Source organism: Pyrus communis, chromosome 15 (genome assembly GCF_963583255.1).
Source record: "Pyrus communis chromosome 15, drPyrComm1.1, whole genome shotgun sequence".
In the NCBI taxonomy this organism is placed as follows: domain Eukaryota; kingdom Viridiplantae; phylum Streptophyta; class Magnoliopsida; order Rosales; family Rosaceae; genus Pyrus; species Pyrus communis.
The window spans coordinates 18,098,430-18,157,071 of NC_084817.1; the positions used below are offsets into that span (position 1 = coordinate 18,098,430).

The 58,642-nt window shown below is 36.8% G+C and overlaps 4 protein-coding genes and 1 pseudogene across 4 annotated transcripts; 2 read left to right on the forward strand and 3 right to left on the reverse strand.

Annotated features, from left to right (window-relative positions):
* The first annotated feature begins 1,927 nt into the window (after positions 1-1,927).
* On the forward strand, positions 1,928-5,960 carry LOC137717126 (uncharacterized). Its single transcript, XM_068456430.1, has 7 exons — positions 1,928-2,762; positions 2,826-2,932; positions 3,089-3,459; positions 4,051-4,248; positions 4,417-5,350; positions 5,511-5,699; positions 5,820-5,960. Exons 1-7 carry the CDS (start codon positions 1,928-1,930, stop codon positions 5,958-5,960), a joined length of 2,775 nt encoding a protein of 924 aa, XP_068312531.1.
* Positions 5,961-15,223: 9,263 nt separating this feature from the next.
* LOC137718579 (probable glucan 1,3-beta-glucosidase A) lies at positions 15,224-18,856 on the reverse strand. Its single transcript, XM_068458127.1, has 8 exons — positions 18,619-18,856; positions 18,390-18,509; positions 18,108-18,305; positions 17,866-18,024; positions 17,453-17,622; positions 16,952-17,107; positions 15,764-16,116; positions 15,224-15,642 (listed from the first exon to the last, which is right to left on the reverse strand). Exons 1-8 carry the CDS (start codon positions 18,835-18,837, stop codon positions 15,458-15,460), a joined length of 1,560 nt encoding a protein of 519 aa, XP_068314228.1. The 5' UTR covers positions 18,838-18,856; the 3' UTR covers positions 15,224-15,457.
* A 15,295-nt stretch (positions 18,857-34,151) lies between these two features.
* LOC137717392 (pollen-specific protein C13-like) lies at positions 34,152-36,094 on the forward strand. Its single transcript, XM_068456757.1, has 2 exons — positions 34,152-34,440; positions 35,547-36,094. Exons 1-2 carry the CDS (start codon positions 34,287-34,289, stop codon positions 35,870-35,872), a joined length of 480 nt encoding a protein of 159 aa, XP_068312858.1. The 5' UTR covers positions 34,152-34,286; the 3' UTR covers positions 35,873-36,094.
* Positions 36,095-37,360: 1,266 nt separating this feature from the next.
* Positions 37,361-43,101, reverse strand: LOC137717330 (probable leucine-rich repeat receptor-like protein kinase At1g35710; annotated as a pseudogene).
* A 5,192-nt stretch (positions 43,102-48,293) lies between these two features.
* Positions 48,294-53,425, reverse strand: LOC137718845 (probable leucine-rich repeat receptor-like protein kinase At1g35710). The gene is made up of 2 exons (XM_068458376.1): positions 50,341-53,425; positions 48,294-48,694 (listed from the first exon to the last, which is right to left on the reverse strand). The coding sequence occupies exons 1-2, from the start codon at positions 53,423-53,425 to the stop codon at positions 48,294-48,296; spliced, it is 3,486 nt and encodes a 1,161-aa protein (XP_068314477.1).
* Positions 53,426-58,642: the final 5,217 nt, after the last annotated feature.

Below are 58,642 nucleotides of genomic sequence, written 5' to 3' on the forward strand. Positions count from 1 at the left end.
TTCTTCACGGACAATGGAGGAACTTGTTGGCACAAAGCTTTCCAAAGTGTTGCCCTTTAACCGTTCAATTCTTTGGCCTAATTCAGCAAGTCTATTTGACATATACTACCAGAAACAAGATAAAACAAGTTTGAATAAAAATCAGAAATCTACTTAAAATGAAAAGAACAAGGTTTAATATCAAAACAAGCAATTATAAGGGACTGAAATCACATATCCACCAAGATTATGCATGATGTGTGCTTTAATCTTGGCTAAACAACCTGTGGTTAATTCAAATGATGATCAAGCATTAAAATCAACACACTAAGTCACAATTAAAACGGAGAATGAAACAAGAAATAGATAGATTAAATGAGAATTCTGAATTAACTACATGGCAATCTTGCAAGGCTACATCGAATCCCTAGAGAGAGATTAGTTACACTTCATGTTTACAAAAGGTTTGACATAAAAATATATAACATGAGTGAACATAGGATTAAGAAGAAAGAACCCTTGAAGCAAAACTGATGTCGAAATCCCTTAAGAGTTGCCTTCGGTGTGGGTGCTCCAAGTGTGTTGTAAATGAAGGTGGAGCGGCTAAGGTTGAATGGTTTCTGCGAATGGGAGAGTGTATGGAATGGAATGAAGCCAAGAAGAGATTGTGTAGAAATGGAAGGGAATTTGCGGCAAAGGGGAAGATTGGATGTGTTTGTGGTGTCTTGTGTATGAAAATGAGATGTGATTTTTGTGTATGAATGCATGGGTTTTTATAGGGGGAATGGGAGAATATGTGGGTGATTGTTTAAGAGTGAATGTGGTTGTTATGATTGAGAGTGCATGTGGATGAAATAATGATGGAAAAAGAGCTAGGTTGTTGGTGTGTGAATGCATGTGTTGAATTTGTGATGCAATGATGAAAGAGTAAGTGCATGTGTGTGTGAATGGTGGTGCAATGATGAAAGAGTAAGTGCATGTGTGTGTGAATGGTGGTGCAATGATGAAATGATGAAGTAGGAAGGTGGAAATGCATGTGTTGAATTGGTGGTGCAATGATGAAAGAGTAAGTGCATGTGTGTGTGAATGGTGGTGCAATGATGAAAGAGTAAGTGCATGTGTGTGTGAATGGTGGTGCAATGATGAAATGATGAAGTAGGAAGGTGGAAATGCATGTGGCTAAGGGTTGTTGATTGGGCTAGAGGTTTTGCATGGCTCAAAGGATTGTTTGATTGGGCTAGGCCCTTTGTTTTATGTCCAAAGTGCATACAAGGCTTTCAAATTCGTCCAACACTTTGGCTCCAAGCATATGCTATCCATTTCAAGCCCAATTTTGCTCCAAAATGCTCCAAAATGCATCTTTTTGCTTCCTTAGCCATATGAACCTAAAAACACATGAAAATGACTTAAACTACTAAAACAACTATGAATTAACAACATAGATGCACGAAAACAAGCTAAGTAAGTCGCCTAAATATGCTCCTATCAACCTGTTGTGGCGTAAAGCAAGAGGAGCAAGAGGTTAATCCTCTTATATATTGTTATACAATTGTAAAAGAATATATGAGTGAAATACAATTCAATCCTTGAAAATCAAAATGGTATCAGAGCAGGAAAATTAACCTGTGTCTGCTACACTGCTATCCGAGCGTGTTCAACCCTCAAAATGTCTGAAGAAAATCCGCTGATATCCTAAGTTGAAAGCTCACAGGTGCCTTCCTCCTTGAACGTGCATGAGGTGGACGTCAACCCAAATCAAAGATTAAGCTCAGTCGTGTTGAATGAGTTTAATTACTTGCCTTGGTCGAGAGCTGTGTCTTTGGCGCTAGGTGGAAGGTCCAAGCTGGGGTTCATAAATGGAAGCATCAAAATACCTGATGCTTCCTCACCAAACTATGAATCCTGGCTTAGCAAGGATCAGCTAGTTATGTCATGGCTTTTGAATTCCATGGATCGTAAATTAGCTGAAATATTCAGCTATTCAGAATCCTTGTACCAGCTATGGGAAGCGGTCAAGGAAATGTATGGCAGCCAAAACAATGCTGCACGGGTCTTCCAATTAAAGAAGGACATCTCCGATCTGCAGCAAGATGGAAAACCGTTTGTGCAACTCCTAGGAAGCATGAAAAGCATGTGGAATGAGTTGGAAATCTATCGCCCTCATACAACCGACGCAACACTGCTACGAAAGAGAGCAGAAGAAGACAAGATATTTCAACTCTTGTCCAGTCTTGATTCAACGTATGAAGACCTTCGATGTCACATACTCATGAACATTAAGCTTCCTTCTTTCACCAGTGTGTGTGCGACGATTCAACGGGAAGAAGTAAGAAGGAAAGTCATGAACATAGGTACAACGACCAGTGTACCTGAGGCTAGGGCATATATAACCAACGAAAAAAGGTACAAAGGAAAACATCCGAACTTGAAGTGTCAACACTGCAATAATATAGGTCACGTCAAAGACACATGCTGGATTTTACACCCAGAGTTAAAGCCTGAGTTCATGAAGGACAACAAGGGTGTGCAAAGGATGAACCGTGCTCCACATCGAGCGAATCATGCGTCTACCTCCACCTCCAATGGGCCAGATCCACTCAAGAACTTCACAGCGAATCCAGCTGAACTCATGAACGAGTTTATGTCATATCTTCAAAGCAAGAAAGGAGTTGCTGGAAGTGATTGTGCTGATAGCATAGAAGAAGGGAACTCGACGACATTGCTCGGCAAGTTTGCAGGGTTCTTGGCAGACACGAAATCCGTACCCCAAGAGGACATGCAAGGTATCATGAAAGCCTTTAAAACTGCTCTTAAAATAAATATGTTGCATGATTTTTGGGTTGTAGATTCGGGTGCCACAGATCATATGACCAACCATGTGTCTAAGTCTCAAAAATTTGAAAAATTTGCAAACCCTTCTCAAGTTTCAATTGCAAATGGTGAGAATGTAAAGGTCTTAGGGAAGGAAAAAATAAAATTAATGTCAGACAAAATTGAATCAATGGCTTTATATGTTCCTTCCTTCCCATTTCAACTTCTATCTGTGGGAAAGATCACAAATACCTTGAATTGCTTAGCCATTTTTTCTCCTCACAATGTTATTTTTCAGGATTGTGCCACCAAGAAAACGATTGGTGAAGGGTTTTATTTAGATGGTCTCTATTACATATCAAAGAGCAATCCGAGAGGGTTTCAAGCCAAGCTCAACCACATTCAAGATAATCAATTGTGGCATCAACGTTTAGCTCATCCTTCTTCACCCATTTTGTCAACTCTATTTCCAAACTTAGGAAAGGATGATATTTCATGTGAAACATGCCACTTGTCTAAATCCACTCGACTACCTTTTAACTCTTCCTTGTCTAGAACTAGTAAGTGTTTTGAACTAGTTCATTCAGATGTATGGGGACCAACTAGTGAATCATTTGATGGATATAAGTATTTTGTGATTTTTGTGGATGACTTCTCTCGAGTCACATGGTTATATCTCTTAAAGTCTAAGAATGAAGTTATGGAAGTTTTTAAGGATTTTCATAACCTTGTTAAAAACCATTTCTCCTCTCAAATTCAAACCTTAAGGTCTGACAATGGCATCGAATATATGTCCCATATCATGAAACAATATTTGAGCACTCATGGCATCATGCATCAAACAAGTTGTGTTGGAACACCTCAACAAAATGGTGTATCCGAACGCAAAAACCGTGATCTACTTGAAAAAACAAGAGCACTAATGCTACAAATGAATGTACCAAAGAGATTTTGGTCTCAAGGTGTTATGGCAGCTGCATATATCATCAATAGATTACCCAGCCGAGTCTTGGAATTCAAGTCTCCACTCGAGGTCATGAAAGGAAGGAAAATTGACCTCTCACATCTTAGAGTGTTTGGCTGCATCTGTTTTGTGCATATTCAATCTCTTCACCGAGATAAATTAGATCCTAGAGCTGCTAAATGTATTTTTCTTGGTTATTCCTCTACACAAAAGGGATATAAGTGTTATAATCCCCAATTAAGGAGATTGATTGTATCCAAAGATGTGCGATTTCATGAAACTAACCCTTTTTTCAGCAAGTCAAATGAAATCACAGCCCAAGGGGATGGCATCTTGGATGTGTTCCCACTACCAAGAATTGAACTGGATGAACCACATCAACACGAGCTCAGTTATGTCAACGTTGATGATTCTCCCAATGAAGATAGCAATGAAGGGTCTCACTCTGAGGATACACTGCATGACAATTGTGACAATGAAGATAATGCGAACGAGTGTGAAACAACGCTTCCAGCTCCTCGACGCAATCCAATGCGAGTTAGAAAAACTCCCATAAGACTTTAGGATTTTGTTATGTACAAACCCACACATCTCATCTCCAATTGTGTGTCATACAAGAGAGTGACACCGAATCATGCTGCATTCCTAAGCACTATATCCAGTTACCAGGAGCCTCAGAATTTCCACGAGGCCAACAGCCAAGAGGTGTGGAAAGAGGCAATGCAAGAAGAACTTAAAGCTCTAGATCAACACAATACCTGGAGCATCACCAAACTTCCAACAGGCAAGAAAGCAGTAGGTTGCAAATGGATTTATAAACTCAAATTCAAGTCAGATGGTTCAATTGAGAGACATAAAGCAAGACTGGTGGCTCGGGGATTCACTCAAACATTTGAGGTGGATTACAAAGAAACGTTTGCACCTGTGGCCAAAATGAACACAGTAAGAGTGTTATTGTCTGTAGCTGTAAACAAAGGATGGTCCATGTACCAAATGGACGTGAAGAACGCATTCTTGCACGGTAATCTCAAAGAAGAAGTCTATATGAAATTGCCACCAGGGCATCCACAAAGCAATGAACCGAATGTGGTGTGCAGATTGCACAAAGCCATTTATGGCCTAAAGCAGTCCCCACGAGCTTGGTATGCCAAACTGAGCTCAGTTCTCACTAGTGGTGGTTTCAAAAGCAGCAACGCCGATTCCTCACTATTTGTTCGCACAGGAGCTGTGGGCACATTAGTTGTGCTTATTTATGTTGATGATCTGATAATTACGGGTGATAATACTGACGAGATCTCCACTCTCAAACAGTCTCTCAGACAAAGATTTGCAATTAAAGACCTTGGGATATTGAAGTACTTTCTTGGTATAGAAGTGGCAACCTTACACAAGGGACTGTTTCTTAACCAAAGAAAGTATGTCTTGGATTTGCTCAATGATGCTAACATGAGCGATGCTAAACCAGCCACCACTCATCTTGACAGTAAGCAAAAACCTAGCTTGAAGGGCACGCCACTCACGGATATCACCCATTATCAGCGATTGGTTGGAAAATTGATCTACCTCACAATCACTAGACCCGACATCATCTATTCTGTAAGTCTTGTGAGCCAATTCATGCACTCCCCGACTCTTGAACATTTGACTCTGGTTAAACGGATCTTACGCTACTTAAAAGGTTCAGTGGGTCGTGGTATCATCATGCGGAAGAATGACAACACTCAAGTCGTAGGGTATTGTGATGCTGATTGGGCAGGCAACGCAATCGATCGTAAGTCCACCTCCGGCTATTGTACATTTGTCGGTGGAAACTTGGTCACCTGGAAAAGTAAAAAAGCAAATTGTTATCGCCAGATCCAGTGCCGAAGCTGAGTACCGTGCAATGGCTTCCACTGCGTGTGAGTTGATCTGGCTCAAGGGTCTTCTGTGTGATTTAGGATTTCCTGTAACTCTTCCTATGTCATTATTCTGTGACAATCAAACAACCATGCATATAGCATCTAATCCCGTGTTTCACGAGAGAACGAAACACATTGAGGTTGACTGTCATTTCGTTCGGGCACAGGTGCAGTCGCAGGTAATTCAGACACGGTATACACGAAGCTTCGACCAGTTGGCCGACATTTTCACTAAGCCCTTGGCTTCTCATCGGTTTCAATGGCTTCTGTTCAAGCTTGGATCCATAAACCTTCTGGATCCAGCTTGAGGGGGAGTATTGGAAGTCGCTTTCTTCCTTACTTCAAGGGAATGTTATTTATTTTTCCTAAGCCAGACAACTTCCGTAATACAAGGGTGCTTTCTTCCTTAATTCAAGGGTGTCAACTCCCTTAATCAACTCCCTTAATTCAAGGGGCTGTTATTTTATTTTTTCCTAAGCCACCTGTTGTGGCGTAAAGCAAGAGGAGCAAGAGGTTAATCCTCTTATATATTGCTGTACAATTGTAAAAGAATATATGAGTGAAATACAATTCAATCCTTGAAAATCAAAAACATATATATCATTTACTAAGCTCTTTTTGTTAACCTCACAAAGATTCCATACCCCTTTTCCAGTTGGATTAAGAAGCTTCCAACCAAATCATATGATTCCTACCTTTTTCAAGCAAAGTATCGATGGAAGATTTTAAGCTTAGGATATTCACATTTATTCTAGGGTATTTTATATGGATTTTGTAGTGTTTTTTAAAGCTCTGTTTAGTATTGTATTTTTCTTTTTATTATCAAAAGTTGTTTTACTTTAAGGTTAAGCAATCAAACATTATTGATAAAAATTAAATTATTTTGCATTTTAAAAGCAATAGCCTCTTGATAGTAACTTTTATAAGTAGCAAATAGGTTGCATTTAGAAATTGCTTTCATAAAAAACTGAGTTGAACATTTAATGAATATTTTCAATTCTTGTAGCACCCTCATTAGTTTTTGAAAAATGACATTATTTATCCTTCTACAAATTGTTTTATCCTTTGTAGAATAAAGTGACCACCACCACCTACAACGAAAAACACAATCATTACATCACCAACACCATTACCAGCATCATTGTTTTCACCAACACCAACACCTATATTGTTACCACCACATCCATAATCATCGCCACAACCACCACTGTTACCACCATTGTTGCCGCATCCACCGCCGCCCCTACCACCATTGTTACTTCTGCACCCCAACCGCCACACAACATTATTGGCAGTACTAACATACCATCACCCTCACGACTCGTTGCTAGTCATTCCCCACCCCAACACCCCACTCCCGCAACCACCCACCCCCCCCCCCCCCCCGGGGGGGCCGGGAACTTTAACCATTATATACAATTATATCACTTATACATTAAAATTCATCAAATGCTTTACACTGTTTTTCATACTCATAACACTTTAGAAATATAATTTATTAAACGATCATCTATTAGTAAGAAACTCAACAAAATTTCACAAACTTTTAATTATATACTTTTGTAGAATACTATGGAATTAGATCTCTACAATTAATTAAGCCAGGCCCCTTATTTAAAGTAATGGACAGAAACACATCTAAAACAAGAAATATCTACAACTGGCCTAAAATAAATCATTACTAGTTCAATGCACTAGTAGAAAAAAAAAAAAAAAAAAAAGAGTACTTTCGCGACAAAACTTTAGACGACAAATAAATTTTTTTCGCTCAAGTAATTTTTGCGACTGACAAAAATTATGTTTTGTCGTGCAAAATGTCTATGTCCAAAAAGAACCAAAACCTTTGCGTGATGAGAAAATTCATAGTGCGAGATTTGAAAAAAAAAATCGCATTAAAACGAGGCAAAGAACTTTATTGCGCGGTGAATAATTTCATCGCATCGGAAATAGTGGGCGATGAAGGTCTTTCAAACTTCGTCACTCGAAACCCCAAAAAGCTAGATGGAACAATAATTGCAGAAATTTTGCAAGCGAAGAAGATGGGCTTGGGGAGACGAAGGATTTCAACGCGCAAAGGTGCACAGATTCCAGAATAAATTCCAAAACTTTCCTAAATTCCAATAACTAGCTTCATCCAACTCCAAGTTTTGGATAGGCTTTGTTCCTTCTTTAATCTGTGTCTTCTGCAATCGATCCCACCAAAAAGCGAGATTTCCCTTTAATTAAATGGTAAGTAGCTATCTTGACCATTTTCTCTTCCGGTATTATTATTTCATCGAAGAATTGCTCCACAACTACGACCCAATCGAGAAAATCTTCTATGCATTCACTTCCCTAAAAACGAAGAATCTTTCCAACATTAATTTGACGAGATAGGCCTTGAGAAATTCCCACTACGCTTCCTTTATTAGTAAAAATTGGTTTGCTTATAAGGTCAATTAAATCATCATCTTTTGTAGCCTTTGCATAAAAATCTATTGACGTTCCAAACAACTAGCATCGTTTATATAATATTTTTATCTCTCATTGTCGTTTTCCATGAAGCGAGGCAAATCCTTGCTCTAAATGACAACCATGCTATGGTACCACTTGACGTAGCGGAAACAGAGATAAAAGGATTGACAAGCGTTATAAATTGACATTCATCAATATTTTCGGCTCCACCACAAAATGGAGTAACTCCTGACTTTGATTGATAATAATATAACATCTACTTGTACAACTCTAAACTGAACCTTTATGTAGGTGTTTGGACCCGATTTTACACTATCGGCCCGAGTAATCGAAGCCGTTGGATGAGCAGAATTTTAAACCGTTGAATGACAAAGTGGTTGAAATGATTTTCAATTATTATTGAGAAATAATGCTGTGATTTTAATCATGATATTATCTCGTAGTAATATGTTAAATTATTTAAACCTAATTTTTGTCTAAATCCCAGCTAATTTGACCACATGGAATATTGGGATATGCACGACATCAATTAGATGAGTGCAGGTATGGTTAGATCATGCAGAAGCCTAGATAGGCTTGGCTTTTGGTGGAGATATGACAAGCCTAGGATTTGATGGTGATGGTGTTATGATGAGGTAAGAAGCCTAGATAGGCTAGACTTTTGATGATGAGGTTTGAAAAGTCACGATGCATGGATGGGATGAAATTATGAGATGGTGATAATTAGAAATGAATTTAATATTCATTTAGATAAAGCCTAGGAACATAGGTTTTCTGGAAGGCTAGGTTTTTAATGCATGTTTCTCGGGTTGGTGCTGTGAAGATGGATGGAGGAAAACAAGTGGTGAAGCCACGTCACCAAAGATCAAATGTAATCCTTTAAAGATCAAGTCACGTCAGATACATGGGAATTTGAAATAGGACTCTACCTGAGGATCAGGCCGTGCCAAGCAAGTACATTAGTCCTATAAATACAGATGCAATGGCAACAGAATAAGGACCCCCAATTCTACACACAACTGCCCTACGCAAACCTCTCAAACACTTTGAGATTTTTTATTTTCTTTTTCCGCCAACACACCTTCAGTTTGGATAAACAGCACTGTGAAGGCAACCGGCGAACATCTTCAGTTTGGATAAACAGCACTGTTGTCGTAGAATCAGCCATTCCTGAAGCACCTTCAGTTTGGATAAACAGCATTACGTCGAGGCCGACTGGTTATCTATCTAAGTCTCGATCGAGAAGGATTTTCGATTCCTTATTGGCAGAGGTCATCTCATTAGCCATCTTGGCGAAAGTGAGGTGTTACAGGTTATTACATTCGGCAAATTGAAAGCTGAATTTGATATTGAACTTCACAGAACTAGCAGCCTTGTCTTCAGGCTTTAGAACCCGAAGGCCGAGATGTGTTCCTTCCTCGGCCGCAGTTGCAAGATAAAGAAGTCAGCAACGCGCTCAACGCAATATCAACAAGTTTTACTCCTCGGTCGATGAGTTGGCACGCCACGCATTCAACCGAATGACGTAGTCAGCTTATTAGTTACTCGGCATGCGCGCCACGTAGGCTTTGTGATTTTTAGAGTCAACAATAGGCATCAAACCTTAATCCTACTTCGACTTGGAAATTGAATTTATAAAGGAAACGTAAAAGAAAATCCTAATTAACTAGGCAAGGTAACCAAATTCTTATGGGACACGGAAAGATGAAATTTCCCAAAACCTATTGATGAGTTGATTTCGTATTATATATTTTACCCTATTTTTAGTATGCTTTGGTAATTATTTCGGTGAAATTTTGATACATTGAATTATATTTTTAATGTAGGACATGCGACATCCTCTTGAGTAAAAAGTGATCAAACAAACAAATTTTGGAATGATTCCAATTGGAGGATGTTCATGAGTCTCTCAACTTGTTCATGTCAAAGTTTAAGATTTTCTATCAAGCGGTTATTTTATGGCGATGAAATAAAGGAGCAGCGCGTAATGCTGTGAAAATGACGTCTTGGGCTTATTTGGCATCCAAGAAGGTGTCTGGGCCTTTTGGAAATATGTTCGAAACATCTTAAGGTTTTAAAAAGAGTCATCTTGGGTTTGTTTTGGAGCTGTTTTGAGTCCTGAAACGTGGGAGTCTTTGTGGCTAGGCAGATTTCTGAAAGTTGGAATATGAATGTATTTCCTAGTTACCTTATTCTATTATGTTTCCTAGTTTCTTTTAAGTTATTTTGTTTCCTAGTTTTATTCTAAGACTTTTTCTAGGAAGGATTTTAACTGGTAGTATAAATAAGGCTATTTAGCCATTAGGTTCCAAACGCACACTTTGGAAAATTTGGCTTAGAGAGCTTTTGACGATTCAAGTTAACTTATAAGGTGTTTTCAATCATTTTCTTCTTAATAATATTTTGCTTTTTAATATACAGTTGTTCGTAAATAATTCCTTTTGCTAGGTGCGATGCCACGAGTCTTAGCATGAATATGTAGTTTTATTTAATTGCTTATGGTATTATGCATGCATATAATCACTGTGTTTACACTGTCTTTATATCTTAATACTTCGCAACCATTAGGATGTTTAGATAAGTAATCGGATGCAATTTCTATTGGAATGTTACCCTAAAATTGAGGAATGCTTCTAGTGGTTAATAATTGTAAGTTCACTTAAGGCGAATGCCACGTCTTAAGTGTTGAATGGTTTTTGAAAGGGTTTTCACAAAACGTAATGAGTCATGCATGTTTACTTAGGTGCGATGGCTTTTAGGCATAATTGTGGGAAAGAAAATGTACCTGCAGTATTTGTATATTATCATGTATCTACGACTTTCTTTGTTCTCATGGTCATTACGTGAAAGTTATCAATGAAATGATTTCTTCATGGTTTTTTCTTGTATCCATTTCAATGCAGTCTAATTTCATCCAATTTGTTTTTAATTTTTTTTTTTGGGTTTTTCATCGAAAATTATAACGGCAGAATGAAAATTTTCAGTCCAACTTAGCACTCCTAAACCCTTTTTTCAATAAATTATATCTACATTAAGGGGTGGGAAAGCGAGTTAAACCTCAAATAGGTTAGCTATAAAAATTAGATTCAAATTCGTTTTCAACACAGAGTTTGGAGTGTGTTCAATGGCTATTTGTCCTGGGTGCTGCTTTTTGTCTAGGGTCACGAGATGGCTCGAGAGAAAGAGAGAAGGCATGTCATTGTTGGAGGCTTCCAACAAACAGTATTCGTGCTTGAATGTGTGTGAAAGTTGTGCGTAAATATGACTTCTTAACCAAATTATTGTGAACCGAGTGGGATGCAGGTTCATTTAGGTTTTTTTGTTTTTTTGGGTCTCGAGTGAACAAGGACTTAAAATTCCATGTAACTTCATGTATGCTTGCTTAAAAAAGTAAATGAAAGGAAGTAGAAACTAAAGCGAAAAACAAAATGTAATCATTTCAAAATGGAGTCAGATTACAAACATTTACAACAGTGAAATCTAAGACAATGGGCCGAACTACATGACTTGAAATGTAAACTAACCAGAAATGTAAAGAAAGCAGTAAAACCCTAGTAAGATTCAAATCATGAATGACAAGATAATGCTAGAGGATCCACCGAGATAACTGCTATAGGATTAAACTTAGTACAAAACGTACACCTCTGAGATGGAATCGGGGTGGTTAGAATTGCACACATAAACTAAATCATTACCGGGTTGTAGAGTTGTAAAATTTTTAGATCTGAGAGATCGTAGGTAGTGTTTGCTTTAAGGGAAAGCTTTGAGATTGTAGCTAAAGAGCTAAGAGAGTTTTGCTAAAGAGCAATTGGTTTTGTGTTGAAGACCAGTTGGGTTGATTGAAGAATCACCCAAGGTTTTGTTGAATCGTAGAGATTGAATATGACCAAGGTCCTGAGTTTGAAGGCCTATGGCTCTATTTATAGGCAGTGGAGAATAGGCAACCTCAGTCATATCGTTGAGATGAAGTAGGGGTAGATCGATCATTTGGTGATTACAGTGATTGTCATTGTTGGTAGGTGGCCTTTCAGGTATGTCTTGTGGTGGTTCACACGATCATAGTAGTAAGATATTAGCATGTCAAATGATGTGTACCTAGGCATTTAAGGGGAAGAGGTATTCCTGGATTTGATCGTCCATGTGGCCCGAATCCTCGGACATGTTAAGATATGGAGTGAGGTGGTCGTCTGAGCTCTCAGATAGGATTTCAAAGTGGACTCCGGAGTCGGTGGACCCAAACAATTTTCTCGTATGTATTTTGCTCTTATTACTATTGTTATTAAAATATTTTTGGGGAAGATTGTATGTGCACTGTGTGATTCATTCGTATCCCAGTTGGTCACTGCTGCCACTTGGTCGCACACCAGCTATGCGTCTTGTCAAGAAGATCGAACATTGTGGTGGTGAGACAAGCGAATGAGGTTTGTCACGGCTCCGACTAGCATTGGAATTTGACTCCTTTCTGATATATTACAAACATGTCTACTTTTATATTTTTTGGTAAACTGCAAGGTATCAAACTCCTCGACTCAATCCCTTCTTCGGGAAACTTATGTGTAGAGCTGTCTAACTAAAATGGCATAGTGTGAACATTGACTGAAAATTTAGTACACATTAACGAAGTGTGAGCTAACAGTAATTGATGAGTTGATATTATACAAAATATTTTACCCTGTTCTCAGTTATAGTTTATTGGTTATTTTGTGAAAATTTTAATACTTTGTTATATATGTTTAACGAAAGATTTTCGACTTCCTCATACTTTGTTATATATGTTTAACGAATGATTTTCGACTTCCTCATGAGAAAAAAGTGATCAAATGATGGAATTTTTGAGTGATTCTAATTGGAGGACGTTCGTGAGTCGCTTAGCTGGATCGTGTCAAAATTTTAGATTTTTCCACCTAACGGTTATTTTCTGGCACTGAAATAAAGGAGAAGCGCCCAGTGTTGTCAATGTGATGTTTTGGGCTTAATTGCGAATTTTGGAGCCCAAGATGGCCTATTTTGGATTCAGCCCCTTCTGGAGATGTATTCAGATTGTTCTAATCTTTAAAAAAGCTATCATGTCACTTAGTACTACGGTCTAATGGTACTCCTTTGCACTTATAAGTGAGAGGTCTTAGATTCGATTCTCGCCAAAGGCGAATTTGAACCACGTTATTGGTAACCCATTGTGAGGCTTAGCTTACTCTCTCCCCCCACCCCTTAGTGTAAATAATATTAATTGTTCAAAAGACCAAAAAACAAAAGAAGAAGAAGAAGAAAATAAAAAAAATAAAAAAAGCTGTCATGGGTTGGATTTGGAGGAGATTTAGGTCTAAAACGTGGCAGATTTCTCCACGTTTGACAAGGAGATTGTTTCCTAGTTTATCTTAATTTATTTTCTAGTTTTATTTTAAGACCTTTTCTTGGTAGGGTTTTATTTTGTAATAGTATAAATAAGGCTATTTAGACATTCGGATTTAGACAAGGAGACACACTACTTTGGATTGACGATTGAAGTTTATTTACAAGGTGTTTTCTTTCCATGTTCTTAATAATATTTTGTTTTATGATTGTTTATAATTAATTTATTTTGCCAGGGCGAGGTCACGAGCCTTAGCAAGAATATCTAGTTTATTTTCAATTTACTTATCATATTATGCATGCATGTTTTGAATTATTAATCTCTATGTTTAAACTATCTAAGTGTCGTAGTCATTCAGGACCATTAGGATATTTAAAAAAGTAATTTGATGCAATTTTGGTCAGAATATTCCCTGAAATTGACGCTAGATGCTGATGGTTAATAATTGTAATTTCACTTAGGATGAACACCACATCTTAAGGGTTGCATGGTTTTTCAAAGGGTTTTAACAAAACTTAATGAGTCTTTCATGTTCATATTTGATCCGAACACTTGGATGGGTTGCATGTTAGATATACGTTCTATGTTAGAGGTTCCAAGTAGGACATATATTAGGAAAGCCTAACCTTAAAAATATGCATGGGTAATTCATAAGTAATTAGAAGAACAATGTAGAATTATTAAGGTGATGGCAGAACCCTAGTGTCTCTTTACATTGATTTTCTTTAAATTATTTTCTAGTTGATTTCTTTTTCTTTTTTTTTATTAAATTCGTTTTTATTATTTTAAGTCACAAAATCAACATTTTCCAAAACTTGCTTTCAAGTAATTAATTAAGAATTAGTTTAAATTCAAATTATTCATTCGATCCCTGTGAAAATGACCTTGCTTGAGCTGTTCATACTACAACTACCTTGTACTCTTGCAAGTATTTTTAAATATTTAATCTCTATTTTTGCAGGTGATAAAAATCCTCATGTTTGATGAATACACATGTGTTATTGCTTTGGATGAGTTCACTCCTCTCTTCGCGATTTTTTTTTTCTTGTTCTCCAGACTTATTTATGCTCACAATGTTTGGAATCTTATTAACTCATAACACTAAAGGTCTATCCAGCAGCTCTTCAGACGCCGTGATGAAGAGTAACAAAATGGATGTCAATTGCAATCATTCCATTACAATGATTAACTTCCTAAGGTAAAAACCCTCGTTGTAAGTAACAGTTTTTCATGTTTTTTAAGAAAATTGAGGTTCTATCACAAAATTAATTGATAATATGGGGAGTAGCCCAGTTACTTATAAGTAAATGCAATACCCATTCTTTTTCCAATATAAGATTGATACTCTTAACACACCTTCTCATGTGGGATAAATTTTTAATCTTAGCATGTTGATAACACAAATGGGGTGATGTTGAGCATGTGTGGCATTGGGCTTCACATGTAGGACATCATGCTCTAGTAGCATAGACAAAGGCAAAGCTGATGTTTCACCATAAAACTAATAGGCAATATGAGAAGTAGCCCTATTACTTATAAACACATACAATGTCATTTCTTTTCTCGATGTGTTTGATATTCTCAACAATTTTTTAATACAAACGGTATTCTATACTAATTAATATACACTAAGGGGTGAGAGTAGGATTTGAATCTGGAACGTAGTGAGTTAAAGAGAAAAACCCTTGCCACTGAAGTAATCCACCACTTGCAACAGGTTTGCATATTAGATCACTTTTAAACCTGCTTCCGAAAATGGGTTTTTTAGACTCCTTGCAAAAGTTGGATACATGATGGAAAGTGAATGGAATTCCGACCAAGTTGGATACATTAGTTATAAAAATGCCCTTATTGCTGTCATATTGCAGAATTAATAGACGTCTCATGTTCAATCGAAACAATTTGGACGTCATCAGAAAAGGGACCAAAATTGAACTAAGATTACAGTATATAGATTGTGATGGCTAAAGAGAAATGTTTATGCGTATTGATGTCACCAATCTAAGTAAGTTTTATATAACCGTTCTTTATCATCCACTCAAGACTCCAGTAGTTATTGACGTTCTTAAGAGTCCAATAAGCCCACCCAAATGTTGCTCTCCCCCAAACTTCTAATTGAGCATTGGCAAATCTTTGGTAATCCGCCTTTGTTGCATCTTTAACATTCCACTCAGCCACCCATTCACCTACAAATAATCAACAAATGGTATTTAGGTCGAGAGTAATGATTTCACACTCCCGATTTTTTTATGTAAATAAATCTGAACTTTTATGTGTCAGAAACAAAACGGGGAGTTGATCGCGTACCAACAAAAGTGAGAGGGCCGTTCGATGTGGTGACATAATTCAATTGCTGGGACCGATTGGTGTAGATGAAGTCTATGTTTTGTTGGACAGTCATGTTGTCGAAGGTGCTCACAAAGAGGTTATAGTAATGGACATCGATCACAGAACGCTTGAAGTCCTTGGCAAGGGGGAAAAGCTCCCTAGGCTCCATTGGTCCTAGCCTGTTTGACAACACCACGTATGCTGTGGAGGAGTGCTTTCGAACAGCAGCATAACCAGCCTTGTAGAACTTGGTCACGTTCTGTAGGGACGCTCCTGGTGACAAAGGTTCGTTGATGAGCTCAACTGCATATAGGTTTGGGCTCTTAGCATACCTACAATAGTACACCACCACCAAATTTAGGGATTTAAAATTTTAATGAATAGAACATAGAATTTTTGGGCACCTAACAAACCTAAGCATGTGCCATCAAATTTGGATTTAACAATTAAGAAGAACCCTAGAATTAACAGGGTGATGTTTTGAGTAATTTCTGGCAAGATTTAAGTTGCTATACAAGTAGTTATATTTCTAGACTGTAAATCCGAGTTATACATTTAAGCAAGAATTAACTTGATTAGTGCTCACAGGACAACATATACCCCGATAATCCGGCAAGAGCAGCTTTTTCATGATACCTGGATGATACTTGGAGTACTGATTACTGATTGTACAGTAATCCGGCAAATCTATTACTGATTGTACAAAAACTGGTCATTAATTAAGGACACTACATGTAAAAAGTCATTCTCTTTCTGACGGCATGTTATCATTATTATATTGTACAAGCGTTGTAAATCGGACCATTATCATCATCCAACGATCATTTCTAAAAATATTTATTCAATTTGGAGAATGTTTTAGTAATCCTCATTATGTTATGAGCTATCAATTTTTTCGACACATATGGCTTGCTATACAGTTTCCATATCGAATGATTTTTTCTTTAGGGATGATCTTTAGATAATGATAATGGTAATTAATGATTCTGATTCTTTCGTCATATAGTCATATAAAGAGAAATGACTTCTTACATGTAAGGAGTCAAGTGTTACTCTTAATAATTAAGATTGTACAAATAATTTGATTCTACCACTTAATTTTCCAATTAAAGTAGGAGTAGCTTATGATGTCTCTATTTTTGGCTTCAAGTGTATATATTTATTTACCTGGAGGTTAAGAAATCAATGACATGAACAGTCTGTTGTATGTTCTCATCTGTTTGTCCCCATTCCTGAGAGCCATCTCTGGAAGAACTGTGTTCAAAACCATTTTGAGAGCCTGGTGCTGCATGGAGATCAATTATTACCTTTAATCCATATTTCCTGCCAAAATACAAACATGTATGTATTATAAAAAGATTTCTTAAAAACAAAACCAATAAAGTCAGCTATAGTTTTGGTTTATGATTTTTCTCAAACTTTGGAAGTGGTTCATCATAGTGGTACTGGTCCAAAAAAATGTTATATATCAACATGTTTAAGTTGGATTTTGGGTTGGACTAAAAACTCCACCACTTCTTAGTTTTTGTTTTATTGCAATTGCCCTCGACTTATTCAGCTAAAAAGGCCTGGGACCACACATTTATTTTAACTCGTTTCTAAAAGTGAAAGTAGTGGAGGCAAATGTGTCAACGTATAAGATGCAGACTAATAAAAGTGAATACATACAGTGCCCACAGGAAGGCTTTGTCTAGTGCATGTAATGAACCTCCAACATATGGGTGTGGAGGAGTGGGATCACTTGCAATCCACCAACCAACTGGTATTCTCACAGCGTTTAACCCATTTGTTGATATGAAGTGGAAGTCATCCTCAACTATGAATGTATTCCAATGTTCCTGATGAATACCACATTTCAAGCAATGAATCTTGTCAGATATATGTGAATTATATCCATTAAACATGCACCACTAGTAAGGTCACATGTTTCTTGCCAAATTGTCTTTCCATTGCCAAACTGTGAATCTTGACCACTGATTATGTTAATTCTTGAAAATGTGACCGAGATTTACAGTTTAACAAAATAAATAGGTCTGGCAACAAAGGTTTTGCTAAAGTTTTGTGCTGTTAAAATCTCTTACCCACATAACTTGTGGAGCCATTTTTGGACCATAACCATTGGTTACTTGAAACTCTCCTTCCAATTTTCCAGAAAATGTTATCACAAAAACAGATGGATCATTGTTTCCCCATTCAGTACTCCTCGCATAATCAGCTGTCACCAGCACCTCTGATCTTGCCTGCAGCACACATACAGATTAACAATCAAACCATCATAATTTATCTCAACAATTAAGACAAGAATAGGAACATTAATCATCACCTGCAAGAAGAATCCATTCGGTGCTTTGATTCGAACCCGGCGCAAATCATCAGGTTTTCTTATGATTTCAAACGTCTCCGAACTACCCGGTATTTTCGAAACAGCTACCACCTGAGTTCCATTGCCATTGACATCAAGCCCCACAAAATCTTTGTTGAAGACCCTGAAATTAAACGTGGTTTCGTTGATCCTCCACAACTGCAACAAATTAAGAAGCACCATGTAAATGTTAATGAAAACAATTTACATTATTATATATCGAAAAATGCAAATCAAATTTACTTTAAATGTTTCCCAGCCTGAAGCTGACGTTCTGTTTGCAACTATGATGCTTCCTCCTCCCAACTCAGCCGCAAGATATTTCCCAGTTGTGACAGATTTAAACTGAAGTCCAGTTCCATCCTACAACAATTAAAATGAAAAATATGTAACTAAAGTTGAAAAGCTAAAATATATCATATGAAAGATAAGAATTAAATTACCAACATATCAATGAAGTAAATTAATTTACCAAGAAATCCTTGTTGTGAATGCCATCGAAAAGAGAAGGTTTAATCCAGCCTTCTGTAACCAGCCACCCTCCAAGATTAACTGCTTTCACTCGACCGGAATTCTGAGGCATTCTCCCAGAAGAAATGGACAGCATACAAAAAAGGAGCCCTATGCTTAGGAGCCATGCCCTGGAGTTGAAAGCCATTCGTTTATGCTTTGCTTTGTATTGTTGTTGCATCCATGCTGTCCGTATATAAAGAAAAGATTGGGGAGTCGGGATATGCAGAGGGAGCCAATGCCAAGAAACTTTGACCAGTGTGTTGGAGTTAGAAAATTCTTTTTTTATATGATTGTTACAACTCAAGAATCTTAGGAAGTATTTGATGCATTTAATCTTGTAAAAGGTCCTATATTTTATATATTCCAATGCCGAATTTTGGATTGTCAACGGTATTGAAGAATTTAACGATATGCATTATATTTTACATAGTTATCAAACTAGACTTTATCCAACTTTTCACAATTTAGAAAGTCTTCTATGTCGGTGCCTAAACACATATTTCTAGAAGGTCAGCGCCGGATAATTTCAGCTCGTATACAAGTTGTATGTAGGATTGGTGCTTCTATTAGATGCATTTACTGTAAACTTCTTCTAGTTTAGAGGAGTTTACAGTTATAGTTTCGAACATTTTGAGTTTAATTCTCATAGAACTATCATTAAAGATTGAATTCTCTAACACTTCAAGTACCTATGTGACCTTAAAAAAACTTTTAACCAATTTGTACCAATTCCTACGTTGTTATGTCATATATTTAATCGTTCGAAAACATTAGCATTACTTTTTACTGGAATACAAATAGTATTCTACACTAATTTTACATATTCTACATTAAAAGTAGGAAAGAGAGTTTGAACCTGAGACGAAATGACAATCCATCATATGTGCTTTTATTGAATAATTTATTGAACACATCCTTCCTATTGGAAACGCCCCCTACTTACCTTAAGTTAATGAATTACCTTAAAACACTCATCTAACCTACCCAAACTACCTCACATTCAGATCTTCTACAACAAAAACACAAATTTGTCAATTTTTTAAATATTAAAAAAACACACACACACACACGAACTCATCTTAACTAAGAACAATTTTGGTTGATACCCGCTAAATAGAGGGTGAGAGTAGGTGTGACATCCCGTCCCGGAAATATCGATACGTACATTTGAAATTACAATTTTACCCCTAGTTCGTTACATTTACGTGTAGTGTTGTGTTGTGTAGTGTTGTAGGACCACACACACTCACACACTCTCTTTCTCTCCCGTGATTCCCTCTCCCTCTGTCTCTTTTCTGTCTCTTCTCTCTCTCTCCCGAGCTCCCATTTCTTCTTCTTCCTTCTGAAAACGTACGGACGACACACAAATCACCCAAACCTTGATGGATCGAAGAAACTAAGGACACCATCGAACTCGTGAAGCTCGTACGAGTGCAACCATACCATTTTCAGGTGAGAAATCCTTCGTTTTCATGTCGATTCGAGGTAATCCGATTTAGGTACTGTTCATGAAAACTTAAACTAGCATGTTTTTGGGATTTTGAAGCTTGTAGGAAGCTTGGTGAGGTCCTAAGGAAGCTCGGAGTGCTTCGTTTGAAGGAATTGGACGTCGGGATCATCGTGGTCAAAGTTGGCCGGAGCTTTCGAGGGTTTTTCCGGCGAATCCACGACGAGTTAGGGGTCAATGCATGTATGGATCTGTTCGTCTCGTCAATACCTTCATTTTGATATATAGTACGTCGAAAATGGTTAAGAAATGAAGAAGTTATGACACTTTGAAGTTTACCCAGAAATTCCGGCAAAACACCCACCGCCGGCGAAACCAGTCCGGCGACGCGAGGAAGAAGACGCGCGCGTGGGCAGCGCGTGAACAGTGCGCGTGGGGGCGCGTGAGAGCTCCAAATTGAGTTCTGAAAATTGTCACGCGTTCGTGACGTCGTGTAGATCACCGTGGTATATTCATACACCCAAATTGAGCAACGTATGAGAAAGTTATGGACGAATGTTTGGTGTATGTGCGTTAAATAACGTCAATTTGGTTACTTTTTGTATAGGTGAAAATTATACAGAGGAAGAATGTAACCAAGCTAGGGGTGGTTCAGGGACCTATGAGACGTCGATGTGATCAGTGAGTGGGCAGTTATTTTTCAGTATATATATATACGTATGCTTGACGTATTTTAAAAGAAATACGAATTAAATATCCTGTCATATATGCATCATATTTTAATATGTTCATTACCATAATTATGCATACTGTTGCATGGTGCTGAGGAGGCCCAGGTAAGCTACATTTCAAATACATTTGATATACGTATGAAATACGTTTGGGATACGATTGAAATACTATCATCACATGCATTGGTAGTGGCATACATTTATATATGTGTATTTGGTGCTGTGGACGCACAGGTAAGTGCCAGGTAAGTGGTATTCATGTTTGTATTTCAGTAGTAGTTTGAGATGCTTAGAGAGCTCATAATCTGCACCCCCGGTGTTAGTGCTCCCGCCCAGAGAGGGGCAGAGTCCTTCACGTGATGTTCACCCGCACCACACGCTCGCCTTGGATCCAAGTTAGGTGCAAGCCTTGTCGTGCAGACCACATTAGGTGGTTCCGACTCGTAGGTGACCCGCGATTATTCGCACAGTCTTCACGTGATCGTAGCACTAGAGCGTATATATTACACCCAGTCCTGTCGTACAGACCACGTTAGGTGGTTCCGACTCGTGTGCAGATTCAGATATTGAGTTGAGATTGGAGCTCTATCTGCAGCCGTACAGGTCACGTTAGGTGACTCCCGGCTGCCAGATTATATGTTATTGATGTGAATTATGCTTGAGCATTTACATTTATTATGAGATTCTAATGTGGCATATTCTCAAGCATGAATGGCATATTTTGGAGCATGATTGGCATATCTATACATACGTATATATGTTTATTTTCTGGAAAGTATACTTGTTTTACGGCGAGGGGTTAGTATATTTAAAGAGAAAAGAAAGTTCTGAATAAGTTTGTTTTGCTGACCCACTCAATTTTGTTTTGCGCCCCTCCAGGTTTAAGGAAATGCAAAGGTGTGGTGACTACGAGGAAGTTCAACGGTGTTCTGACAGAATGGACCAAATAAGGACTCACCTTCGGGTGTTTCATTTTAGAAGTTGTATATCTTTAAAGCTTCCGAACTGTGCAAATGGTTACGTCACTCTCACGTGACGGCCAACATGCCCTCCTTCGGGACGGGGTGTGTCAGTAGGTTCGAAAGCATGAAGGAAAATAATTTATGGGAGTAAAGTTATCTCACGTTGGAGAGACGGGTGGTGTATTTGACAAAACCGAATAATTTTAAGAAAGCTTTATGTTAAGCGCAAATTTTCTCATTAAAGAAGAGTCCAAGATACCATTTAGTATTACGGTTGAGTGTTATTCCTCTTCACTTATAAATGAGAGGACTTAGATTCGATTATTGTCATAGAAGAATTTGAACCACATTATTGCTAACTCATTATAAAACTAAACTCACCCTCTCCTCCTTAATAAAGATAATATCATTTGTTCAAACAAAATAAAAAAATAAAAAAAAAGAGCCAAAGATATAATAACTAACAATGTAAACATGTCAGACAAATGTGAGCAGTTGGGGAGGGTTATCGTAGAGAAGATGGAGAGGAGAAAGTGGTGAGAATTGTTAAACTTTTTAAATAAATGAATTTTGTAGCTTGACGTAAATATCCATGATAATCAAGGATACATAGGTACCATCCTATTGAACAAATCATGTTCAAGTAAGGTCTTAGATGATCTTCTCTGTAACTTTATTAGCTTCAAGTTATTAAGGGCAAATTTTAACAAACAAAAACCTGTGTGAGATTTTAGGAAAAAAAAAATTGACAAAGGCTTTCTCTTGAGTCTTGATTCATATTTCACAGTATATAGATACATACATATCATTTACTAAGCTCTTTTTGTTAACCTCACAAAGATTCCATACCTTTTCCAGTTGGATTAAGAAGCCTCCAACCAAATCATATGATTCCAACCTTTTTCAAGCAAAGCATCGATGGAAGATTTTAAGTTTAGGATATTCACATATATTCTAGGGTATTTTATATGGATTTTGTAGTGTTTTTTAAAGCTCTGTTTAGTATTGTATTTTTCTTTTTATTATCAAAAGTTGTTTTGCTTTTAGGTTAAGCAATCAAACATTATTGATAAAAACTAAATTATTTTGCTCATTTTAAAAGAAATAGCCTCTTGATAGTAACTTTTATAAGTAGCAAATAGGTTGCATTTAGAAACTGCTTTCATAAAAAACTGAGTTGAACATTAAATGAATATTTTTAATTCTTGTAGCACCCTCATTAGTTTTTGAAAAATGACATTATTTATCCTTCTACAGATTGTTTTATCCTTTGTAGAACAAAGTCACCACCACCACCTATAACTAAAAACACTAACATTACATCACCAACGCTATTACCAGCATAATTGTTTTCACCAACACCAACACCAATATTGTTACCACCATTTATTAAACGATCATCTATTAGTAAGAAACTCAACAAAATTTCACAAACTTTTAATTATATACTTTTGTAGAATACTATGGAATTAGATCTCTACAATTAATTAAGCCAGGCCCCTTATTTAAAGTAATGGACAGAAACACTTCTAAAACAAGAAAGATCTACATAAATCATTACTAGTTCAATGCACTAGTAGAAAAAAAAATACACTTCTAAAACAACTGGCCTAAAATAAATCATTACTAGTTCAACGCACTAGTAGAAAAAAAAAAAATACTTTCGCGACAAAACTTTAGGTGACGAAGAACTTTTTTTCACTCAAGTAATTTTTGCGACTGAAAAAAATTATGTTTTGTCGTGCAAAATGTCTACGTCCAAAAAGAACCAAAACCTTTGCGTCACGGGAAAATTCATCGTCCGAGATTTGAAAAATAAAATCACATTAAAATGAGGCAAAGAACTTTATTGCGCAGCGAATAATTTCATCGCATCGGAAAAAGTGGGCGATGAAGGTCTTTCAGACTTCGTCACTCGAAACCCCGAAAAGCTAGATGGAACAATAATTGCAGAAATTTTGCAAGCGAAGAAGATGGGCTTGGGGAGACGAAGCATTTCAACACGCAAAGGTGCACAGATTCCAGAATAAATTCCAAAACCTTCCTAAATTCCAATAAGTAGCTTCATCCAACTCCAAGTTTTGGATAGGCTTTGTTCCTTCTTTAATCTGTGTCCTCTGCAATCGATCCCACCAAAAAGCGAGATTTCCCTTTAATTAAACGGTAAGTAGCTATCTTCTTGACCATTTTCTCTTCCGGTATTATTATTTCATCAAAGAATTGCTCCACAACTACGACCCAATCGAGAAAAATCTTCTATGCATTCACTTGCCTAAAAACGAAGAATCTTTCCAACATTAATTTGACGAGATAGGCCTTGAGAAATTCCACAATGCTTCCTTTATTAGTAAAAATTGGTTTGCTCATATGGTCAATTAAATCATCATTTTTTGTAGATTTTTCATTAAAATCTATTGATGTTCCAAACAACCAACATCGTTTGTATAATATTTTTATCTCCCATATTAATTTGACGAGATAGACCTTGAGAAATTCCACAATGCTTCCTTTATTAGTAAAAATTGGTTTGCTCATAAGGTCAATTAAATCATCATCTTTCATAGACTTTTCATAAAAATCTATTGATATTCCAAACAACCAACATCGTTTATATAATATTTTTATCTCCCATTGTCGTTTGCCATGAAGCGAGGCAAATCCTTGCTCTCAATGACAACCATGCTATGGTACCACTTGACGTAGCGGAAACAGAGATAAAAAGATTGACAAGCGTTATAAATTGACATTCATCAATATTTTCGGATCCACCACAAAATAGAGTAACTCTTGACTTTGATTGATAATAATATAACATCTACTTGTACAACTCTAAACTAAACCTTTATGTAGGCATCAAACCTTAATCCTACTACGACTTGGAAATTGAATTTATAAAGGAAACGTAAAAGAAAATCCTAATTTATAAAGGTAACCAAATTCTGATGGGACACGGAAAGAAGAAATTTCCCAAAACCTATTAATGAGTCGATATCATATTAAATATTTTACCCTATTTTTAGTATGCTTTGGTAATTATTTCGGTGAAATTTTGATACATTGAATTATATTTTCAATGTAGGACATGCGACATCCTCTTGAGTAAAAAGTGATCAAGCAGACAAATTTTGGAATGATTCCAATTGGAGGATGTTCGTGAGTCTCTCAACTTGTTCGTGTCAAAGTTTCAGATTTTCTACCAAGCGGTTATTTTATGGCAATGAAATAAAGGAGCAGCGCGCAATGCTATAAAAATGACGTCTTGGGCTTATTTGGCATCCAAGAAGGTGTCTGGGCCTTTTGGAAATATGTTCGAAACATCTTAAGGTTTTAAAAAGAGTCATCTTGGGTCTGTTTTGGAGCTGTTTTGAGTCCTGAAACGTGGGAGTCTTTGTGGCTGGGCAGATTTCTCAAAGTTGGAATATGAATGTATTTCCTAGTTATCTTATTCTATTATGTTTCCTAGTTTCCTTTAAGTTATTTTGTTTCCTAGTTTTATTCTAAGACTTTTTCTAGGAAGGATTTTAACTGGTAGTATAAATAAGGCTATTTAGCCATTAGGTTCTAAACGCACAATTTGGAAAATTTAGCTTAGAGAGCTTTTGACGATTCAAGTTAACTTACAAGGTGTTTTCAATCATTTTCTTCTTAATATTATTTTTCTTTTTAATATACGGTTGTGCGTAAATAATTCCTTTTGCTAGGGCGATGCCACGAGTCTTAGCATGAATATGTAGTTTTTATTTAATTGCTTATGATATTATGCATGCGTCTAATCACTGTGTTTAAACTGTCTTTATATCTTAATACTTCGCAACCATTAGGATGTTTAGATAATTAATCGGATGCAATTTCTATTGGAATGTTACCCTGAAATTAAGGAATGCTTCTTGTGGTTAATAATTGTAAGTTCACTTAGGGCGTTAAGGGTTGAATGGTTTTTGAAAGGGTTTTCACAAAGCGTAATGAGTCATGCATGTTTACATTTGATCTAAATACCACAGACAGATTGCATGTTTGATATAGATTCTAGCTTGAATGCCACAAGTAGAATATGCATTCAGAAAACATAACCTTCAAAGTGGAATATACGTTCTAGCGTAATGAGTCATGCATGTATAATTCATAAGTAATTAGTAAAACTACGTAGAATTGTTAAGGTGATGGCAGAATCCTAGTGCCTTTTTATCATTGTTTTCTAAAACCGGCTTCTTTCAAATTGGATTTCTTTAAAATTGTTTTCTTGTTGATTTTCTTTAATAGTTTTTATTAAATTCGTTTTTATTATTTTAAGTCACAAAATCAACCTTTTTCAAACTTTTTTTTTCAAATAATCAATTAAGATTTGATTTTTACATAAATTATTCATTCAATATATGTAGAGAACAACTGACACACCCCGACCGAAATCAAGGCGTGCTGGCCGTCACGTGAGGGAGACGTAGCCATGTGCACAGTGCAGAAACAATAATAATATAAGAAATGCGAATAAATAAAAACCAAACTAACTAGAGCACTAAATAAGATAAGGTGTAAGACGAAAATAAGTGTGAACTCATAACCAGGGCATAAGTAGCCTAGGTGCAGTCCAGTAGGACAAATACTAATTATACAACACCAAAGGTAATCCTACAATGGTGATAATCCGTCAGAGCAACCGTGGATTCCTCGCAAGCCACCAAAAAACACTCCTAACTAGAACCTAGAGGGGCACAAAACAGAAAGGGTGAGTGGGCAAAAACAAAGCTTTTCAAAATTATTTCATTTATCAAAGATTGTAACCCCTCGCCGTAAAACCTGTATAATTTCCCATAAAATAGAATACATATCTATACCACAACCATGCTCAAAATAGCAAAATTCACAAATATGCCATGTCGAATATCTCAGCATAAAAAAATATGTAAGTCAGGTGATATAAATCAATGCAAATGATATGTCAGCCAGAGTCACCTAACATGACCTGTACGGCTGAATCTAGAGCTCATCCATCTAGCTGGAGTCACCTAACGTGACATGTACGGCTCAAATCCACATCTCAACAAATATACCTACACACGAGTTGGAATCACCTAAAGTGGTCTGTACGACAGGACTGGGTGTAAATAAATACGATCAAGTGCTACGATCACGTGAAGACTGTGCAAATAATCGCAGGTCACCTACGAGTCAGAACCACCTATAGTGGTCTGTACAACAGGACTGTGCACCTAACTTGGATCCAAGATGAGCGTATGGTGCGGGAGGTGAACATCACGTGAAGGACTGTGCCCTAACTCTCGGCAGGAGCACTAACACCGGGGTGCAGATTTATGAGCTCTCAACACATCTCACATAATCATCAGTTCACATAAACAATCTACAACTCACCTGGTACTTACTTGAGGATCCACTGCGTCAAATCACAATATGCACATATCATACAAACTCATAGTCTAAGCATAAATCAATAGGCATGGCATTTCAAACATAATTTCATTTAAATCAATTTTCTGGGAAAAATCTCAAGTATATAGGTATATACGGAAAACCAAAAGCCCACTCACTGGTATGTGGAAGGGTCATAGCCCCCAAGCCTCGATTGACTGCGCTCGTCTTAAGGATAGGTCTCACCTATATGCGAAACAACTATATAAACGTTAATTTAAAGCACATAAATGAAACTGGCTAATAACTCCTCATACATTGCTCAAATGGGGTGTTTGAATATACCAACGTGATCTACTCAACACCACAAACATCCCTATATTTTTAGAAAAAATTTCCAACCACCCACGTGCCCTCACACGCCGGCCAAGGCAAGGCCACACGTGCCTTGCACGCTGGACGGAATCCCTAATGACGTTAGGGAATATTCCGTTAAATAATAGAACATACCTTTAAATAATACCTGACACCGTTAATCGCAGTTAGGAATATTTCGTCAAAGTTGGCGGAATATTCTCCTTCTCCTTCCTTGGTTCGCCGGAGTCCGGCGCCGGTCGCTGCTACATCGCCGGTTTTTGGAAAAATTTCAAAGCTTGATAACTCACTCATTTCAACACCAAAATTCATGAAATTTTCACCAAAATGAAGCTCTCAACTAGGAGAACATGATCTTACCACTTTGGAGCTCGAAAACAAACAAAATCTCACCGGGAAATTTCGTGAAAATCGGCCAAACTTGAAGCTCAACAACCCAAGCGTCTGGACTTCCCAAAACCTTCGAAAACTCCTCTAACAACTTCACAAGGTTGCTTTAAGACTCTCTCATACCTTAAAACCCTGCGAAACACTCCCAATCAAGCTTGCACAACAGGACACCCTGTAAGAGCTCATAGGTTCTCACGTTCCTGAGGTCCTCACGCCAAACTAATGGTATAGCTCGATTCCTGAGCTTGCAAGGAACTTAGAAATAAAATCCACCCAGACGATCTGCAACTATTTAGAGAGATTTGGGACTGGTTCAAGTGTATAGAAAAGGAGAGAGTTCGAGAATGAAAGAGAGAGTGAACGGGAAAGGTTGCACGTGTGGGTGTGTGTGTGTGTCCTTAACCTGATTGGGCAGTTTAAATTTGTCGTAAGCCCTAATTGGGTTGCATGGTTAAACTCATGCAAATTTGGGTCAAAAAGAACCAATCCAAATCTTTCTATTCCTTCATACACTTACCTTACACACCCAACTTGGCCCTAACTTGCATCCACACCCTCGTGACGTCGAATTCCACTTAATTACGTTGGCAAGAAAATAATTGACCTACATACATACATCCACTTCATAAGGCTCACAAAGGCAACATAGTCATTTCCACACTATCGAGAGTAAAATAATATACCCATTCGGGACGAGCTGTCACAACAACCTTACTAGAGATGACTATACTACAATTACCTTGTAGCCTTGCAAGTATTTTCAAATATTTTTATCCCTACTTTTGCAGGTGATAAAAAGGTCAAACGATATGCGTTTTCATATTGTATCACAAATTACTTGATAGTTGAACTTGGGTTTACTTTCTTGCATTGTCTATTGCCAATTGTCCACCATTGTCCTTTCTTTGATTTTAGGCATTTTAATCGAGTTCTACATCTGAATCTTTATCCCATGTCCATATAGACTTTGTTATGAAATCTCAATGTGACCCCAAAAAAAGAATTCCAAAATGTACTTGGAGGTTTTGGCCATTGCATCCACGGAGCCAATAGCATCATCAACAAGTTAAACAAATTGCTAGAACAAGAGATTCAAAATGTGGGAAGATGCAATTTTATGAAGTTACGAACAGATGTTACAATACGGACGAAAAGTAAGAGAGGGAAAACGTAAGAACAAGGATCCTCTGTATATCCTTCTGAAACTTTACTATTACTTCAACATGTGACAGAATGAGATAGGTTTTCTTGAAGCAAGAGTTTAATCCGGTTGGATTTTGAGTAATGTGTTATCTCTGTTTGATTGAGTGCCCCTATGTCTTTTGCCTTAGCATCCTTTGTATTGGGAATGAATTGAGGAATTGGTAAGCAATTCAACTTTTTTTTTTTTGGGTCAAATTGTAGAGAACATTTATATAACGAAGTACATAATGGACATATTACAACGTACACAGCTGACAACTCTAGAATGACCATCATACAAAAAGAAGACTCCACTTATGCAACCAGAGTACGAGTAAAACATAAAAGGATTTCAATCCAATACAAATCCTCCACATGGGCACAAACAATAGAGCCCCCGAGCTGGCGAACCCTAGAACCTTGAGTGAAAGATGGCCCGCTGTAGTTTCTCGAAAACTAGCAATGGCCAACACCTAAACTGCTAATTCCGCACCACAAAATAGCAATTCAACTTTTGGGAAAAGTTGCACCGCTATTTCCACTTTAACTGAGAATGAGTTGCATGTGTCACCGCCACTTCCACCACCAATGACGCCACCATCACCACAACTAGCACAGTTGAAAACTGATCTCTCTCATTTATATGTTTATATATGAGCCATTTTTCTCTTCTTACACAACCCAATTTAATCTTATTTATTTCTATTTATTCAAGGGCAAGATAGTAAAAACTCCAGTCGGGCAAAATAGTAAATAGCCCAATCAGATAAATAAGAAAAAAGCCCAATCGGGCAAATAAGTAAAAGCTTAATTGGACAAAATAGAGTTTGAATTAATAGTCCAGTGGGACTAAATAGTACCATCAGGCCACAACAGAACTGGTCACCGGGCAAAAGAGAAAGAAGCCCGTCACATAACTAACAAAATGTGGTTTAAAAAATAGTCTCCTTAATATCGGTTTTGAAAATATAATAGCACCAACTACATTTGATGTTTGACCTGATTTTCAAAATGGACCACTAGGTATTAATTTTCTCACATTGCCCTTAAGATTTAAAATGGGTAAAGTACAAAAAACTACATTAACTATTGGTGTCACGACACTTTCATACCTCATCTTTTAAAATTGACAATGTCATACCTCATCTTACGAATTTGTATCAATGTTATACCTTCCGTTAGCCTGCCGTTAAATGCTGACGTGGCTTGATCTAGACCCCACTTTCTATTAAAAAAATAATAAAATATTTAAAAAAATCATTTAATATTTTTAAATATTAAAATAATAAAGAAAAGTTAAAAAACAAAAAAACAAAACCTTTCGTCCCTTCCACCCCCATCCCCCTTCTCTCTCTCCCCATCTTCATCTTCTTCCCTGCTTAATCTTCAACCAAAAAAATAAAAAAATTTGAAGGCCCATCAACCCCCAACCCCCCCCCCCCCCCCCGAAGAAGAAGAAGAAAAAACCCCAACCCAGTTCGCCCCCTCCCCCCCCCCCCCCCCAAAACAAATCCAACCCCTGCAACCCAGAAAAAAAAGAAGAATGAGGGGGAAGAACAAGGAAAAAAAAAAAAAACCGAGATCCCGTTCACCAGGCCGATTCCACGGGTGGAGGACTTGGGCGCGGAGAAAATGGGGGAAATGGGTGTGGATATTAGGAGTGGGGTGTGTAGATGAGGGAAAAGAGTGGGTGCGAGGTTGAGTGTGGAGGGTGGGTGTGGGGGAAGACAATTGGATTTTTTTTTTTTTCTTTTCTTTTTTCTGGGTTGCAACAGATAAGGGGAAGAAGAGGAAAGAAGATCAAGATGAGGGAGAAGAGAGAGGGCGCAAGGGGGGAAGGGACAAAGATTTGTGTATTTTTTTTTCTTTCTTTTTCCTGGGTTGCAGCAGGTAGGAAGAAGAAGAAAGGAGATGAAGATGGTGGAGAAGATGGGGGAGAAGAGAGAGGGCGCGGGGGAAGGGACAATGTTTTGTTTTGTTTTTTTTTTTTCTTTTTCTTTTTTATGGGTTGCAACATGTAGGAAGAAGAGGAAGAGAGATGAAGATGGGGGAGAAGAGAGGGCATGGAGGGGAAGTTTTGTTTGGTTTTTTTTTTTTTTTAACTTTTCTTTATTATTTTAATATTTTAAAAATATTAAATGATTTTTTTTTGTTTTTAATAATTTTTTATTAGAAAGTGAGTCCCATAAGATGAGGTATGACATTGTCATTTTAAAAAGATGAGGTATGAAAGTGTCGTGAGACCAATAGTTGAGGTAGTTTTTTGTACTTTAACCATTTAAAATTGTATTACGTTACACCTTTTGTATATTTAAACATCTAATTGCCATTAAATTGATGAGTTTTATATTTACAATGAAAATGTGACTTACACGTGAAATTAATTTCGGAGCTTAAGCTCACTATGTCATTAATTTACAAAGTTTGAAATAATTCATTAGATAAAAAAATGTAAATTGATTCAATTTCAAGACCTTTTAAAGGGCAATGTGAGAAAATTAACAATTCATTGTCCATTTTAAAAGTTATCCCAGACATGGAGGATGTGAAATGTAGTTAATCCAAAATAAAAATAAAACATTCTAGAGCCTAGGCATCGTCGTTTACAACGCATTACTATTAGTGTTTAAAATATTGATATGTAAATTTGTACCAATATCGATATCAGTTGTTTTCGATGGAAATGATGAAAATTTAAAATGAAACTTTAGGTATTGTCAAATATTGTGTGTCAAAAATATCGACGATATATGTCAATTTTAACCTAAACTTAAGAGTTTTATCTAATTGAAGTGAAATTTAGACTTCACCCTCATTTTCATTTTTTTTTATGAGAGTTTTAAAGAACATTCTCGGTACTGTTCACTTTTAACAAAAAAGACATTTTTACTTTAAAAAATTACTTTTGGTACTATTCACTTATGACATTTTTTTATCATTTTAATTAAAACTCAAACTTTTTAAACTATTTTAATTAATTTTTTATTTTTATAAATTTTTTGAAATATTCCCATAAAAATAACGACTGTATCAAAGAAATTATAACTTTCATTAGAATCGCTCTATCTTTCTCTTTGTTTTTTTTTATCTTTTGTTCTTGGGTAAATATCAGTTTACTACCTTCATGTTTCGTGGTTTTCAACATTTAGTACATCAAGTTTTTTTCGTCCTAGAGTCATACCTAAAGTGTTAATTTTGGGACAGTCACATACATTCGTTAGTCAAACTGTTAAGTCTACCGTTAACTAATGATGTGGCTCCTATGTGGATAATAACTGGGCGCCACATGTCATTAAGGGGTTCACGTGGAATATTTTTTGGAGAAGGAGATAAAAAAAAAATTCAAAAAAATTCAAAAAAAAAAAAAAAGCCCCGTCTTTTCCCTTCCCTCCCTCATCCCCCCGCACTCCCTCCTTTCTCTCTTCCTAAATCAACCTTCACCCACCCCAACCCATACTACGCCACCCCCGTCGCCTTCCTCACCACCTCACTGGAACTGAGCCCTCAACCCTTTCCCTTTCTCTTTCCTTAACGGTTCTGCTCCTTTTCGGACCAGCGATAGAGATCTACGATCACTTGAACACACAATTTCACATCCTTAACCCTAATTTCTTATTCCCCTTCTCGATCTTTCCGATTCGATTTGATTCGAGAGTAGCTGAAACAACGCCGCCGCGATGGGCGATTTCAACCTCGCGCTCGTCATCGTCGCCATTATTCTTTGCATCATCGTCTTTGTCTTCAATGTCTACTTGCTTGTCAATTACTAGCACCCTGACAGCCGGATTGGACCTACAAGTGGACTTCCCCTCGCAATCCGCTTGCGTCCCACACTCGGGCTCCCTTGGCAATGCCCATTGTAACTCCACTCCCAGTTTAGGCCACCAATCAACGGGCAAACCCGAATCCAAGTTCACAAAACTCGTGAATGTGTTGCAACCTTTCAGAACCCAACAACTACAACCAAAAGCTTGTTCTACAGCAATTGAACAACATGAAAAATAGAAGCTGTGTACCGTAAAGAATCACTGATTGGTCGATGAAAGTTTTGGGATTATTCTGCTTGCTAACTGACAGATGCCTGTATTTTGTTTATTAGCTGACATATTTGATGAAATTTTATAAAACTAGGGTTTGGTGGGTTGGTGCAAAGGAGAGAATGGAGGGATAAGGGAGTAAGGAGGAGAGAATGGAGGGTGGTGCAGGTTGTAGAAGAGAGAATGGAGGGAAAGGGTGTGGGTTGCAGAAGAGAGAAGGGAGGGCGAAGGTACGGGGGATGAGGAAGGGAGACGACAAGGGTTTTTTTTTTTTGAAATTTTTTTTGAAATTTTTTTTAACTCCTTCTCCAAAGAAAAAAAAATCTATGTGGACCCCTTAATGACATGTGGCACCCAGTTATTGTCCACATAGGCGCCACGTCATCAGTTAACGGTAGATTTAACAGTTTAACTATTGGATGTATGAGACTGTCCCGAAATTAACACTTTAGTTATGACTCTGGGACGAAAAAAACTTAATGCACTAAATGTTGAAAACCACGAAACATGAGGGTAGTAAACTGATATTAACCTTTTGTTCTTTATTCACCATGTCCCATGTGGACTTGGATCCTCTCCTGAGCCCAAGGAGAGGATCCTCCTGACCAAGTGACTTGGGTCGTTGGATGAAAATCTAACGGCTACAAACAGGAGGTCCCTTTAAAGGTATAATAATTATAGTCGTTGGATTTTCATTTAACGGCTCAAGTCCTTTGATCAGGAGGATCCTCTCCTTGGGCTCAGGAGAGGATCCAAATCCGTCCCATGTGAGCACCGACATCGCCAGCTGCTCTCAATCACAAGACCTGTTATTTCCTGCACCCGTTCTCACCATATCCCCTTGCAACCTCCGCATATCCCTCAATCCTACCCAATGGATATGACCGAAAACCCACATCTCACCACGTGGCATCCGTTAATTCGATGAAAAAACGGTGCACCGCCGTAGGCGCGTAGGCAAAAGCCCCGTTACGCGGTATCAATTTTTCCGATTATTACTGAAACTTTTTCTCCCACCAGCATCATCACACATTCTCTCTCTTTTCATATCTCTCACTCCTCTGCATTTCCCTTCTGCAATCTTCTTCTCTCTCAAATCTCTCTGCCAAAACGAAGTGAAAAGACAGAAAACGGCTTCAATGGCGAAATTGTTTCTGCTAATTGCTCTGTGCGTGCTTCCGGCTCTCGCCGCCGCCACGCGTCCCATGAGAACCCCGTTCACGGTGGAGGGAAAGGTGTACTGCGACACTTGCCGCGCTGGGTACGAGACCAAGGCCATCACCTACATTGCCGGTAACAAATATTTAACTCTTGATTTGTATGTTAACTCTAATTTTGTATTGGGAATTTGGGTAATTTTTGTAGATGTGGAATTTGGATCTGATTTGGTAGATCTGGAAATGTCGCGTCTTTTGTTTGTAAGTTTAGTTGCAATATTTGGTTTTTTGAATTTTTCAGATCTGACTGGGTTTGAAGTTTGAATTGGGTGTACTGTATAGTCAAATGATGATGCTTTTAGGGTTTTTATGTTTATTATTTTGTTTTTTTTAACAAATGACATTATAGGTGGGGGGTGGGTTTAGCGTTACAATTACAATTGGCTGACAATATTGTGGTTGAGAATCGAACATAAAACCTCTCACTTAAAGTGAAAAAGAATACTACTAGAACACGTATTACTAAGTGATATGTGTATTATTTTGTTGTGTGTACTCTTAGTGCCTGATAAAGAATAATTGACGTTAAATTAATACATGGAGACATTGAATTTATCATCATATTTAAAGAAAGCAGCTTGCAATTTTCATTGAAAATTAGGACCCAGTAATTTGTTCGGAGAAGTCTTAAGGACATCCTATCTGCAGGGTAATGTTTGCTCAAATCTAGGTCAACTTTGAATGCATACATTTCGAAGCTTTTATGCCATTCGTGATCATTCGTGACGTCATTTTGCGGATAAATAATTAGGATGAGTTTTGTTTGCTAGTGGTTGGTGATTCTAGTTTATGATCATGTTTTGACATCATTTTGAACCCATGAATTTGTTTCGAGAATGTTAAAACATTATCTGTTAATGTTTTGTTGTTCATATGTACATCGACTCTTTGCTGCATTGTTTTCTAACACCAATTTATGTCGTTCGTGACAAGTTTAGGAGAACTTTGGTGACTTGATAGTTATTGAATCTTATGCTCATGTTTGGAATAGGTTTTGACAAATTGACAACGAGTTTAGATTACTGGTTCAGGGTGCATAGCTGCTCTAGTGTCATAGCGGGTTTGGTTATTTGTATCCTCAGTATTGTTGGTTCTTTAAACTAGCAATTTGGAAGGAAATAGTGGAAACTGTTTCGATTGGAGATGTTGTTTAACGAGTTTATCTGGTAATGTTAATTATAGGTGCCAAGGTTAGACTGGAATGCAGAGACAAGAACAGCATGGCACTCCTGTACACCAAAGAAGGGACAACCGACTCAGCAGGTTGCTATAAGATCCCAGTCGCAGAGGACCATTTGGACCAATTCTGTGATGCAGTCCTTGTCAGCAGCCCTCAGAAGGACTGTGCAACAGTTTCCCCAGGGCGCGAGCGTGCACGTGTCATCCTCACCGCCAACAACGGTATTGCTTCATACAATCGGTTTGCCAATGCTATGGGTTTCATGAGGACCGAAGCCTTGTCTGGCTGCACCCAGATTCTCAAGGAATTGCAGGAGCTTGACGAGTAGATGTCGGCTTGAGTTTCCTAGTATGTGTCTAGTTTTAAAACCTTGCTTGGTTCACGCTGGTAATGTTTGCTATTATTTGATGGCTTGTCATCTCAACACCTGGTGATTTCTTGATTTTATTTGCCAATAGACTCTTTAAATTATGTTTCATGGCTCTTCTGGACTTGAAAATAGGGTTTCTTCTGTTAGTTAATAATATTAATAATTGATTAATTTGATTTTCTCAATGATCTTCATACATTGCATAGAAATTTCTTAGCAAAAATTACAAGTTTTGCAAATTTCTCAGACTGTATTTGTCTTGCACTGTACATATAATCAAAGTATCGTGATTAATCTCCTAAGCTAGGTAAATTCATGAAGCAAATCTTCGCACTACAAATTTCTGGTGAAGGGAAGTGAAATTTATAGCTCAAATATCAACTTCTCCAATGCCTCTACCGAGATTCATCAATTTATACTTTCATCCAATATATGAAGATGTTTTCAGCAATTCAGAAGATGATCTATTAGCATTCATCATTCAGAAGATGATATATTAGCGGTTCATCCAGGTCGAGGTTGAGGTCTACGAACAGTTCATCGTCCAGAGGATAAACGAATGAGCGATTCATCCAGTTTGAGGTCTATGAGTGATTCGTCGTTAATGTTCAGAGTTGTGGCCTGCATCTGTGTTCGACTCAAAAAGCTTTTATGTTGAGGGAGAGATGAAAGATTCAAGGAGATATTTAGCAATAGGGATGTGAATTTGGCGTTACAAATTCACATAATCTTTTCCTTTTCAAATTTAACAGTACAGAATTTTCTACAAAAGCAAAGATTTGCATTCACACGGATCTTTCACCAATCCACCAAATTCACGTAAATAAACATAGTCTAGATTTGGCGGCCCACTACTAAATGCATATATACTGTTCCTCAACTTGTATCTTACCACCTGCACAACACAAGCACGTGTGAGAGTTTTATCACAAAAGACTACAGTGTAATTAAAAGTGGAATCCTCCAACACAGGATTCTCATATTCTTCAACAAACACCGATCTGAATCAGCATCATTGGTCATTGAGAGGAGAGAGTCAGAGAATTACCAGAACAAAATAACAAAAATAATCCTTTTTTCGTTACCAGATCATTACCATCATGTTTAATACTAACAATCGGACCGGTCAAATGAGATTGGTCACTTTTCTTTCTCTCTCTGTCCGTAAGAAAATTGTAAACGAGTATGGCCACTGCATTATCGTCTTAGCTAGTCACTGTCCCTATGCATGAAAAACAAGTCTTTGTTTTATTAACTTATGTTTCTTCCTCACAAGGGTAAAACAATTTTAAGTAAAAAGCATAAAGCATTAAGCATTCTGCATAAAGTGAATAGAGCCCTAGCAAACAAGTGCGTGAAATAAATTACAATAAAGGAAACATCTACAAAAAGTCCTGAAAGGAAGACTCGAAATTTATTTATAGAAAAAAACACATTCTCTGATTCTTAGGCCGTCAAAGGATCTGGAACAAGCAATTCACCGCAGGTTATCATATGTAATGGCTTCGGCAAATGTAGCTTTTGAGTTGAGAGGAGTTGAGAAACTTTTTTCATTGCAGGGCAAGAATGCGGATTGGGATTCAAGCATGAAAATGCAGTCTTCAAGAGAGAGAGAGTACTTCCCCTACTTCTTAATGCGTTGGAGGCAAAATGCGTTGGTCCAGAACATCCACAATTGACATTTGATGGGGTGGTAATGTAGATGTTGATGACGACGTGGTTGAAGAAGGCACTGATGAGAAAGATGAGAAAAAAAATCTCCGGTATGCCTTTCCATGATTGTTTCAAATGCAACCACTCCAAAACTATAAACATCGCATTTTTCGTTCACTTCCATGGTATATGCAAGTTATGCACATAAAAGATTATAGCAAGATTGGGAGTATTAGTTTGTATATATAAAACCTGAACTGAAGATATAGAGTGAAAATTTTGAACAAAACTGGACAACTAATTTACAATCAACTTTAACAAAAAAAAAATGACAATAGAGCTGGCAAAATGGACCCAGACAAAATGATCCAATTTGGTCTCAAAATTTCAACTAATGGGCAAAGACTTAAAAATGGTTAGTTTCATAATTTTGTAAAGGCCTAATCGGATAAATGATCATCGTGTTAATGGGGGCAATCGAAAGATAGCTCCTATAGTAAAAAAATTAGGATTTAAACTTTCGTGGTATAATCCATTAGCAAATTTAGTTCAAAACTAATTTTTCTGTTAATTGTCCGTTAAATTCAGGGATCACTGTCCTCAGGATCCAGGTATTGGATCCAGTCGTTTCGTCTTCTCTTTTCGGTCTTGTACGAGCAATCGGAAGAAATAAGAGTATCTTGTTCTTATCGTTGTTGCTGTTGCTGTTGATCAGGGGTTTGTTGGGCGAACTGGTGAGACATGTTGGAGAACTGGACAAAGAGGCGGAGGTCTCTGGGCATGGGACCTTGAGCAAACACTTGGCGGACGAACTGCTTCTGATTGCAGACGATACATGTCCACTTGTTGCTTTTGTTCCTCTGCTTCACCTGCAAATTTAATCAGTTTTCATCGCCAAACAAATTCATCAAGTTTCAGATTCAAGTGTTTGTACACACGCATATATATACACACGCATGTACATACCTGCATGGTGGAGCATTGGCAGCACCGAACTGCGATGAACACGGTCGGCATTTTCTTCTCTGCTTTCGGATTTCACAAGTTGATGTGGGATTTTGGTATTACTGAAAATTTTGGCAGCGATTTGCTTTGGGGTTTGGGCGCCAAATTTTGGGGATTCAAAATTTTGTGATTAAAAATCCTAAAAAGCCCACATTCGCAATGATCCAGCGGCAAAGTGGCCATTGCAAAAAAGCGCAGCTGAATCTTCCTCCTTAACGATCGCTTACTCCCCCAACAAAATCAAAACCCAGCTAGATGAGGAAACGCAGAGAGACAAGGAAGAAGAACACGTCAAAAGTACATTTTTACCCTGCACTTAACGGACAACTAATAGAAAAATCACTTGTGGACTAAATTTACTAACGGACTACACCACAAGGGTTTAAATCCTAGTTTTTTTTTACCACGAGGGCTATCGTCCAATAACCTTATCACCACGAGCCTTTTGTAAATCTATCTAAGAGATACCGAGTGGGTTGCGATCTGTCTCTCTTACTCCGCGGACTCACTGCCTTATTCCCTCACTCCGCGCTCTCATGATCTCACTCTGCCACTCCGCCACTCCATCCTCTGCTCTCTCATGATCTCTCACTCCATCATTTGGCCCTCCGTCCTCTCACGATCTTTCACTCTCTCTCTCTCTCTCTCTCTAATTTCAGAACAATATGAAGCAGTTCGAGCTCTCTCTGCATTAAATCAATGGAAGTCATCTAGAGGCGATTTTACTTTGTCTTTTTTGTACATTGGGTAGTGATGGTTTCGTTTTGGCTTAATTTTGATTTTCAACTATAATTGAATATTGGGTTTTAGAGATTTCATCTTAGTGATCTTCTTCATATTCGATTAGTGATTTTTCTTCAAAATTTGAGAATTTTACTTAACATATTCATATATATGTTGCTGGTCCGTAGCTCTGAAGCTACAAATTTGAGAATTGTATGATGTTATATGATTGGTCCATTCTGTCAATTGATGTTCGATATGTGACTGCTTCTCATTGCTGATGATAACCTCTTGAGAAAGTTTTGTTTGAACTTCTTAGATTAGAGTTATTTTACATCACAATAATCTTTACTAGTCTTATATTTTGTGTTTTTGTACTTTTCATATGCAAGATTTCGATAAAAGTTACAAAAAGGGCTCAATTCTAAGTGCGAAATCTGAATTACGTAAATATCTTGATGAAGAAAGACTTAAGAGAACAAGAGTTAGATATTCTTTCCCGGTGGAAAATAGAACAATTTTATTATCCTGTCCTTTCTCGTTTGACTTGTGATGTAACAATTCTTGTTTCTACTGTCACCTCAGAATCAGTGTTTAGTATTAGTGCTAGAGTGATCGATCAATATCGTAGTTCTTTATTACCTGAAACCATTCAAGCATTGTTATGTATTAGAGATTGGCTTTTTGGCAAAAGAGGTCAATCTTACATGGTATTTGTATTCTTATTGCAGTTTTCATGTTTACTGCATGTTGTTTTAATTAGTTAGTTTTTAGTAGTTCATTAACATCTCGATTGGTATTACTTATTAAATTAGATGCTTACTGCAGTTTGCATGTTACAATTGATTTTTTCTAATTTATTTTTATGTTTTAGCTTTAAGGAAAGAGAGTGCTGACTTGGAAGAACTTACAATGAACCCTAAGTATCGCTATACTTTATGTGAATCACTGAATGTTCTCTTCAAAATCAAAGCATGTAACGTGGTATGTTTAATCCTTCCTAACGTTGAAAAGAAGTAATATTTGGCAAAAAAAAATTAATCATAAACATCACTCAATTAATAAGGTTAAAAGGAAGAAAACATATTACCTGGTGCGACATACCCATATGTGCTTACAACGGCAGTCAAAGTAGTTGAGTTTGGATTCAAAAACTTAGCGGTGCCAAAGTCTGAAACAGAGGTCTCATATTCATAATCCAACAAAATGTTCTTGCTTGATATGTCCAGATGCACAATTGGTGGCACGCAATCGTGGTGTGTGTATGCTAAGGCATGAGCTACACCGTTAACAATATTCACCCTTTCTCTCGACCCCATTTCTTTAGCTTCCTTATCTTTGCTCAAAATTGCAGCCAAGCTACCTCTTTCAACAAACTCGTACACCAAGAACAAGTGTCGATGGTGTGAACAGAAACCATAAAGCTTCATAATGTTCCGGTGTCTTATCTCTGTTAGTGCCCTTATTTCATTCAAGAATGCCTTCACCAAATTCTTCTTGCTATCCCATAATTGATGTAGTTTCTTCACAGCCACTATGCTGTCACTTGACAAATTTGCTCTGTAGATGTTTTCTTGTCCTCCGCTCACGATGCAATGTGGAATCAAAATTTTCTATCGCCCTTATGATTTCCTCATAAATTGACTTTCCATCAAAATTTAAAACTGAAAACGATATTTCTTCATTGAAGTTTTTTTTTTCTACTTGATTCGGATGTTTCTTCTTTCTTTCCGCTATGAATTTAATTGTAAAGAAAGCAAAAAGAAGTATAATTGCTGCTATAAAGGAGAATGTGATTCCAAATACCAGTTTGCGATCCTTTCTTGATCCATGTGTGCAAGGTTGCAAACCTTCAATGTTGCCGCTTAGTCCTTTGCTCCCTTGTAAAGCTTCTGGCAGATCTTGTCGAAATGCTCTACTGTTGGGAGGAGCACCTTCCAATTCATTCAAAGATTGTTGTGAGAAAGATTGAGTGTCTGTAAACTCTCCATATTGCTGATTTCTGGATGTATGCTCCCTTCAATTGAGTTGTGACTCAAATCAAATACGTTTAACTGAACTAACTTTTCCAACTTAAATGGAATTCCTTGGGAAAAATGATTGTTGCTCAAATCCAGAAGGTACAGTTTGAGAAAGTGGCCTAAAGTGCTCACAATTGACCCATCGAATTTGTTCGATGACAAGATGAGATATTCTAGATCAACAAGTAATGCAAATTCCGCAAGTACAGAGCCTGAAAGTTGATTTCCATTCAACATCAACTTCTACAAAGAAGTCATTCTCCAGAATCCCTTCACAATCACCCCAACTAAGTGGTTTGAAGAAAGGTCGAGTTCATGAATTTTATCTGAATTGACAACCTTGAGAGGTATGCTACTAGTAAGGTTGTTTCCCGGAATTAGCAAGGTTTTTAATCGCGAGCATTGTACCCAATTTTGTGATATTTCTCTGTAAAGCTTATTGTGGCTCATATCTATGAAATCAAGATTTGGATAGACACCAAAGTCTTTTGATATATTGCCTATCAATTGGTTGCCTTCAAGACGAACTCGAACTATGCTCTTGCATGTTTTCAAGCTTTTAGGGATTGGACCTGTCAAATGGTATAGCTCACCAAAAGGTTTTTAGGTTCTCCACTGTAGCAAATATGTTGGGGAAAATAACCTATTAAGTGGTTAGACTCCACGCACAATTCAGTTAACTTCTTCAGATTCTCTATCTCTTGGGGGATGGAGCCAGAAAGTTGGTTCATTTGTAAGCCTAAGTGTTCCAAGTTGAATAGGTTACCTATTGAAGCAGGAATTGAACCTTTGAGCTTATTATAAGCCAAATGTAGACTCACAAAAGATTTCAATTTCTCTATCCCTTTGGGAATAATGATAGAAAGATTATTAATATAGAGATAGAGAATGGTAAGGTTTGTCAGATCACCTAGAGATGTTGGGATTGAACCATCGAGTTGATTATTTGACAAGCTGAGCTCCACAACAGATTTCAATTTCCCTATCTCTTTAGGAATAGTGCCAAAAAGATTATTGTTATGGAGATAGAGAATGGTAAGGCTTGTGAGATCACCTAGGGATGTTGGGATTAAACCACCGAGCTGATTCTCAGACAAGTCCTACCTCTTTAGGAATTGTACTAGAAAGGTGATTTCTAAAGAGAAAGAGATAGGTATGGTTTGTGAGATTACTTGGGGATGTTGGGATTGAATCATTGAGCTTGTTCTCAGACTAAGCTAGCTTCACACGAGATTTCAATTTACCTATCTCTTTGGGAATTGTGCTACAAAGATTATTATTGGAGCTATGGAGAATGGTAAGGGTTGTGAGATAACTGAGGGATGTTGGGATTGAACCATTAAGTTGATTGTAAGAAAGATCAAGATAACTGAGTTTGGAGAGGGAACTGATCCGAGCTGGAATTACATCAAAGAGATTATTGTTGCTGAGGTTGAGGTATTAAAGATTAAGAAGGACGAGAATGATAATTCATGTAGCGTACCTTGTATATTGGAATTGGTAAGGTTTATCACAGCCAAAACTTCCAGCAACATTGCATGAAATACTAGTCCAGAAACATGGGGCTACTTCTATATGAGTGGGTAGGTAAGTCCACGAGTTGAGATTTTGTAAATGGGTAAGGTTTTGAAAGGTGACTTTCAATTTGAGAAGCTCTTCTGCTTCAGTAGTAGAAGTAGCAGAAGCAGAAGCAAAACCAGCGTAACTTGCCGATGAAAAAAGTTGTATGAATAAGACAAGGCAATAAGCCAGAAGGCATAGTTTATGAAAATCTAAAGATGTCATGGTAATTTTGTGTACATATTAGAATCTACTCCTAGGACTTATTTATAATGGCATTCATAAGCTATTGTAATTCATTTGACCCACACATAAAAAAAAAAAAGGTGGGAGAGAAGAACAAGGATACCGAGTCTGCAAAAATGTTTTTCCAATTAATGGTTTCGTTAAAGCTTTGGAGTCTAAATGAGAAAAACTTGTTTTGATCCGTAATGGATTGAAGTGTGCTTGCCTTTTCATTGCCCAAAATGAGAAAAAAAAAAAAAAAAAAAAAAAAAAAAAAAAAAAAAAACTTGTTTTGATCCATAATGGATTGAAATGCGATTGCCTTGTCATTGCCCAAAATGAGAGAAAAACTTGTTTAATCCTCCAAGGGTATCTCTTCCGATCTCTTCATGCACCCTTTTTCAATATAATGTGATTCGTCCAATTTCGTTGAGTCACACGCCATATGTACAATTTGTATGACAGGTGGCGTATGCCCTGGTACGTTGAAACTTTAATGCGTTGGTGAACATTTATTTCACCAAAATTTCGATGTCTACAAATGCCCCCGCTTCAAGACGCGTCGTATACACGTGCTTGTCACATGTAGAAGTTGTGTTTTGAAGTCCCTCGCATAGTGAATGTGTTTGGTGACTATGCTTTGAAGTTCCTCATCTGTATTATGTAGTTTTTCAGGAAAGGGCGTCGTGTTATAGTGATCTGTGCTAGCCCATCATTGTGCTCGGGCTCAGATGAAGAGCTTGCAGTTTCCTTTGCCAATTGTTTCAAAGATGACCAAGTTGCCAATGTTGCATTCTTCTCTGCTTGTTTTTTTTTTGTTCTTGGTAGGTTCCCCTGTAAATGTGATTCCAACCAATTCAACTACCCCGGTGAAAATAGGTAGGTGGCCACGGCCGGACCTGAAGGTTTTGTACTACGGTAACGGAGACATGTTGCTTGTTGCCATTGTTCAAAACCATCCTTATATTGTCAGTGAGCTTCAGGACCATAGCTGGGCACAGTGGGTTCATCATTAATCCTTCAGCTTCAATATTTTGCATAACAGAAATGGTGCACAACCTTTGCCTTTGAATGATCCTTCAAAACATCACTTCTCAGCGACTCATCCATGCTTGGCAGCTTCAATGTAAATAGCCAACATCATATCAACTGTTCTAAGGTATTTGCTGAGGAAATTCGAGACCTAACAACAATTGAAGATGAGTACTTGAGAGCGATGCTAGGTAAGCAATCAGGGAAGGGGTTCCAGGCAGTCGGTTCTTAACTAGAAGTTTGATTTCAGGTTCCAACTGATTGCTTTCTTTCTCCTTGTCCTGCAGGTAAGAACAATGACCAAAAAAAAAAAAGACAGGGAAAAAGCATGATATGAGATACTTTTGCTCTGGTGTGACTTGGTTGAAGAGGTATTCTCAAAAAGGAAGAAAACTAAGTATTTTGAGATGCTTCGTTGGAAATGCACTCTCGGAGATGGGAAAAAGTTAGGCATTCTTGCAGGTCTGCCTTGCCATGGAAGACGGAGGTTAACATATATAGGGATTTTCCAACAACAAGTAGTGGTGATATTCCTTTACTCTTGTTAACAACAGTGGTGTAATTGGAATAGTAAAATTCACGTTTTTTAACTTTGTCAGAGATTTTTGATAAAGTTGCTCGTGATATCCGAAAAGCTGCAATTGCGTCTGAAAAGCGCCGACAAACTTTATTTAGGAAAATCCAACACAGAATACAATATACAACTAAGTGTAGTAGATTTTGGTTGCTTCAGGAACTCAAGTATGAGTGCTTCGGGACTACAAAAGATAGTCAACAGTTCAAAGAAATGAAATAATTTATTGAATCGTTAATTACCAAAAAGTGTCTACAGGCCAGTAATTTTGGATTAATTATCACATTAGTGGACTGATGGTCACTTTAATTAATTCAACAGATTGAGACCATTCAGAGTCAATCGTAAAAACAAAAATAATTATAACATTCGGGTTAAAATTATTTAGAATGCCAAAGATTATCATTGGATTCAAAAAACCATAGCCCAAACACGGTGGGAATGGGTGCCTTCAATAAGGCAAGGCCCTAAAGGGTTTATTAGGCTCGGGGGACTGCTAAGAGCAGTCCACATATGGTTGCAGGCCACGTGCCGAAAGACAAGAAGCTCAGTAGCAAGCTGCTGGTATGTTTGGCCAAGACCAACACGCGGGGACAAACCTAGCCTAAAGGCTGGCTTGCGGGAAACTCCAGCTAGAGCTGGGTTTTGGTTTTAGGCCATATGGATTAAGCCCAGGCCCTTGGGCTGGCTGATTGGAATGTAGGTCGTGGCAAAGGCTAAGCACAACAGCATAGTTGCTGGTGTGGGCCAAGACTGAGGACCAGCTCAATGTGCGATGGCACAGGTAGGGGCTACAGGCTCTTTGGTACGAAAACAAACCAGGCTTATGGTCTGGTGTCCACAGTATGCAGCGAAGCCCAAAGGCCTCGACAAGGGTTCAAGATGTCGAACTACGTCATCTCGAGAAGGTCATCCCCGCGGTTGGGCTTCAAGCCAGCACGGTGGTCCTTGTGGTGGTGCCATAGTGGTGTGGTGATGTTGCCGCAAAAAATCCCAATTTCCCTTCCTTTTTATCGAATATTTAGGGTTTCTAAATTAATTTCGATTCTTTGAATCACAACTCCACATAGCATAAATGCATAATGCATGAACAATTATATATATTGACAAAATATATGAACATATATACGATATATATAATGGAAAGGAAAATATAAATATAAGGGGATTCATGCATCATGGGGAATGTTTTCATGCTTCAAGGTTTTTTCAAATATCTTAATCTATTTTAAAGGAACCTGATTGGCAGAAAACAATTGAGCCTTTGAATTTGTAGAAAATCCTTCTCGGAAAGCCAGAATTGCATCTCCAATGCATTGTATTACGTTTAACATAAAAAAATTAAATTGAATCAATAGCATGTAAATCAATTCTATAAAATAATAAATTAATCATAAAAAGAATGATTAAAACGTAATACTCCCCTGATTGAAGATCAAACTCTCTTTAGCACAGCGTCAAGAACGTGCTAATTATGTGTTGTAGGCATAATTTACTTAACAATTATGGAGGCCTTAGAAAGGCGGTGCAGCAATAGTAGAAAGAAGAGAGAGATGTGTAATTGTGAGGTGTGTTATATTCCACCCCATTGTGCCTTTATTTATAATAGTATGGAAGGTAGAATCCTTACCCTTTCAGGATTACATTTCTTAATAGGTAATCAACTCCTAATAGGAATATACAAGATACTCCTATATACACTAGGATTTACACAATCACATTTCTAATCCAATAGGATTGCAATATATATATATATATATATATATATATATATATATATATTGTGATGATGCATCAGAAGACTCAAAGAAAGCTTGTCTTTGGATTTTAACTGCAACTGTAACCAGGCTACCTGTGATTGTAACTTATGAGACCCTAAGTATTGGTTGTGTTCAATTTTGGGTGCATATTTGCTCACTGTCATAACTATGGTGTATCTCACCATACACCTAACCATTTGCATATCTCCTTTCACTTAACTCTAGTTACCTTCATATTAGATTTTACTTTTTCAAATATGGTGAGTATACATCAAAATTTAGGATGGCGAGCAAAAATGTACCCACTCAACAATGTGGGGTGCTAATAAAAAAAAAACCTCTAAATCTAATTGAAAAATAAACTATTGTAGTGGTGTGTGTGTTTTATGTGAATAGTTTGTACTTATTTGGCCAAAAACAAACCTAACGAATATCTTATACACGTTTTATGAGATTAGAATTGCACCAAACTTGAGAATGCAAAATATAATTTACCTTATTTACCCTATATAATATAATATGTTTAAAAAGTTATACTCTAGCAACTTCACCTTGCTGCAGTCCCCAGTTGTGTGATGCCCAACATCCTCCTCGAGGGATTTCTTGTAGAGAGAGTGATAAGCCTACCTTGCCACAAGTAGTTCATGTGAAGACCTACTGCATGCTATTTCGGCCAGAACCCAATTGCTTTTGGTCTACTTCTTGGTTGCTTTTGTCTAGGACTTTACTTCTGTCCATATACATATATAGAAATAGTAATATAAAGTGTGGTCATTGCATTCTCATCTTAGCCAGTCATTGCCTCTATGCATGAAAACCAATTCTTTGTTTTATTAACTTCTGTTTCTTCCACACAAAAACACAATTTTAACTAAAAACATTAAGAGTCTGTTTGGTACTCAACTTGAATCCAACTTTTTAAACTCAAAAACAATTTTTAAGTTTTAGGCCTTAAAAACTTGTTTGGTACGACTATTTTCAAAAACTGGACTCAAGTCTAACTCAAAAATATAGTCTATTCTCTAAAAATACAAAAAGTGACTTTTTAGAGTTCTTAAATTTAAACTCACTCATTTCTTTTCTCTCCCTCCTCCCCTCTCACTCTAAGTCTATCTCTCTCTTTTCTTCTTTCTCTCTCTCCCTTCTCTTTTTTTTTACCTTTTTCGTCTCTCCTCCAATCCGCTCTCTTCATTCTCTCGATTCTTTCTCTCACTCCCTTTTTTTGTCTATCTCCTCTGATCATCTCACTTCTTTCTCTTTCCTCCAATCATTTCTTACTTTCTTTCCTCCTCTCTCCTCTTTTTCTCTCGACCCCTCTTTTTGGATCTTTTTGTCTATCTCCAATCCTCTCACTTCTTTCTCCTTCCTCCAATCATTTCTTACTTTCTTTCTCCCTCTCTCCTCTTTCTCTCTTGACACCCTCTTTTTGGATTTTTTTGTCTAGTTTAAGTTGTAAGATTTAAAAATTTTAAATCGCAAACCAAACAAGTTTTTGAGTCTTAAAGAAAAAAAATTTCAAGACAAATTCTTAAGAAATGCTTTGAGAAATTATAAAAAATTTCAAATAGGATACCAAACAAGCCCTAAATGTTCTGCATAAAGTGAATAGAGCCCCAACAAACTAGTGCATAAATCTCATTCTACACTTAAAACTTTCTATATTTTGAAAGAAAAATACACTTGTGAGAAGTGTAGAATGAGATTTTTGGAGTGCCAATAACACTTCCCTAAAAATAAATTACATATAGGAAACATCTACGAAGAATCTTTCTTCTAAAAAAAAAACTCGAAATTTATTTATCGGAAACAAGCACACTCTCTGCTTCTCAGGCCGTCAAATGATCTAGAGCAAGCAATTCACCGCAAGTTATCATACGTATTGGCTTCGACAAATGCAACTTCTGAGTTGAGAGGAGTTGAGTAACTTGTCTCATTGTAGGGCGAGAATGTGGACTAGGATTCAAGCATGAAAACACAATCTTCATAAGAGTGAGTACTTCCCTTGCTTCTTGATGTGTTGGAGGCAAAATGCGTTGGTCCAGAACATCCACAACTGACATTTGATGGGGTGGTAATGTTGATACTGATAACGATGTGGATGAAGATGGCATTGATAAGAATGATGAGAAAAAATCACCAGGATGCCTTCCCATGATTGTTTCCATAGCAACCACTCCAAAGCAATAAACATCGCATTTTTCGTTCACTTCCATGGTATATGCAAGTTCTGCTTATAATAAGACCATAGCAATATTGAGACTATTAATTTGTATATATAATACCTAAACTGAAGATAAAGAGTGAAAATTTTGAACAAAACTAATTTACAACTAACTTTTAACAAAAACTAGATGACAATAGAGCTGGCAAAATGGACCCAAACTGTTAACCTGACTCAATTTGCTCGCAAAATTTTAATTAATGGGGAAAGACTTAACAAGCTCAATTAAAAATACAGTTGGCTTTGAGTAATCCCAAAAAACTCATAATCATAAATCACCCATTAAAGAGGGTTAGTTTTGTAATTTTGTAAATCCTATATGAGAGATACAGTCTACAATCTCTCTCTTATTCCGCCGACTCACTGCCCTATTCTCTCACTCCGCCCTCTCACGTTCTCACTCTGCCACTTCGCCCCCTGCCCTCTCACGATTTCTCACTTCGGCATCAGCCCTCCAACCTCTCACGATTTCTCACTCTATCTCTAATTTCAGAACAATATGAAGTAGCTCGAGCTCTCTCCGCGTTGAATCAATGGCAATCATCTAGAGGTGATCTTACTTTGTCTTTCTTGTTAGGTTAGTGGACTATTAGCTTAATTTGGGTAGTGAAGGTTTCGTTTTGTTTTAATTTCGATTTTAGGGATTTCTTATTAGTGTGGTGATTTCTTATTGGTTTGGACTATTAGATGCATCAAAATAAAAATTTCATTTTGTCCTTCAACTTCATGTAGAAATACTGCGAAGGAGTTGAAGAATGTTGGTGGTACCTTGTCATCATTCAAATCCAATGAATTAGACCTTGGGTTAAACTAAACTTTTGAGGTAAATTAATGTTCATTGTTCATGTTTTTGTACTTTTTGTATGCATATATATTGTATGCTGGTATATGTTCACAGGTATACAAGACATGGGCTCTCTTTGATACGTTTATTCTTGATATGCAGGATTTCGATAAATGTTACAAAAAGGGCTCAATTTTAAGTACAAATTTTGAATTACGTAAATATCTTGATGAAGAAAACTTGAGAGAACAAGAGTTAGACATTCTTTCTCGGTGGAAAATAGAACAATTTCATTATCTTGTCCTTTCTCGACTCTCGTTTGACTTGTGATGTATTAACAATTCTTGTTTCTATCGTCACCTCATAATCAGTAATTAGTATTGGTGCTAGAGTGATCGATCAATATCGTAGTTCTTTATTGCCTGAAACTGCTCAAGCATTGTAATGTATTAGAGATTGGCTTTTTGGCAAAAGAGGTAAATCTTACATGGTATTTGTATTCTTACTGCAGTTTTCATGTTTACTGCATGTTGTTTTAATTAGTTAGTTTTTAGTAATTCATTAACATCTCGATTGGTATTACTTATTAAATTAGATGCTTACTATAGTTTGCATGTTTATAATTGGTTTTTTTTTTTTTTTAGTTTTTTTTTTATGTTTTAGCTTTAAGGAAAGAGAGTGCTAACTTGGAAGAACATACAATAAACCCAAGTATCGCCTATACTTTATGTGAATGTTCTCTTCAAAATCAAAGCATATAACGTGGTATGTTTAATCCGTCCTAACATTGAAAAGAAATAAATTTGGCCAAAAAATTAATCATAAACAACACTCAATTAATAAGGTTAAAGGGAAGAAAACATATTACCTGGTGCGACATACCCATATGTGCCTACAATGGCAGTCCAAGTTGTTGAGTTTGGATTCAAAAACTTAGCAGTGCCAAAGTCTGAAACAGAGGCCTCATATTTAGAATCCAACAAAATATTCTTGGTTGATATGTCCCGGTGCACAATTGGTGGCATGCAATTGTGGTGCATGTATGCCAAGGCATGAGCTACACCGTTAACAATATTAACCCTTTTTCTCCACCCTACTTCTTTAGCTTCTTCATCTTTGCTCAAAATTGTAGCCAAGCTACCTCTTTCAACAAACTCGTACACCAAGAACGAGTGTTGATGGTGTGAACAAAAACCATAAAGCTTAACAATATTCCGGTGTCTTATCTCTGTTAGTGCCCTTATTTCATTCAAGAATGCCGTCTCCAAATTCTTCTCGCCATCCCACAATTGATGTAGTTTTTTCACAGCCACTATGTTGTCACTCGACAAATTTGCTCTGTAGACGCTTCCTTGTCCTCCACTCCCAATGCAATATGTGAAATCAAAATTTTCTGTCGCCCTTATGATTTCCTCATACATTGACTTTCCATCAAAATTTAAAACTGAAAACGATATTTCTTCATGCAAGCATTTTTCTGCTCTTTCTAGATGTTTCTTCTTTCTTTCCACTATGAATTTAATTGTAAAGAAAGCAAAAAGAAGTAAAATTGCTACTATAAGGGAGAATGTGATTCCAAATACCCATTTGCGGTCCTTTCTTGGGCCAATTGTGCAAGATTGCAAACCTTCAACGTCGCCACACAGTCCTTTGTTCCCTTGTAAAGCTTCTGGCAAAGCTTGTCGAAATGCTCTATTGTTGGGAATGGGACCTTCCAATTCATTGTAAGATACATCCACATATGACAAGCTATGCATGCCTTCAAAACTTAAGGGTATGAAACCCGAAAGATTGTTGTGAGAAAGATTGAGTGTCTGTAGACTCTCCATTTTGCTAATTTCAGGTGGTATGCTACCTTCAAGTGAGTTGTGACTTAAATCAAGTTCGTTCAACTGAACTAACTTTTCCAACTTCAATGGAATTCCTCTGGAAAATTGATTGTTGCTCAGATTCAGATGGTACAATTTGAGAAAGTCACCTAATGTGCTCGCAATTGACCCAATTAATTTGTTTGATGACAAGTCGAGATATTCAAGATCAATAAGTAATCCAAATTCCGAAGGTATACAGCCTGAAAGTTGGTTTCCATTCAGCATCAACTTCTGCAAAGATGTCATTCTCCCGAACTCCTTCGGAATGGCCCCAACTAAGTGATTTGAAGAAAGGTCGAGTCTATGGATTTTGTCAGCATTGACAATCTCGGGAGGTATGCTACCAATAAGGTTGTTTCCCACAATTAGTAAGGTTTCTAGTTGTGCACATTGTCCCCATTTTTGTGAAATTTCACCATAAAACTTATTGTGACTCATATCTATGAAATCAAGATTTGGATAAACACCAAAGTCTTCTGATATATTGCCTGTGAATTGGTTCCTTTCAAGATGAACTCTAACTAAGCTCTTGCATGTTTTCAAGCTTTTGGGGATTGCACCTGTCAAATGGTTATTGCTCACTGAAAGGTTTTGGAGTTGTCCACTACAACAAATATTTTGGGGCAAATAACCTATTAATTGGTTACTATGCAATTGCAGTATAGCCAACTTCTTCAAATTCCCTATCTCTTTAGGAATAGTACCAGAAAGATTATTAGTGAAGAGACGGACATAGGTAAGTTTTGTAAGCTGACATAGGGATGTTGAGATTGAACCAGTGAGCTGATTCTGAGACAAATCTAGGTCCACAAGGGATTTCAAGTTCCCTATCTCTTTAGGAATGGTGCCAGAAAGATTATTAGTGAAGAGATAGACATAGGTAAGTTTTGTGAGCTGACCTAGGGATGTTGGGATTGAACCAGTAAGCTGATTCTCAGACAAATCTAGGTCCACAAGGAATTTTAAGTTCCCTATCTCTTTAGGAATAGTGCCAGAAAGATTATTAGTGTAGAGATAGAGAGTGGAAAGGTTTGTGAGTTGACCTAAAGATGTTGGGATTGAACCGTTGAGCTGATTCTTGAACAAACTGAGCCCCACAAGAGATTTCAATTTCCCAATCTCTTTCGGAATAGTGCCAGAAAGATTATTAGTGAAGAGATTGATAGAGGTAAGTTTTGTGAGAACACCGAGGGATATTGGGATTGAACCATTGAGCTGATTCCTAGATAAATCTAGGTCCACAAGAGATTTCAATTTCCCTATCTCTTTAGGAATAGTGCCAGAAAGATTATTAGTGAAGAGATGGACATAGGTAAGTTTTGTGAGTTGACCTAAGGAAGTTGGGATTGAACCAGTGAGCTGATTCTCAGACAAATCTAGGTCCACAAGGGATTTCAGGTTCCTTATCTCTTTAGGAATAGTGCCAGAAAGATTATTAGTGTAGAGATAGAGAGTGGAAAGGTTTGTGAGCTGACCTAGAGATGTTGGGATTGAACCGTTGAGCTGGTTATAAGACAATTCTAGGGTCGCAAGAGATTTCAACTTCCCTCTCACTTTTGGAATTGTGCTAGAAAGATTATTATGGTGGAGATAGAGAAAGGTAATGTTTGTGAGATCACCGAGGGATGTTGGAATTGAACCATTGAGCAAATTGTTAGAAAGATCAAGATAGATGAGTTTGGAGAGGGAACTGATATGAGCTGGAATGACATCAAAGAGATTATTGTAGCTGAGATCAAGGTATTGAAGATTGGGGAAAGACAAGAATGAAAACTCATGTAGCGTACCTTGTATCCCGAAATTAGTAAGGTTTATCACACTAACACTTCCAACAACATTGCATGAAATATCAGTCCAGAAGCATGGGGCTACTTTTGTATGAGCAGGTAGGTAAGCCCACGAGGTGAGATTTTGCAGGTGGGTATGGTTTTGAAAGGTGGCTTTCCATTTGAGAAGCGCTTCTGCTTCAGTAGTAAAAGTAGCAGAAGCAAAAGTAGAGTAACTTGGCGATGAACAAAGTTGTACGAATAAGACTAGGCAATAAGCCAAAGGGCATGGTTTATGAAAATCTAAAGATGTCATGGCCACTAGTGTTTAATTTTGTGTACATATTAGAATCTATTTGTAGGGCTTATTTATAATGGCATTCATGAGCTATTGTAATTAATTCAACCGCACGGAAAAAGGGGTTGGGAGAGAAGAAAGATACAGGACTTGAAAATTGTGTTGTACGTACAAGATAAGTCAAAGTCTTTCTCCCATATGCGTGTAATTGTTTGATGGGGCCCACCCCACTCCTTCTAACAGTTGTTTCCATATATAATATACAATGTACTTAGTCCCAAGTGCGTGTAATTATCAATCTTTATTCTCAAATATCACTATCTCAACCATGCCCTCTTATTCACATCTCATTTATTTCTTTTGTCTTTTTTTTTTTTCTCATTAAAGTTATTCCGTTTGGTGGCATAAGTTCAAACTTATCAAATAAAAGAAATTTTGGGAAATGCTAGTGGACTTTATGTTTTATCTCTTTGGGACAATCATCTAAAGATTATTAAGAACAAATTGTAACATGTACTGTGTAGTGATATTTATCTCTTTATTTATAAATCAAAGGTATTATGTTCAACTTTTACGAGCATTAATAATTTTGAAAACTAATTATGGCTAGTTTGGGGTTGCTAAAATTTTTTAAAAGCAGCTTTCTTAAAAGAGTTGGGTCCTTAATTGTGTTTGGTAAATTTAAAAAAAATAAAAAAATTCCCCAAATCATAGGTCTAAAATAGCTGAAAACAGAAGCAACTCTACACATGCTTCTCAAAAATTCATTTTTTTTTTTCAATGGAGGCAGATGAACAAATACCAATTAATGAAACTTTCATATTGACAATCCTACCCCATCTTTTTGTTTTGTTTTGTTTTTTTTTTTTTCTAAAAGCACTTTTAGCACTATAGTTTACCATTACACTTACTTGCTTCTCTCACAGCTGTTTAGTCTCACAGCACAGCAGAAACAGTTTTGAAAAAAAAAGGTACAACAACCCCAAACTAGCCCCAAGTCTACCTTCGTGATTGTGTTGTATAAAAAAAATTTAGGTTTTAACTCAAAAATAACTTTTATCCTCCAAAAGTTTTGGCTTAAAATTTTAGGCCGAGATTATTAAAGAATGATTTTAGCCTAATTTTTTGTCGATAACTTTTTTTAAAAGTAAAATTTATGTAAATTATCCTAATTTATTTTTATGAACATTTTAACTTAAAAATATTTAAATTCCGATAAAATGAAAACTCACTAAACCTTTCCCTTGAAACATGAAAGTCATGGAACAATAATTACATTTTTATAAAGATAAAGATTAAAACTTTGAAACTTGAAATAGTTCTATATAGTATGCTTCAATCTTACAACAATTACTAATACAAACAATAATTAAAACACTAAATAAAGATTAATAAACGATAAGTAAAATACTACATAAGAATTACAAAAATTACTAATACCAATAATATTCATCAACATTTGGTTGACTTGGTCCTTGACTTTGTAGTGGATTTTGTGGTGGACTTGGGTAATAGACATTAGATGGATCATCATTCTCAAAAAATTTCCTTGCGGCATTCCTTCTTATAATTTCCGCTTGCTTGTCACGGAATAATTTCTTCCTATTTGAAGTGTATTTGTTGGGGTCCTCCCTCATTACATCAAAATCGAATGCCATCTTGTAAGGATCCTGCCTCTAATATGATCTTTTATCATCTTGAAAATTTTGGAAGTGGCTAGAAAAAAAATGGAAGAATTGTATGAGAAAAGTGAATTTTGGGTGGATGTTTGAACAAATACAGGTATTTATAGAGTTTTTTGGTGAATTTTGATTTAACTAATTTCTTTTAAATGTTTTAGCCGTTGAATTTAATTTTGGACCGTTAGAGTTTTTTTTTTACCGCTAAATGATAAAAAAAAAATCCCTCAATTTCTTTTACACAAAAAGAAAAGCACTGCTGCTTTTATATGAATGTAGCGCAGTGCGTTCAACATCACTGCATGCTCTTATCAATTCACTATTAACAATAAACTCACAAAGTTTTGTTAATGTCAAACTTATAAGCTATTGTATCTAGAAAATCTGACTACAAGCTTGTTAGTTAACTTGTAATCTATCAATTAAATCTGTTGATCAATAATCCTTATCACCTCTAACTAACTCTCTGTCCAAATTGTTATCCAAATCTTCTTGTCCAAGTCAAAAATAGGGGAGCAAATTAACACACATACATTAACATGTAGTCAACTTCTATCATCAACATTAACATTTTGTATTAAAAAGGAAAAAATAAATAAATAAATAAATAAATAAAAAGCTTGTACTATTTTAGAGGAAAAAATAAGAGCAACAGAATTGAAGTCAAATTAACATTTTTATTTCATGCTTGTGTGTTCCTTTCCTTTTGTGTGCCTGTTGTCTTTCTCTACAATTTGTCCATGAAGATTTGTTACTGTTTTCATCAGTTTTTCACGAGCAACTGCAGTAAAAAAGGGACAAAAGCAAGTGCGATAAGATATGCTAAATGCCAAAGCAATGTAGAAGGACATCAGCAGAGGTGTGCGTGGCCGAGGGGTTCCCAAGCTAGGAAAGCTCAAACATACCATATATATTGTTGACTATACCTCACTTACTTAATACACTCTATTGATACACTATATACTTACTTTTTAACTTACAATTTATTATAAAATACTCCACTTATTTTCCAATACTACCCTCACACTTGACGCTTTTCACCCCACATCAACCTCTATGTTGGTTTCGAAGAAAGCATTGCACCTTCACTTAAACATGTTATTTTGGTTCTCCTTTCAATCAAAACTCATAGTGGTAGACTGGTAGTGTCGCACTTTCAGCAGACTATAGGTATGGTCTACTTTAGAAAGAAAGAAACTAATATGCATGATGTGCTTCCCACTTTCTCATCAAACCATTCAAAACCTAATCATACTATAATTAACAAATTCGCAGAATTGTTTTTGGTAGTATTGTAATAATTATCGACTTTGACTTGTCATTTTTTTAAGACCCAAGTTGGAGACTTTGTTGGGATAATCTCAGAGATTATCCAGGTGTATGCTGAGAAATTAGAGTTTCAATTGGATTCTATAATTCGGCAGACTTGAGCATTATACTATGTTTGAGTGAAGAAATTTAAGATTACTAAGGAATTTAAAAATGATGAAAATTGAAATGACGAGATTTTATTTTCTAGAATTTGTAAATTTTCTTGTTTGGTTAACCTAAAATAACAATGGAATTGAATACAGAATTTTTTATTTTTAAATTCTCAATCATAGAAATTGAGATTGACACATATTTACATGGAATTTGAACTTGGGATTTGGTGGTCCCAAATTCCAAGTTTTTTTTCCACGCGGAAATTCTAAATTTCTATGTTTATGAATCCAAACAAGAGAATTGGTGCCTGTCAATTTATAAATTCCAACTTTTACCAAAATTTCATGTTTATTTCCCTCATCCAAACATACTGTTAAGGAATTTGTGTACAAGAGAATTTGCAATGTAGAAAAGATCTTCAACTCACATGTAAATTAACGGTATAATGAAAAGGGTTGGGAAAGAAGAACAAAAATACAGGACCTGCAGAATATTTTTCTTCCACAAGAACAAAAAAATATTTTCCAATCAATATTTTCTGTCACGACTTTGGATTGTTCCATAAATTAACATGCTCCAAGTCAAAATCAAAGTCTTTCATGACTTTTTGAGTCTTCTATAAATCAAGGTTATAAAAGAAGTTAGGCGTTAGTCGGACGGTGAACTAGGGTCTAGTGCCTAGGCGGACTAAGCAGATTTAAGTAAATGTATTATATTTCGGGTAAATAAGTATGTATCTATACTTAAAATATATATATAATTTTATTATAAACTACAAAATAGAATGACATATACATTACGAAGTATTGGAACATCATGAAAATATGGGGAACAAGCATATAATGTGTGTTCATTTAAGTATTCAACAAGTTTCTTACAATTTATTGAAAAAAAATAAAATGCAAATTGAAAGTTTTGTATTTTGCCTAAGTGAGTTGCAACCGAGATGAATGCCTAGGCAAGTTTGGACGGGCTAGGCGGGTACCTAGGCGATATAGGCGAGCGCCTCAACAGGTCTAGGCGTCTTTTTTTAATTTTCAAACACCTAGGTATTAATTGAAACAATGACTAATTGCCTAGGCAGGTATATGCAAATTCTGCTCAGAATAAGCTCATAGAAATATTGGAATTGTTAGTTTGTATTTATAATAGTGAAACTGAAGATAAAGAGTGAAAAAAATTGAACAAAATTGGACAACTAATTTACAATCAACTTTAACAAAAATTAGTTGACAATAGAGCTGGCAAAATAGACTCAACCCGTTAACACGACTCAATTTACTCGTAAAATTTCTAACCAACTGACATTCTTAAAAGGCTGAATTAAAAGGACAAGGATTGTCTGCCCTCCCACTTCCGATACCCTCCCGTGCCCTCCTATTTTGTGTGGTCACGGTTAAGCCACATCAATATTTTATATTATTTTTTTATAGAGATAATAAGACAAAAATGAATAGTAATATAAAATGTTAACGTGGCTTAACTGTGATCACACAAACAGGAGGGCACAGGAGGGCACCAGAAGTGGAAGGGCAAACAATTCTTGTCCACTGTTAACAGGTGGTTTTGGGTAACCCCACAAAGCCCATCATCACCCATTGAAGAGGATTAGTTTCGTAATTTTGTAAATCCTATCTAAGACATACCAAGTAGTCTCTCTTACTCCGTTGACTCACTGCCCTATTCTCGCCCTCCGCCTTCTCACTATCTCACTCTGTCCCCCGCCTCCTCACGATCTCTCACTCCGGCATTTGGCTCTCCGTCCTCTCATGATTTCTCACTCTTCCCTCTCTAATTTCATAACAATATGAAGCAGCTCAAGCTCTCTCTGCATTGAATCAATGGCAGTCATCTAGAGGTGATTTTACTTTGTGCTGGGTTAGTGGATTATTAGCTTAATTTGGGTAGTGAAGGTTTCGTTTTGGCTTAATTTCGATTTTCAACTATAATTGAATATTGGGTTTTAGGGATTTCTTCTTAGTGATCATCTTCATATTTGATTGGTAAATTTTCTTAAAAATTTGAGAATTTTACATTTCGTATATGTACACACACAAAAAAAATCTTCCTCAGCTCGTATTGTATATTGACATATTGAATACCATTTTCATGTAGAAATACTGCGAAGGCG

Excerpts from the sequence above, each read along its gene's own strand:
- LOC137717392 (XM_068456757.1), top strand. The coding sequence starts at position 34,287 with ATGGCGAAATTGTTTCTGCTAATTGCTCTGTGCGTGCTTCCGGCTCTC. Across the intron at positions 34,441-35,546 it reads GGCCATCACCTACATTGCCG|GTGCCAAGGTTAGACTGGAA; the intron begins GTAACAAATATT and ends TGTTAATTATAG.
- LOC137718845 (XM_068458376.1), bottom strand. The coding sequence starts at position 53,425 with ATGACATCTTTAGATTTTCATAAACCATGCCCTTTGGCTTATTGCCTA. Across the intron at positions 48,695-50,340 it reads ATATGGGTATGTCGCACCAG|AACTTGCATATACCATGGAA; the intron begins GTAATATGTTTT and ends TATTATAAGCAG.
- LOC137718579 (XM_068458127.1), bottom strand. The coding sequence starts at position 18,837 with ATGCAACAACAATACAAAGCAAAGCATAAACGAATGGCTTTCAACTCC. Across the intron at positions 18,025-18,107 it reads CGAATGGATTCTTCTTGCAG|GCAAGATCAGAGGTGCTGGT; the intron begins GTGATGATTAAT and ends TGTGTGCTGCAG. Across the intron at positions 15,643-15,763 it reads CGGCCCTCTCACTTTTGTTG|GTGAATGGGTGGCTGAGTGG; the intron begins GTACGCGATCAA and ends GATTATTTGTAG.
- LOC137717126 (XM_068456430.1), top strand. The coding sequence starts at position 1,928 with ATGGATCGTAAATTAGCTGAAATATTCAGCTATTCAGAATCCTTGTAC. Across the intron at positions 3,460-4,050 it reads GACTTCTCTCGAGTCACATG|CAAGTCAAATGAAATCACAG; the intron begins GTTATATCTCTT and ends CCCTTTTTTCAG. Across the intron at positions 5,351-5,510 it reads GACCCGACATCATCTATTCT|GCAACGCAATCGATCGTAAG; the intron begins GTAAGTCTTGTG and ends CTGATTGGGCAG.